Source organism: Trichomycterus rosablanca, chromosome 2, assembly GCF_030014385.1.
Source record: "Trichomycterus rosablanca isolate fTriRos1 chromosome 2, fTriRos1.hap1, whole genome shotgun sequence".
Taxonomy (NCBI): domain Eukaryota; kingdom Metazoa; phylum Chordata; class Actinopteri; order Siluriformes; family Trichomycteridae; genus Trichomycterus; species Trichomycterus rosablanca.
In genome coordinates, this window is record NC_085989.1 from 11062295 (window position 1) to 11134383 (window position 72089).

Genomic DNA, 72089 nt, shown 5'->3' on the forward strand with positions numbered 1-72089 from the left:
TGCGTTTATTAATGAACGTTAATCACGTGCGTTTATTAATGAACGTTTACGTTAGCTTGTCAGAAGCTTTCTCAATGATGTCTGTGCGGTGTTTTTTTTTTAGCAAGTGATGGCAACCGAAGCAACTGTTCCACTGCACTATTTTACTCTAAAAACTACACTATCCCATAATGCTCCAGATTGCATCATTCTAAATAGGTATCGGTATCGGTATCGGCAAGTACAAAAATACATGTACTTGTACTCGTACTCGGTTGGGAAAAAATGGTATTGATGCATCCCTAGACTAACCCATTCTTTTTTATATTCTCCAAATTGTCCTATTTGTCTGTTGGGTAGAGATGTATTGTGCAAGTTATCGGCCACTGTCTATTGTACCCCACAAGGTACAAAGTTAGTTTTACCAGGCCAGGAGCCTCCTCCAGAGGCCAGAATTTGTGTAATGCAGCCTATTACTGAGCCAAAACCTCAGTCCTGCGATATCTATTGGGCTAGACTGACCGCACCTGACAAACAAGGTACCCCATCCAATTTAATATATGTATTTAACATGTGGAAACCTTGGTTGATGGCACAAGCCTGCTTGATTCCGCCCCAGGACCCATACCATTGTACCTTGTACTACACCAGAGACCCGGATGACCTTTACGATGACCTATGGAAACAAAACATGGAGGGATTAAATAACCGATTATGTAGTGCAACCATTTTCTTAGAACCAGAGGGAGTAGCAGCAGCGGTGCAGCTAAACCAGGAGCAGATAGAGTACTTCAGAATGGATCCAGACACCTCGCAGGCACCACATGTCTCCTTGCTGTTGGCTAAAGGTTTTGAAGCTAGATCCCTTGGTCCTATGGTATGTCTTGCACAGACCCTGACATATGCACCGACGGACTTTCCATACCTGTCACGAACTCAGGACAGCAAGTATTGGAAAATTGACTGTAAGTGTGTGGACAATGTACATTATGAGCAGGTTTCCCTCCCACGTCACCATGGACGAGAACACACAGATCACCACCTGGCTGATCAGATGCTAAGGACTGTCCCTACTTCTTTATGGACCACCTCCAAGATAGACGTGGGGCATGTAAAACATCATGTCGCCCCTATTTCTCTGAAACCTGATGCGGAGGTCGTGTATAGAAGGCAATACCCACTCTCTGCTGAGGCCGAGACTGGCATTGCCCCTACAATACAGGGCCTATTGGATACCGGGGTCTTAGTCCCAACCCAATCAAATTGGAACACACCCATACTTCCAGTTAAAAAGCCGGACAAGGATGAATACAGGATGGTGCATGACTTGAGACTGATCAATCAGGTGACTGTCACTGAAAACATACCCGTCCCGGACCCCTACAGATCACTACAGAACTTGACCCCTGAGCACAAGTTCTTCACAGTTATTGACTTAGCCAATGCTTTCTTCTGCATACCAGTACCATCGCATTTGGCAAATATTTTTGCTTTCTCATATCAGGGACAACAATACACCTACACTAGATTACCACAAGGTTACAAGGACAGTCCCGGTATTTTTAACAAGTGTCTGAAACAAGATCTTTCCCAGCTGCTGACTGACCAATTGCTGGACACTGACACAGCACTAATCCAGTATGTAGACGACCTACTCATTGCCTGCACTGACTCACGCACCTGCCTGACAGACACACAGACGGTCCTTTGTAGGCTAGCACAATCAGGATATAAAGTCAACAAATCCAAATTACAGGTTTGCCGACCTGTTGTCACCTTCTTAGGTCGTTGCATTTCTCCAAAGGGACACACATTGACTTTGAAAGCTGTACAAACTATCCGAGCCTTCCCTAAACCTAAAACAGTCAGCCAGATGTTATCTTTTTTAGGTCTGACAGGCTATAGTAGAAATTACATCCCAAATTACACAGGCCTAACCTCACCACTGAGGTCTGAAGTGACCAGATTGGGTCAACGTAACCTCACTGCTCTAATTGAGTGGAATACCAACCTGGAAGCCAGTTTTGTAGAAGTAAAACAAGCACTCGCACTCGCAGAGCATTTGCAGTCCCCTGACTACACTAAACCTTTTTATCTGGATGTCTCTGAAAAAGAGGGCATTGTAAATGGTGTTCTTTTTCAGAGAGGGGGGAGGAATGGGGAAAGACAAATTCTCCAATACCATAGCTCAAAATTGGATCCTGTAGTACAGGGACAACCACAATGTACTAAACATTTGGCAGCATTAGCCACAGCAGTGGATAAAACAGCCCACATTGTTATGTGTCATCCTTTGGTAATCAACACATCGCATGGAGTGGTAGCATTCTTGACCTCAGCTGCGTTTACACTATCTAATGCTAGGCGTTCAAAGATTAGTGACGCCCTGCTTCAGCCAAGCATCACCTTTGCACCTGCAAAAACTGTTAATATGACCAGCACACTTTCTGGTAGAGTAGACGAAGATGAGTTACACATCTGTGAATTAGTAGCTAGCAAAGGAATTGAGCACCGAACCTCTAGAAGAAAGAGACATGGACCTGTACTGTGATGGATGCTGCTACAAGAGCAACGAGGGGTTGGTAGCCTCATATGCTGTGGTAAGTGAAAAACAGGGACAGTTTGAGACCTTAGAGGATGGAATCATACCACAACCAGCTTCCGCCCAGCTGGCAGAAATCACTGCTGTAACTAAGGCACTGAAGCTGTCAGCTGGTAAAAGGGTTAACATTTACACTGATTCAGCCTATGCACACTCAGCCATACATGTAGACGGGCCTCAGTGGCTCCGACGTGGCCTAGTCACCTCACAGGGCACCCCTATTAAACACATGACAGAGCTACAGGAGCTGTTAACAGCAGTGCACCTACCAAAGCATGTAGCCATAATTAAGTGTAAAGGACATTCTAATCTGAAAACAAAGGTAGCCCAGGTAAACAATGCAGCCGACTTAGCAGCTAAAGCAGCTGGGGGCTATGTAAGACAGCTGGTAGCACTGACGACATTGAGTCTGCCTGAACTTACGGACACTTATCTTAGCCAGATGCAAGAGAGGGCAGGAGCATATGAAAAGAACAGTTGGTTACAGAAAGGAGCAAAAGAGGTAGACGGAATCTGGAGAAGTCACGAAGGGAAGATAGTGGCACCAGGGGCTGTACTAAAGCTACTCTTAATCGAAGCCCATGGTCCCACCCATGTAGGGACAAAAACTATGCTGCACCACCTTAGGGCCAATTGGTGGCATCCAAATCTAGCAGACATGGTTCAGTTGCATGTGAGAGAGTGTGGGGCGTGCCAGGAAAATAATCCGAAACCAACCTACAAGTTACCTATCGGAAACTTTCCAGTACCAGACGCACCTTTTAAAGAAATTTGTATTGATTACACTGACATGGGTCCAGACAGAGTGGTGAAGGGTTATCGTTACCTACTGGTAATGATAGACAGATACACAAGGTGGGTGGAAGCCATACCTGCCAGGCGTGAAGATGCCAAAACTATAGTGAAATGGCTTAAGACAGAATTGATTCCAAGGTATGGTGTACCTACAACAATCAGGTCGGATAATGGGACCCACTTCAGCAACAAGCAACTACAAGAAGTGGAAAAAGCCCTGGGTATAACCCATAGATTTGGCTCAGTTTATCATCCGAGTTCGCAGGGTGTTGTAGAAAGGGCCAATCAAACAATCAAGACTAAATTGGCCAAAGCCTGCTATAAAACCAAGATGACTTGGGTTGAAGCATTACCATTAGTGCTCATGTCCATGAGGAGCTCCCCTAGGGGGGACTCTCATTACTCACCTCACCAGCTGCTGACTGGTCGACCCATGCCAGGTCCACCACGAGACAGAGCAGTAGGCAAGATGTTAGATCTGTGGGATGAAGAGTTAGACAATTACATGGAAGCTTTAACTAAGTTTGTTATCAGTATCTCTCCCCAGAAACCGGAAGAAGGAGAGGAACGAGTACCATTGCTGTCTAAGGTGGAACCAGGACAGTGGGTCAGGATCAAGGTACACAAAATAAAGTGGAATCAGCCGAGGTGGACCGGACCTTGGGAGGTGACTGAAGCCACTTCACATGCAGTCAGAGTAAGAGGGAAGAAAGGTAACAACTGGTATCATCTGAGCCACTGCGTCCGTGCTGAACCTCCGACCAGAACCCTCGCAGGGACTGGACAGGATCTGCAGGCACCCATCCTTGAGGGTAATTCTTAATTCAGCTTAAGGCGGGTCAGACTAGTAAGAGAAAGGGGAAAAGTGGTAGGCAAACCAAGGTGGTGAGTATAACGCAAATTGAGATTTGGCCTTAGGTACGGGAGTGGCCCAGTAATAACCATGAGGTGGTTAACTTTCAGAGAACTGTGTCACCTGCTGGGACTTTTCGAATTGTGCGACTTTGCGAATATAACTGCTCCAGGGTCGAGATCAAAAAGATCCCTTGAGCAAAACCATAGAATCCCCACCAAGTGCTTCGAGATTGAGATAGATTACAACCGATCCACCAATGTGTTGTTTGATGTGTGCAGAGTAGTGGATTGTGGTGAAGAAAATAGGTGGATGGGTCATCATATTTATGGCTGCGCCTCCTATCCCTCACCAGAACCCTACTGTCCCACTTGGGGATCAGTGTTCACTCATTCGAACCCAAATTATAAATTTCATTATGACCCGACGGTCCGTTCATCAAGGGGGCATGCATTAGGTTTGGACGACAAGCCCCAAGCCTATCTCGGCACAAAACCTCAGTTGCGAGGAAAGACAGTTCTTCTAACCCTACCCAAGCTGTCTAGCTATGGGTGGGGTCCCCAACTTAATTACTATTTTACCTTAGGAGTAGATGTACAAGGCGAGGACCCATTGGGCATAGTGTGTGTAAAACCAAAGACAACCATAGTTACGAACAACATAACTGGCAAGATAGAGGAATTAGGGGAAAGTAGTCAGAAGTCACAGCCGGTTGCCATAGCGACAACGGAAATAATGGCCTGGCGCGATCAGTTAGCGGTGGAAACTGGGTATGAGGAGCCTAATATGTGGTTAGAATGGGTCAGATTTACAGTAAAGAGCATAGATGTTAAAGATTGTTTTGTATGCGCAGCTGCAAAACCTAATTTGGCCACTCATCCAGTAATTTCAGGAAATTGGACATGCCTACTCTCATTGTTCAATGAGATTGAGCCAGTAGGGTGTGAGAACTTATCCATGTCCCACCCATTAACTCAGGAACCAACCCCAACTAACATCAAAGCCTATAAAGGCAATTACACCTGTTTCAGGAGCAACAAACCAGGACCGATAAACAGGGGACATTTTTCAGAAGGATGGTGTAAGTAAACCATTATCCTGGATAGTGATGGGAATTATACAGGCAGCCAGCTGAATGCACAAAAATTCAGTAGGGCGGATTTAGTATGGTTGTGTGGAGATATGAGAATCCGGCGAAGGTTGCATGGGAATTGGTCTGGGGAGTGTGCGTTGGTCTTTCTGATTATGCCTTTCAGAATTTACAAGCAGCACGGAGTGGAGGATACCGCGGACGTCCTGACCAATCACCACAGCCATCGAAGAGACACCCGAGAGGTCAAACCTGGCGGATCCTTCGACAAGACCGTGTGGATTGATGGTATAGGGGTCCCAAGGGGGGTCCCAGATGAATTTAAGGCTAGGAAACAGATTGCTGCAGGGTTTATATATAGGTGTGTTGGGGGAATTCAGGTGTGTTTAAATGGGTAAGTGGTTCTATAAGTGTGTTTACATGGGTTAGTGGTTCTATAGGTGTATTTACATGGGTTAGTAGATTTATAGGTGTTTACATGGGTTAGTGGTTCTATAAGTGTGTCTACATGGGCAAGTGGTTCATTGAGAGTGTCTACATTTACATTTACATTTTCAGCATTTAGCAGACGCTTTTATCCAAAGCGACTTACAAAAGCGCTTTGGGCTTTTATCCAAGTCCAAAGCGACTTGGATCCTAGCAATCCTCAATTGCTAGGATCCAAATCCTAGCAATTGAGGATTAAGGGCCTTGCTTAGGGACCCAACAGTGGCAACTTGGTGGTGGCGGGGCTTGAACCGGGAACCTTCTGCTTACTAGTCCAGTACCTTAACCACCGAGCTATCATTGGCCCTACATGGGCAAGTGGTTCTATAGGTGTGTTGAGATGGGTGTTTTATATAGGTGTGTTGGGGGAATTCAGGTGTGTTTAAATGGGTAAGTGGTTCTATAGGTGTGGTTACATGGGTTAGTGGTTCTTTAGGTGTGTTTACATGGGGAAGTGGTTCAATAGGTGTGGTTAAAAAGGGAAATGGGTTCTACAGGTGTGTTTACATGGGTAAATGGTTCTATAGGTGTGGTTACATGGGTTACTGGTTCTATAGGTGTGTTTACATGGGAAAGAGGTTCTATAGGTGTGTTTACATGGGGAAGTGGTTCTATAGGTGTGATTAAAAAGGGAAATGGGTTCTACAGGTGTGTTTACATGGGTAAGTTGTTCTATAGGTGTGTTTAGATGGGTTACTGGTAGGGCTGTCGCGGTGAAAGAATTTCCCCTTGCGATATTCAGCCTGTCTTAATATCGCGGTATGCGATAATATCGCCATTTTTTTTTTTTTTTTGAAAATGACTTAATTTATCTGGATTTTAGAGCTATATAAACAAGCTTTATTGTTAGGCTATGATTCGGTATATTATTGCTTTATAATGACAAAGATGAGACAGCTTTAAGACCAATCAAATGTGTGTTTATTGTTAAATCTAGCCTAGGCTAGATATACACTGTGAAACGAAAAAAAAGTGTTTAGGCTAAATATTTTAAATGCACATCTAATCAAAATATGGTAAAAAAAAAAGAATAAAGTCTGTAAGAGTTTAAACCTGCGTTATCATGCGCGCTAGAAGAACCAACACGTTCATCTGATGTGGTTTAGAGAGGATCTGAGTGGGGTAGTGATGTTCCCGGCGTTACCGATGTTACACTAATTCACACGTGTACTGATCCTGCATGCGACTTTACAGATCAAAGCAAATCTAGCCTGGTTGTCGCGTCACTATTAACCATCTATTTAGTAGGTATAATTAACATAACAATATAATATATAAAATAATACTACATTTTAAGTTATTATTCGTTTCAATACATTTTTATTCAACGAAAAAATACATTTAAATAATTTCAGCAAGCCAGCAAGAGAATATTTGCAGGCTGCAATGCCATATTAACCGTCATTAAGTGTTTTAGTTCGCCAAGGCTTTTTTAAGGTTTGAATATAGTCTAAATTACAAGTATTTTATTGAGTGTGAACTCAATTTGATCATTAATAAACTTGCCTGTAATTCCTGTTGCCATTAACCGTTTCCATCCAAACATTTCGCAAGTGTAATGCGCATTTATGAAATATCGGCAGAAAAAAAAGCGGAAAATGTTGCGTTTCCATCAACTACAGTTATGTGAAAAAACCTTTACATGACGTGAGAGACGTCGGGCAGAACGAGCAATGGCCCGTCTAATGTGGGCTCAAATCTCCGTGCCACGGCGACGTTCACCTCGCATCTGGGAACGTAAAACGCACTAAACAACTTTGGGAGCACATCGTGCAGAACCATTTTTCAAACGAGCTTTGGATCAAGAATTTCAGAATGTCAAAATCAGCCTTTGATGAGCTATGATCAGGTCATCTGTAGAGCCAAAAGTTTACAGTCACCGGCCACCCGTGCCAACTGAAAAGAGGATTGCTATTGCCTTATACAAGTAGTAGTTGGCGAGACGTTCGGCGTGAGCGTAACAACAGTTCACCATAGTGTATACGCTGTATGCCAAGCAATAACATCAAAACCAATTAAACATTACGTCGTATTACCAAATGCGCAGGAGGCAGAAGAAATAGCACCGCGTAATTACGCAGCGCATCATATACCACAGGTGTACGCTGCACTGGATGGTACACACATTCCAATCCTCCCTCCAGCAGTCGGGTACAGGGGCTATGTACATAGAAGGGATGGCCATTGATTGTTTTGCAGGCACTTGTGGATGACCAGTTGTTGATTCGTGATGTATGTGTTGGCTTTCTCAGCAGCGCACATAACGCAGCAGTTATTAAAACATCACACCTTTTCAGGTACACTACACACGTTGACAGTGATTCAGTTTTAAAATATATATATATATATATATATAAATATATATATATATATATATATATATATATATATATATATATATATATATATATATATATATATATATATGCGTGTGTGTGTCATTTCGGCGATGCGATATTCTAACTTTTCCACCTCGTTCAAGCGTAAAAACTTTTTTTTGCGATATTTGGGTCGTTTTTCGAATTTTTAGCTTTTCCATCCAGGTGTGTTAATGCGCAGTTTTCAAAATTCGCAAAAAGTTGGTGGATGGAAAACCGTCTAGTGTTTCCATCTTAAAACACAATGCCTGACACTCAGCAGCAACGCATGTGAACAGTTTGCAGGAAAATGACGCACTTAGCTCTTTTTCATTATGAATTTATTTAACATTTATTATGCCCGATTGTAAGCGAAAAACAAGATGGACCCTGCAACAACAACAAAAAAAACTTGAATATCGCGGTGTGGCGGTTGCTTGGCATGCCCTGCGGTTGGCTGGTCTATACCGCGATATTTCAAAATTGCGGTTAGTGCGACAGCCCTAGTTACTGGTTCAATAGGTGTGGCTACATGGGAAAGTGGTTTTATAGGTGTGGTTACATGGGAAAGATGTTATATAGATTTTTACATGAGTAAGTGGTTCTAAAGCTGTTTCACATGGGTAAGTGTAACTTTAGGTGTGTTTACATGGGTAAGTGGTTCAATAAATGTGTTTACATGGGTTACTGTTTCTATAGTTGTGGTTACATGGGAAAGTGGTTCTATAGATGTTTTTACATAGGAAAGTGGTTCTAAAGCTGTTTTTACATGGGCAAGCGTTACTATAGGTGTGTTTACATGGAACAGTGGTTCTATAGGTGTGTTTACATGGGTAAGTGGTTCTATAGGTGTGGTTACATAAATTACTGGTTCTATAGGTGTGTTTGCATGGACAAATGGTTCTATAGGTGTGTTTACATGAGTTAGTGGTTCTATAGGTGTGTTTACATAAATAAGTGGTTGTATAGGTGTGGTTTCATAAGAAAGTGGTTCTGTAGGTGTGGAAACATGGGTAAGTGATTCGATAGGTGTGTTTACATGGGAAAGTGGTTCTGTGGGAGTGTTTACATGGGTTACTGGTTCTATAGGTGTGTTTACATGGGTTACTGGTTCTATAGGTGTGTTTATATGGTTTACTGGTTCTATAAGTGTGGTTACATGGGAAAGTGATCCGATAGGTGTGTTTACATGGATAAGTGGTTCTATAGGTGTGTTTACATGGGTAAGAGGTTCTATAGGTGTGTTTACATAAGAAAGTTGTTCTATAAATGTGTTTACATGGGTAAGTGATTCTAATGGTGTGTTTACATGGGAAAGTAGTTCTATAGTTGTGTTTACATGGGAAAGTGGTTCTATAGGTGTGTTTACATGGGTTACTGGTTCAATAGGTGTGGTTACATGGGTAACTGCCTCTATAGGTGTGGTTACATGGTTTACTGTTTCTAAAAGTGTGGTTAGATGGGTAAGTGGTTTTATAGGTGTGTTTATATGGGTAAGTGGTTCAAAAGCTGTTTTTACAAGGGTAAGTGGTTCTATAGGTGTGTTTACATGGGTTACTGGTTTTATAGTTGTGGTTACATGGGTAAGTGGTTCAAAAGCTGTTTTTACATGGATAAGTGGTTCTATAGGTGGGTTTACATGGGTTAGTGGTTCTATAAGTGTGTCTACATGGGTTAGTGGTTCTAAACGTGTGTTTACATGAGTACTGGTTCTATAGGTGTGTGTACATGGGTTACTGGTTCTATAGGTGTGTTTACATAGAAAAGCAGAAGACTCAGAACAATAAAAACAAGCACATCCAGAACAGCTTTTTCCCCAGAGCTGTAACACTTCTTAACCAAAGTTGTTCTCTTGGGTAACTGTTGGTAAATACTGGTTAACAGTCCGTGTGCTGTCGGGTCTGTTAAATATGTTCTATTTTACATGTCATACATGTGTAATTATCTGTACTATTATGTGTATTGTTTGTACTACAATGTGGACTATTGTGTGTATTATTGTGTGTTACACCAAAGCAAATTCCTCGTATGTGTAACATACCTGGCGAAATAAAGTGATTCTGAAAAAACCCTACTAAACCTTAATAAACCTTAGAAGACCCTACTAGACCTTACTAGACTATACCAGACCTTAACAGACTTTACTAGATTGTATTATACCTTAAAAAATGCAACTAGACCTTAATAGACCTTAGAAGACCATACTAGACCTTAAAAGACCCTACAAGACGTTACTGGAACTCAACAGACTTTACTAGACTGTATTATACCTTAACAGACCCTACTAGACCTTAATAGACATTAGAAGACCCTACTAGACCTTACTAGACCTTCACAGACTTTACTAGACTGTATTATACCTTAAAAGACGCAACTAGACCTTAACAGATTTCAGAAGACCCTACTTGACCGTACTTGACCCTACTTGACCCTACTAGAAGTTACTGGACCTTAACCGGCCCTTTAAGACCTTAAAAGACCCTACTAGACCTTAATAAAACTTAAAAAAAACCCTACTAGACCATACTAGGCCTTAACAGACTTTACTTGACCTTACTAGACCTCATCAGACCCTAGTAGACCTTAACAAATCCTACTAGACCCTAACAGACCATATTAGACCTTAACAGACCCTACAAGACCCTACTAGACCCTATAAGACCTTAACAGAATCTACTAGACCTTAAAAGACTTTACCAGACCTTACTAGAAATTAACAGACCCTAATGGACCATAACAGACCCTACTAGACCACACAAGACCATAACAGACCCTACTAGATATTAACAAACCCTACCAGACCTTACTAGACCTTTACAGAAACTACTAGACCGTAATAAACCTTACTAGACCTTTACAGAAACTAATAGTCCGTTATAGACCTTCACAGAGCGTACAAGACCTTAAAAGACTTTACTAGACCTCAAGAGACCCTCTAATAGACCCTACTAGACCTCAAGAGACCTTAAAAGACCCTACTAGACCTCAAGAGACCCTACTAGACCCTATTAAACCTTAAAAGACCCTATAAGACCTTAACAAACCCTACTAGACCCCAACGGACCATATTAGACCTTAACAGACCCTACAAGACCTTAATAGACCCTACTAGACCCTATAAGACCTTAACAGAATCTACTAGACCTTACTAGACTTTAACAGACCTTACTAGAAATTAACAGACCCTACTAGACCATAACAGACCCTACTAGACCTTGAAAAACCCTACTAGACCTTACTACACCTTAACAGAAACTACTAGACCTAAACAGAAACTAATAGACCTTAGAAGATCTTAATAGACGAGACCAAATCTTAACAGACCCTACTAGACCTTAACAGACCCTACTGGACCTTATGAGACCTTAACATACCCTACTAGACCTTAACAGACCTTAAAAGACCCTTTTAAACCCTAATAGACCCTATAAGACCTTAACAGACCCTATAAGATCTTAACAGACCCTACTAGACCTTTCAATACCTTAACAGAACCTACTAGACCTTTCAATACCTTAACAGACCCTACTAGACCCTATTAGAACTTAAGAGCCTAAAAGACCCTATTAGACCTTAACAGATGCTGTAAAACCTTAAGTCCTCAAAAGACCTTACTAGACCCTACTAGACCCTACTAGAACTTAACAGACCCTAATGAAACTTAAAAGACCCTACTAGACCTTAAAAGACCACACAAAAACTTACAAGACCATAACAGACCCTACAAGACCTTAGTAGACCTTAAAATACCCTACTAGATCTTAACAGACCCTATTAGACCTTAACAGAACCTAATACACCTTAACAGACCCTAAGACCTTTGCTAAATCCTACAAGACCCTACTAGACCTAACCAAACTTAAACAGACACTACAAGACCTTAACAGACCCTACTAGACTTTAACAAACCTTGTGTTTGCATAGGAAAGTTGTTCTATAGGTGTGTTTACATGGGTAAGTGGTTCTATAGGTGTGTTTACACGGGAAAGTGGTTCTATAGGTGTGTTTACATGGAAAAGTTGTTCTATAGGTGTGGTTACATGGGTTACTGGTTCTATAGGTGTGGTTACATGGCTTACTGGTTCTATAAATGTGTTTACATGGGTAAGTGTAACTATATGTGTGTTTACATGGAAAAGTGGTTCTATAGGTGTGTTTACATGGAAAAGTGATTCTATAGGTGTGTTTACATGGGTAAGTGTAACTATAGGTGTGTTTACATGGGGAACAGGTTCTATAGGTGTGTTTACATGAGTTACTAGTTCTATAGGTGTGGTTACATTGGTTACTGGTACTATAGGTGTGTTTACATGTGAAAGTGGTTCTATAGGTGTGGTTTCATGGGAAAGTTGTTCTATGGGAGTGTTTACATGGGTTACTGGTTCTATAGGTGTGTTTACATGGAAAAGTGGTTCTATAGGTGTGTTTACATGAGTAAGTGGTTCTATAGGTGTGTTTACATGGGGAAGAGGTTCTATAGGTGTGTTTACATGGAAAAGTGGTTCTATAGGTGTGTTTACATGGAAAAGTGGTTCTATAGGTGTGTTTACATGGGTAAGTGGTTCAATAGGTGTATTTACATGGGTAAGTGGTTCAATAGGTGTAGTTACATGGGTAAGTGTTACCATATGTGTGTTTACATGGAAAAGTGGTTCTATAGGTGTGTTTACATGGAAAAGTGATTCTATAGGTGTGTTTACATGGGTAAGTGGTTCTATAGGTGTGTTTACATGGGGAAGAGGTTCTATAGGTGTGTTTACATGAGTTACTAGTTTTATAGGTGTGGTTACATTGGTTACTGGTACTATAGGTGTGTTAACATGTGAAAGTGGTTCTATAGGTGTGGTTTCATGGGAAAGTTGTTCTATGGGAGTGTTTACATGGGTTACTGGTTATATAGGTGTGTTTACATGGTTTACTGGTTCTATAGGTGTGGTTACATGGGTTACTGGTTCTACAGGTGTGTTTACATGGGTAAGTGGTTCTCTATAGGTGTGTCTGCATAGGTAAGTGGTTTGATATGTGTGTTTACATGAGTTACTGGTTCTATAGGTGTGGTTATATGGGAAACTGGTTCTATAGGTGTGGTTACATGGGTTACAGGTTCCATAGGTTTGGTTACATGGGTTACAGGTTCTATAGGTGTGGTTACATAAAAAAGTGGTTCTACAGGTGTGTTTACATGAGTTACTGGTTCTAAAGCTGTTATTACTTGGGTAAGTGTAACTATAGGTGTGTTAGCATGGGAAAGTGGTTCTATAGGTGTGTTTACATTGGTTACTGGTGCAAAAGGTAAGGTTAAATAAGTTACTGGTACTATAGGTAAGTTCACATGGGTAAAATGTTCCATAAGTGTGTTCACATAGGATAGTGGTTCTATAGGTGTGTTTACATGGGTAAAGGGTTCTAAAAGATGTGTTTACATAGGTTACTGGTTCTATCAGTGTGGATACATGGGTTAGTGGTTCTATAGTTGTGTTTACATGGGAAAGTGGTTCTAAAGGTGTTTTTACATGGGAAAACGGTTCTATAGGTGTGTTTACATGGGTAAGTGGTTCTATAGGTGTGTTTACATGGGTTAGCGGTTCTAATGGTGTGTTTACATGGGTAAGTAGTTCTATAGGTGTGTTTACATGGGTTACTGGTTGTAAAGGTGTGTTTACATGAGAAAAGGGTTCTGTAGGTGTGTTTACATGGGTAAGTGGTTCTATAGGTGTGTTTACATGGGTTAGTGGTTCTAATGGTGTGTTTACATGGGTTAGTGGTTCTAATGGTGTGTTTACATGAGAAAGTGGTTCTATAGGTGTGTTTACATGGGTTAGTGGTGCTAATGGTGTGTTTACATGAGTTAGCGGTTCTAACACTGTTTTTATATGGGTTAGAGGTTCTATAGGTGTGTTTACATGGGTAAGTGGTTCTATAGATGTGGTTACATGGGTTACTGGTTCTATAGGTGTATTTACACAGGAAAGTGGTTCTATAGGTGTGTTTACATGGGAAAGTTTTTCTATATGTGTGTTAACATGGGTAAGTGGTTCAATAGGTGTTTACATGGTTTACTGGCTCTATAGGTTTGGTTACATGGGAAAGTGGTTCTAAATGTGTGTTTACATGGAAAAGTTGTTCTATAGGTGTGTTCACATGGATAAGTGGTTCTATAGTTGTGTTTACATGGGTAAGTGGTTCTATAAGTGTGGTTACAGGGGTAAATGGTTCTATAGGTGTGTTTTCATAGGCAAATGGTTTTATAGGTGTGTTTACATGAGTGTTTCTATAGAGGTGTTTACATGAGAAAGTGGTTCTATAGGTGTGTTTACATGAGTAACTGGTTCTATAGGTGTGGTTACATGGGAAAGTGGTTCTATAGGTGTGTTTACATAGGTTACTTTTTCTAAAGGTGTGGTTACATGGGTTACTGGTTCAAAAGGTGTGTTTACATGGGAAAGTTGTTCTATAGGTGTGGTTACACGGGTTACTGGTTCTAAAGGTGTGTTTACATGGGAAAGTGGTTCTATAGGTGTGTTTACATGGGAAAGTGGTTCTATAGGTGTGTCTGCATAGGTAAGTGGTTTGATAGGTGTGTTTACATGGGAAAGTTGTTCAATAGGTATTTTTACATGAGAAAGTGGTTCTATAGGTGTGGTTATATAGAAAAGTGGTTCTACAGGTGTGGTTACATGGGTTACTGGTTATATAGGTGTGTTTACATGAGAAAGTGGTTCGATAGTTGTGGTTATATAGAAAAGTGGTTCTACAGGTGTGTTTACATGGGTTACTGGTTCTACAGGTGCGTTTACATGGGTTACTGGTTCTACAGGTGTGTTTTCATGGGTTACTGGTTATAAAGATGTGGTTACATGGGTTACTGGTTCTATAAATGTGGTTACATGAGTTACCTGTACTCTAGATGTGGTTGCATGGCAAAGTGGTTGTATTGGCATGTTTACATGGTGAACTGGTTCAATAAGTGTGTTTACATAAGCAAGTGGTTCTATAGGTGTGTAAACATGGGAAAGTGGCTCTAAAGGTGCTTACATAGGTAAGTTGTTCTATAGGTGTGGTTACATGGGTTACTGGTTTCTAAAAGTGTGGTTACATGAAAAAGTGGTTCTATATGTGTGTTTACATGAGTAACTCGTTCTATAAGTGTAGTTACATGGGTTACTGGTTCTATAAGTGTGTTTACATGGGCAAGTGGTTCTACAGGTTTGTTTACATGTGATAGTGGTTCTATAGGTGTGTTTACATGGGGAAGTGGTTCTATAGGTTTGTTTAAATGGAAAAGTGGTTCTATACGTATGTTTACATGGGTTACTGGTTCTATAGGTATGGTTTTATGGGTTACTGATTCTGTAGGTGTGGTTACATGGGTTACTGGTTCTATAAGTGTAGTTACATGGGTTACCGGTGTTATAGATGTGGTTAAAGTAGTTACTGGTTCTATAGATGTGTTTACATGGGAAAATGGTTTTATAGGTGTGTTTACATGGGTAAGTGGTTCTATAGGTGTGTTTATATGGGAAAGTGGATCTATAGGTGTGTTTACATGGGTAAGCGGTTCTAGATGTGTTTACATGGGAAAGCTTTTCTATAGGTGCGGTTACATGGGTTACTGGTTCTATAGTTGTGTTTACACAGGAACGCGGTTCTATAGGTGTGTTTACATGGGTAAGGGGTTCTATATGTGTGTTTACATGGTTAAGTGGTTCTATAGGTATGTTAACATGGGTTACTGGCTCTATAGGTGTGTTTACATGGGAAATTGGTTCTATAGGTGTGTTTACATGGGAAAGTGGTTCTATAGGTGTGTTTACACAGGAAAAAGGTTCTATAGGTGTGTTTACATGGGAAAGTTGTTCTATAGGTGTGTTAACATGGGTAAGTGGTTCAATAAATGTGGTTATATAGAAAAGTGGTTCAATAGGTGTGTTTACATGGTTTACTGGCTCTGTAGATGTGTTTACGTGGGTAAGTGGTTAAATAGGTGTGTTTACATGGGTCAATGTTTCTATAGCTGTGGTTACATGGGTTACTGGTTCTATAGGTGTGGTTGCATGGGAAAGTGGTTCTCTAGGTATGTTAACATGGGTTACTGGCTCTATAGGTGTGGTTACATGGGAAAGTTGTTCTATAGGTGTGTTTACACGGGTTACTGGTTCTATAAGTGTGGTTACATGGGATACCAATTCTATAGGTGTTCTAAAAAGGGAAAAGGGTTCTATAGGTGTGTTTACATGGGAAATTGGTTCTATAGGTGTGTTTACATGGGAAAGTGGTTCTATAGGTGTGTTTACACAGGAAAAAGGTTCTATAGGTGTGTTTACATGGGAAAGTTGTTCTATAGGTGTGTTAACATGGGTAAGTGGTTCAATAAATGTGGTTATATAGAAAAGTGGTTCAATAGGTGTGTTTACATGGTTTACTGGCTCTGTAGATGTGTTTACGTGCCCTGTAAAAAATAAACATTTTTTTACAGGTTTTCCCCAGTACATTTTTACAGTTTTTCCCTGTATTTATAAAATACAGAATTTTTTTGTAAAATTACAAGAATAAACTGTATATTGAAAAGTGTCATGTGATTTACCATAAAAAATCTGTATAAATGAAATACATAAAAAATCTGTTTTTTAACAGTTTTTAGATGACACTTTTAACAAAACTAACTGTAAAAATAAAGTAATCTTCATTGACAAAAATAGCAGAATCTTCTGTAATTTTCAAAAAAAAAAACTTTTGTTATACCGATATATCACTGTCAAATAAATAAAAATACTGTTAATAATGCATTTAAAAATGTACAATTGCAAAAAAAATATGTGAGCAAAGAAATAAATATTTAGTAATTTTGCATTTCTTAACCACTACTTTACATACATAAATTGGAAAAACAAAGGTATTGCCTACCTTATTAGACAGGCATCAATACAATTTAAACAGATTTTAACTTTTACTTTATTTATGCATTTGTATTAATTTAAAGATTGAATTGTTAAATAAGTGCATTTATACAAACTGTGTAAAACCATAGTCAAATGTCATTAAAACGTTATTAACTGTGATTTATTCTCACATTTATAATATTTAAATCAAGCATAATTTACCCATCCCCACATTCACAGGAAAAATGTATTACAGTCCATCTGTGCAACATGTTGGGTGCACATTCCAACCAGAGCACCACAGATATAAAATGATGCTCTAATTTACCAGTTACACACTTTTGAGTGCCTGTTGGTTTTGCATAAAGAATATATGCTGGTGTGACACAAATCAATTACATTTTAGATTTAAACATGACTGCATTGTGTTTATTAGTTTACTTAACTTAGTTGCTTTATTTCCCTGGAACTACTTAATGCAATAAGTTTATCAGGTGAAACCGGATATGACGCACCGGGGATTACGCAATACATCGTGAAGGCACATTGTGTTTCAATGGCATCTCAGGTAATGTGAAGCTTTACAAAATCTTTTTCCATATGTCTAATTGCATGCTAATCATGATGTGTATCTTATTATATTGTTTAATATAGCTCTTTAGTTGAATAATATTCAAGTTTTATTGCTGTACATGCTTTATTTGTTTAAAAATGCTAACGCTAATTCGCGCGTGCTAATGCTAACGCTGGACCTGCTTATAGTGATTTATTTATTAACATCTTTCCAGGGATTCTGTGAATCATATTAAAGTCTTGAGGCAGATTTTAATAGATTGCCGTTGGCTGACTGTATATTAAGTCCGGTTGCGCTGTGTGTGATAACGTTGCATTGCCGTGGTGCTAGCTAGTGCTAAGCTAGTCAAGTTCAACAGCCAGTATTCTCAACTTGTGGCAGTAAGATTCTTTCCCGAAAGGTAAAAATGGCTTAAATTACTTAATGCTGAAGTATATTAGAAGAAGGTAGAAAATAAAAAGATGTGTAATATTTGCTGTGCCAGTGCATTAAAAAACATGGACACAACCTAGCTAGCTAAGATGTGAGCAGGCAGCTCGAGCCTGAGGGGAACCGCTCAGGTTCTGCACAAACTAAAAAACAAAGTGATTCTGTAACGTTAGTATCATTACAAACCTGAGTTTTGTGACTGTTATCCTCGAAAGCACACACATGTGAACAGTATTGGATAATCAATGAATTTGTAATGTTAAAGTCTTTACTATAGAAATAATATTTTAGTTATTTACAACAAAACAACTGATGTCTTGTATCTTCTGTTTACAGATGGTTGGAAATGTGTATTTGCAGTTGGACTGACCTTTTACTGGTAATTTTTTTTCTACATTTTATGCTAAATTGAAGAATATTGAGCTACTTTTGACTGAACACTGAGTTAAGTTTAGATTAAGTGAAGAAGAAAAAATGTGGAAATTCTTATTATTTATTCTGTTTGGTTCTTTTACTTACTTTTTAGTTTTATGTATTTTATGTCTTTTCTTTTTTAAGCTGGTAATTTCTTTATAAATATTTGTCTTGCTGATTTTGATTTCCTTTAGTTTTCTTTAGTAATTTTTTATTTATATATCATTTTAATAGTATCCAATTTCATCTACAATTTAGGATTCCTCCAATCACGCAATACCATCAGCGCTAGGAGGGTGAAGGTAAGCACAAGTTTCCTCTGAATTGTTACAGCAACCACCCCATCTTTTCGGGCCAGTGTACGTCCGAGTTAAAATATAGGTTGAAGTGAGATGTCAGATATGTTAAGTCCTAAATGGAAATTTGTGTACTGTTAAGTTTAAGAAAGTGATTTTCCCCCTCTGTTCCATTGTAGGATGGTGATATGGCTGCAACTGAACGGGTGATCGGGAGACTGTTCTTGGGATCTATGTGACTAGAGTTGAGGGAGCTGAAGCCATGGACCCACCTGCCAATACTGGAGTGGTATTAGACGGTGGTGTGGTTCTAGAAGACCTGGGCAGTGTGTTCCTTGCCTTTGCAGTTCGGGCTGATTTATGCCTTATATATTTATAACCTTATGATTTAGAACTTGAGTTACCCTCCTACATTCAGATACACTTTTGATGTACTCCAAAAACTGTTTCTGGAACTAGATGCTAACAAACTGTCTCATAAAGCTCAATTACTAAATATAAAGCTATTCAGTGAGATGTGGTCCATACTGAGTATTACACTTGTGACGTACTGTTTATCGAATCCCACTGTGGTTGCACTTTCTGAAAACTTTAATGTTGGCACTGACTTTTGTACATAATTCAGATTTGTTCAGAAGTGTTTCATGCCCATGTTTTGTAGACATTTCACTTAACTGTGTGCTGCTTTGTTAAACATTTTCCATTTAAATGAATTTTGATTGCACTTATTGTATGCTGTATTGTGTTAGACATCTGATTTTTACACTGATCAGCCATAACATTAAAACCTCCTTGTTTCTACACTTACTGTTTATTTGTGTGAAAATTATTTGGGTCAAAAATAGCTGAACTGTGGTGGATTTTGATCCATTTTGAAGCTGAAATTAACAAAAGCTATTTATATACTGCATTTATAAAGTTCTATATATGTTCTAAAGTTCTATGTGACACGTAACAGCTGCAAAATTTCACAGTATTATGCAGACAAATCTTAACCTACTTAAAATTTTTGTATTTTGTGTATTTTTTTAAATGAAGAATAACAATTTAAAAATACAGTTAACTTATGTTTTAGAGAAAGAAAATGCTTTTATTTTGACAGTTTATTAATGTATTTAGATAATAAAAAAAGACAATTTAACAGATATTTTTTGCAATACCTCTGACAGTTCATTTAAAATTGGGCTTTTGCTAAGTAAAATTACATGGGTTTTTTTTGTTTTATATGCAAATATTTTGTGAAAACAGTAGTAATTATCTGTACTTAAACTTTTGTTTATCATTTATAAAGATAATTATTCTGTTTTTTTAGAGGTGTATGACACTGTTCTAACAATTAATATATGTTGAAAGTAGAAGATTTCATGAAATTATAGGACAATTTCCTGTAAAATTACAGTGATAGATGTTAATTATGGTAAATATTATTACCGTTTTTTTACAGTTTATCTCTGTTTTAAATTTTACAGTTTTTTCCTGTTTTTTTACAGACATTCTCTGGCGCCCCTGCTGCCAGAAAAATACCGTTTTTTTACGCTTTTTTTTTTTACAGTGTGGGTAAGTGGTTAAATAGGTGTGTTTACATGGGTCAATGTTTCTATAGCTGTGGTTACATGGGTTACTGGTTCTATAGGTGTGGTTGCATGGGAAAGTGGTTCTCTAGGTGTGCTTAAAAGGGAAAAGGGTTATATGGGTGTGTTTACATGAGTAAGTGGTTCTATAGGTGTTTGTACATGGATAAGTGGTTTTATAAGTGTGATTACATAGGTAACTGGTTCTATAGGTGAGTTAACATGGGGCACAGGTTCTATAGGTGTGGTTACATTGGAAATAGGTTATATAGGTGTGAAAACATGGCTAAGTGGTTCTAAAAGTGTGTTTACATGGGTTACTGGTTCAATACGTGTGGTTACATGGGTTACTGTTTCTAAAGGTGTGTTTACATTAGAAAGTATATCTATAGGTGTATTTACATGGGTAAGTGGTTCTATAGGTGCTTACATAGGTAAGTTGTTATATAGGTGCGGTTACATGGGTTACTGGTTCTATAGATGTGGTTGCATGGGAAAGTGGTTCCATAGGTGTGTTTAAAATGGAAAAGGGTTCTAGGGGTGTGTTCACATGGAAAAGTTGTTCAAAAGGTGTGTTTACATGGGTAAGTGTTTCGATAGGTGTGTTTACATGGGTAAGTGGTTCTATAGGTGTTTTTACATTGGTAAGTGGTTCTATAGGTGTGTTTACATAAGTTACTGGTTCTATAGGTGTGGTTACTTGGGAAAGTGGCTCTATAAGTGTGTTTATACAAGTTCCTGTTTCTATAGGTGTGTTTACATGAGAAAAATGTCCTATAGGTGTCTTTACATGGGAAAGTAGTTCTATAGGTTTGTTTACATGGCAAAGTGGTTCTATAGGTGTGTTTACATGGGAACGTGGTTCTATAAGTGTTTTTACATGAAAAAGTGGTTCTATAGGTGTGTTTACATGGGTCAATGTTTCTATAATTGTGTTTACATGGGAAAGTGATTCTATAGGTGTGTTTACATAGGCAAATGGTTCTATAAATGTGTTTACATTGGAAAGAGGTTCTATACGTGTGTTTACATAGGAAAGTGGTTCTAAGAGTGTTTTTACATGAGCAAGTGGTTCAATAGGTGTGTTTACATGGGCAACTGGTTCTATAAGTGTGTTTACATGGCAAAGGGGTTCCATAGGTGTGTTTACATGGCAAAGGGGTTCCATAGGTGTGAGTACATGGGAAAGTGGTTCCATAGGTGTGTTTACATGGGAAAGTGGTTCTATAGGTGTGGTTAAATGGGTAAGTGTTTATATAGGTGTGTTTACATGAGTAACTGGTTCTATAAGTGTGTTTACATGGGTTACTGGTTCTAAAGGTGTGATTACATGGGAAAGTGGTTCTATAGGTGTTTTTGCATGGGAAAGTGGTTCTATAGGTGTGGTTACATGAGAAAGTGGTTTTACAAGGGTGTTTACATGGGTAAGTGGTTCTAAAGCTGTTTTACATGGGTAAGAGGTTCTAATAATTTGTCAATATGGGTAAGTGGTTCTATAAATGTGTTTACATGGGTTACTGTTTCTACAGTTGTGGTTACAAGGGAAAATGGTTTTATAGATGTGTTTGCGTAAAAAAGTGGTTCTATGGGTGTTTTTACATGGAAAAGTGGTTCTATAGGTGTGTTTACATGGGTTACTGTTTCTATAGTTGTGGTTACATGGGAAAGTGGTTCAATAGATGTGTTTACATAGGAAAGTGGTTGTAAAGCTGTTTTTACATGGGTAAGTGGTTCTATAGGTGTGGTTACTTAAGTTACTGGTTATATAGGTGTGTTTACATGGGAAAGTGGTTCTATAGGTTTGTTTAAATGGGTAAGTTGTTCTAAAGCTGTTTTACATGGTTAAGTGTTACTATAAGTGTGTTTACATGGAAAAGTGGTTCTATAGGTGTGTTTACATGGGCAAGTGGTTCTATAGATGTGTTTACATGAGTTAGTGGTTCTATAGGTGTGTTTACATAAATCAGTGGTTGAATAGGTGTGTTTAAATGGGAAAGTGTTTCTTTAGGTGTGTTTACATGGGTTAGAGGTTGAATAAATGTGTTTACATGGGCAAGTGGTTCTATAGGTGTGGTTACATGGGTTTCTGGTTCTATAGGTGTGTTTACATGGGAAAGAGGTTCTATAGGTGTGTTTACATGGGGAAGTGGTTCTATAGGTGTGATTAAAAAGGGAAATGGGTTCTACAGGTGTGTTTACACAGGTAAGTTGTTCTATAGCTGTGTTTAGATGGGTTACTGGTTCAATAGGTGTGGTTACATGGGAAAGTGGTTTTATAGGTGTGGTTTTGGTTTGGTTTGGGTTTTAACGCCATTATAAGCTCTATATTTAGAGCCATCTCTATGGCGTGCCATTTTTATCTTTTTCAGAGTACTTTAACTACATAAAAAATGTTTAAGGAGGTTAAGGTTATAAAAGATGTTTTAGCTTTATGCTTTTAAGAAATTTTAAAATCTTAGAAGGAGCTGTTTTTCTAAAAATGTCTTTTATATCTGATCCAGTTAGGTACAGATTTCTGTCCTGGGTAAAAAGCTCGCATTCACATAGTATATGTTTAATTGTTAAAGTAATTGAGCAATGAGAGCACTTTGGGGCCTGTTCTCCTTTTAATAAGTGTCCGTGTGTAAGGTTTGAGTGTCCTATTCTGCATCGTGTGAGGGCTACTTGGTCCTCCCTCTTCTGAGTATGGTTAATTTGGTTTGGTTGTACGTTTTGTTGGATTTCCCCGAGTTTGTTATTTTCTTGTAAATTCCAGTCCTCTTGCCATTTTTCTTGTATATAGCTCCTTATGATGGGTCTTAGGTCTGTTGGTGGTATGTATATTGGTGTAACTGGTTGTTCTGCTGCTCTTTTGGCTATAGTATCTGCTTCTTCGTTTCCCTTTATACCCTTGTGGCCTGGTATCCAGCAAAACCTCAGTATTTTATTTGATTCATCCAGTGCTTTCAGTTTATACAGTATTTCCTCGATGATGGGGTGGTCAATATTTAGTGATTTGATGGCTTGAATGCAGGACTTTGAATCTGTGCATATGGTGGCTTTCTGGTGACTTGATCTCTGGAAATATGTTGTAGCCATTAGAATTGCTTGTGCTTCTGCGGTAAAAATGGAGCTGTGTGGGGGGATATTTGTGCATTGTTTTTTGGTCTTTGTGTAGAAAGCTGCACCGGTGTGAGTAGATGTCTTTGACCCGTCTGTGTAAATAATCAAGTAGCCTGTTTGTCTTTCTTCAAATTCCTTGAAAATACTTTGTGCTATTTCTGTGCTCATAGTTTGCTTGGGGAAATTTGTGAAAGTTTCTGAGATGCAAGGACTTCCAAGGTCCCATGGAGGAAAGGTTTTCCTTTGTGTATCATTTAGCATTGCTCTTTTCTGAAAGTTTTCTAAATCCCATTGTAGTCTTTCTCCCGCAGGTCTGATCTGGTTTGGTTTCAAATCGTAAGCTGCAGAGTGGTTTCTCTTGAAAACTGTATTGAAGGCTGGGTTGCTTGTGTTCTCTCTTAGTTTAAGTATGTACCAGAGTGCTTGGCGCTTCCATCTCCAGTGCAGTGGGAGTTCATCTGCTTCTATATATAGGCTTTGTACTGGGGAGGTCCGAAAAGCTCCCAGTGCCAGTCTCAGTCCTTGATGATGACATGTGTTTAGGGTTCGTAAGTAGGACTTTCTGGCTGCTCCATACACTATGCTTCCATAGGTGTGGTTACATGGGAAAGACGTTCTATAGATTTTTACATGAGTAAGTGGTTCTAAAGCTGTTTCACATGGGTAAGTGTTTCAATAAATGTGTTTACATTGGTTACTGTTTCTATAGTTGTGGTTACATGGGAAAGTGGTTCTATAGATGTCTTTACATAGGAAAGTGGTTCTAAAGCTGTTTTTACATGGGCAAGTGTTACTATAGGTGTGTTTACATGGAAAAGTGATTCTATAAGTGTGTTTACATGGGTAAGTGGTTCTATAGGTGTGGTTACATAAATTACTGGTTCTATAGGTGTGTTTGCAAGGAAAAATGGTTCTATAGGTGTGGTTACATGGGTTACTGGTTCTATAGGTGTGGTTACATGGGTGAAAGGTTCTATAGTTGCGTTTACATGGGAAAGTGGTTCTATAGTTGTGTTTACATGGGTGAATGTTTCTATAATTGTGTTTACATGGGCAAGTGTTACTATAGGTGTGTTTACATGGAAAAGTGGTTCTATAGGTGTGTTTACATGGGTAAGTGGTTCTATAGCTGTGGTTACATAAATAAGTGGTTGTATAGGTGTGGTTTCATGGGTGAGTGGTTCAATAGGTGTGTTTACATGGGAAAGTGGTTCTATACGTGTGTTTACATGTGTGAAAGTATCTATAATTGTGTTTACATAGGAAAGTGTTTCAATAGGTGTGTTTACATGGGAAAGTGGTTCTATATGTGTGTTTACATGGGTGAATGTTTCTATAGTTGTGTTTACATGGGAAAGTGGTTCTATAGATGTGTTTACATGGGAAAGTGGTTCTATAAATGTGTTTACATGGTTAAGTGGTTCTATAGGTGTATTTACATGGGTTAGTAGATTTATAGGTGTTTACATGGGTTAGTGGTTCTATAAGTGTGTCTACATGGGCAAGTGGTTCTATGAGAGCGTCTACATGGGCAAGTGGTTCTATAGGTGTTTTGAGATGGGTGTTTTATATAGGTGTGTTGGGGGAATTCAGGTGTGTTTAAATGGGTAAGTGGTTCTATAGGTGTGGTTACATGGGTTAGTGGTTCTTTAGGTAATTACATGGGAAAATCGTTCTATAGGTGTTTTTACACATGAAAGTGGTTCTTTAGATGTGTTTACATAAGAAAGTGGTTCCATAGGTGTGTTTACATGGGTAAGTGGTTCTATTGGTGTGTTTACATGGGTAAGTTGTTCTATTGGTGTGTTTACATGGGTAAGTGGTTCTATTGACGTGTTTCCATGGTAAAGTGGTTCTATAGGTGTGTTTACATGGGTAAGTGGTTTTATAGGTGTGTTTACATGGGTAAGTGGTTCAATAAGTGTGTTTACATGGGTAAGTGGTTCAATAAGTGTGTTTACATGGGTAAGTGGTTCAATAAGTGTGTTTACATGGGTAAGTGGTTCAATAAGTGTGTTTACATGGGTAAGTGGTTCAATAAGTGTGTTTACATGGGTAAGTGGTTCAATAAGTGTGTTTACATGGGTAAGTGGTTCTAAAGGTGTGTTTACATTAAAATGTGGTTCAATAGGTGTGTTTACATGGGCAAGTGGTTCTATTGGTGTGTTTTCATGGGTAAGTCGTTCTACAGGCACGTTTACATATGAAAGTGGTTCTATAGGTGTGTTCACATGAGTACGTGGTTCTACAGGTGTGTTTACATGGGCAGGTGGTTCTATAGGTGTGTTTACATGGGTAAGTGGTTCTATAGGTGTGTCTAAATGGAAAAGTGGTTCTATAGGTGTGTTTACATAGATTAGTGGTTTTATAGGTGTGTGTACATGGAAAAAGTTGTAACCTTCTTCCTTTCGAGGTGTACACAAAAAATAAAGAGAGGTTCCCTGCACTTCTTTTCCTGCGCTTTTTAAATAAACACTCCTTCCTAGAAAACACTCATTAAACAAAAAACTGTATTAGTGTATTTAAAACAAAACAAAACTGAACAAATGAACTCCTATATACACAATAAACTCAATATTTACAAATGCCCTCTTCCCAGTGTGATTTAAAATAAGTCCAGAAGGTTGACCACAGTAGGCTTGGTAGAGTTCAAAGCTTCTTACCAGGAGTCCACATCAATGTAATCCTGAGTTATCTGTATAATGCAGCCTTGTCCAAACCTTCAGTTCGTCCTTATTAGATGTTAGATGTACTTTTCCAATATCCAGCAGTTAATAATGGGTAGTGGATTTCCAAAATAAACTCCTTTTCTACACAAGTAGGAATATACATACATTACCAATGTGAATTTACAATGCAGGTTTAGCATAAAGCATTAGCATTACTACATTCCATAATATTTCCAAAATATAAATTATACCAAAATTAAGGATAATCATTTTCTTAATAAACATGGCTTAGAGTACTTACATCTAGGAGTCAAACATTTAAGTTTCCTAGGAAAGAAGCTTTCAAATCCTCAAAATGATCAGCACACATGCAAAGCAGCAAACAAACATACTAGCAAACCACTTTAGCTTCCATCAGGAAATGCTGTGACTACTTCCTTTCACAAAAGAAAAATATAGGTTATTCCCTCTCTGTTGCCCTTAAAGAAAATCAGGAGAACTGACCAAAAGTAACTTCATGGTGTAGGCCACATTGCCTGTTACAAAGTGGTTCAATAGTTTTACATGGGTTACTGGTTCTATAAGTGTGGTTACATGGGAAAGTAATTCTATAGGTGTGTTTACATGGGAAAATGAATCTAATAGTGTATTTACATGGAAAAGTGGTTCTAAAGATGTGCTTACATGGGAAAGTGGTTCTATATGTGTGTCTACATGAAAAAGTGTTTCTATAGGTGTGTTTACATGGGTAACTGGTTCTATAGGTGTGCTTACATGAGTAAATGGTTCTATAGGTGTGGTTACATGAGAAAGTGGTTCTATAGGTGTGGTTACAAGGAAAAGTGGTTATTGGGAGTGTTTACATGGTTAACTGGTTCTATAGGTGTGTTTACATGGGTAAGTGATTCGATAGGTGTGTTTACATGGGAAAGTGGTTCTGTGGGAGTGTTTACATGGGTTACTGGTTCTATAAGTGTGGTTACATGGGAAAGTGATTCGATAGGTGTGTTTACATGGGTAAGTGGTTCTATAGTTGTGTTTACATGGGTAAGAGGTTCTATAGGTGTGTTTACATGGGAAAGTGGTTCTATAGGTGTGTTTACATGGGTTACTGGTTCAATAGGTGTGGTTACATGGGTAACTGGCTCTATAGGTGTGGTTACATGGGTTACTGTTTCTATAGGTGTGGTTACATGGGAAAGTGGTTATATAGGTTTGTTTAGATGGGTAAGTGGTTCTATAGGTGTGTTTACATGAGTTATTGGTTCTACAGGTGTGTTCACATGGAAAAGTGGTTCTATAGGTGTGTTTATATGGGTAATTGGTTCAAAAGCTGTTTTTACAAGGGTAAGTGGTTCTATAGGTGTGTTTACATGGGTTACTGGTTTTATAGTTGTGGTTACATGGGTAAGTGGTTCAAAAGCTGTTTTTACATGGATAAGTGGTTCTATAGGTGGGTTTACATGGGTTAGTGGTTCTATAAGTGTGTCTACATAGAAAAGCAGAAGACTGGCAGAAGACTCAGAACAATAAAAACAAGCACATCCAGAACAGCTTTTTCCCCAAAGCTGTAACACTTCTTAACCAAAGTTGTTCTCTTGGGTAACTGTTGGTAAATACTGGTTAACAGTCCGTGTGCTGTCGGGTCTGTTAAATATGTTCTATTTTACATGTCATACATGTGTAATTTTCTGTACTAATATGTGTATTGTTTGTACTACAATGTGGACTATTGTGTGTATTACTGTGTGTTACACCAAAGCAAATTCCTCGTATGTTTAACATACCTGGCAAAATAAATTGATTCTGAAAAAACCCTACTGAACCTTAATAAACCTTAGAAGACCCTACTAGACCTTACTAGACCATACCAGACCTTAACAGACTTTACTAGATTGTATTATACCTTAAAAGATGCAAATAGACCTTAATAGACCTTAGAAGACCCTACTAGACCTTACTAGACCCAACTAGACGTTACTGGAACTCAACAGACTTTACTAGACAGTATTATACCTTAACAGACCCTACTAGACCTTATTAGACATTAGAAGACCCTACTAGACCTTAACAGACTTTACTAGACTGTATTATACTTTAAAAGACGCAACTAGACCTTAACAGACCTCAGAAGATCCTACTTGACCCTACTAGACCTTACTAGACCTCAACAGACCCTACTTGACCTTAAAAGACCTCATTAGACCCTAGTAGACCTTAACAAAACCCTACTAGACCCTACTAGACCCTATAAGACCTTAACAGAATCTACTAGACCTTAATAGACTTTAAAAGACCTTACTAGAAATTAACAGACCCTAATGGACCATAACAGACCCTACTAGACCTTGAAAGACCTTACTAGACCACACAATACCATAACAGACCCTACTAGACCTTAAAAGACCTTACAAGAACCTACTAGAACTTAACAGACCCAACAAGACCTTAACAGACCCTACTAGATATTAACAAACCCTACTAGACTATTACTAGACCTTTACAGAAACTACTAGACCATAATAAACCTTACTAGACCTTTACAGAAACTAATAGACCATATTAGACATTAACAGACCCTACAAGACCTTAAAAAACCCTTCTAGACCCTATAAGACCTTAAGACCCTACAAGACCTTAATAGACCCTAATAGACCCTATAAGACTATAACAGAATCTACTAGACCTTACTAGACTTTAACAGACCTAACTAGAAATTACCAGACCCTACTAGACCATAAAAGACCCTACTAGACCTTGAAAGACCCTACTAGACCTTACTACACCTTAACAGAACCTACTAGACCTAAACAGAAAACAATAGACCTTGGAAGATCTTAATAGACGAGACTAAATCTTAACAGACCCTACTAGACCTTACCATACCTTAACAGACCCTACTAGACCCTATTAGAACTTAAAAGAGCCTAATAGACCCTATTAGACCTTAACAGACGCTGTAAAACCTTAAGTCCTTAAAAGACCTTACTAGACCCTACTAGAACTTAACAGACCCTAATGAAACTTAAAAGACCCTACTAGACCTTAAAAGACCACACAAAAACTTACAAGACCATAAAAGACCCTACAAGACCTTAGTAGACCTTAAAATACCCTACTAGATCTTAACAGACCCTATTAGACCTTACCAGAACCTAATACACCTTAACAGACCCTAAGACCTTTGCTCGACCCTACAAGACTCTACTAGACCTTAACAGACCCTACTAGACCTAACCAAACTTTAACAGACACTACAAGACCTTAACAGACCCTACTAGACCTTAACAAACCTTAAGACCCTACTAGACCTTACAAGAACTTAAAAAACCCTTCAAGACTTTGCTGGACCCTACTAGACCCTACCAGACCCTAACATACCTTACAAGACCTTAACAAACCATTATAGACCTTAGTACACCTTACTAGACCTTAACAAACCCTACTAAACCATAACAGACCCTAATAGACCTTACTACCCCTTAATAGAATGTACTAGACATTAAAAAACCCTAAAAGACCTTAGCAGAACCTACTAGACCTTAAAAGATCTTAATAGACCATACAAGACCTTACTAGAGCTTATAAGACCCTATTAAACCTTATCAGATCCTACTAGACCATAACCAAAACTACTAGACCTTACTAAATCGTAACAGACCCTACTAGACCTTACTAGCACATAACAGACCCTACTAGATCTTACTAGACTTTAACAGACCCTACTCGACCTTACTAAACCTTAAAAGACTCTACAAAATCCTATTAGACCTTAACAGACCCTACTAGACCTCAATAGACCCTACTTAAACTAACTAGATGTTACCAGACCCTACTACACCTAGTCAGACCGTACAACACCTTAAAAGACCCTAGTAGACCCTATTAGACCTTAACAGACCTTACTAGATCTTAACAGACCCTACTAGACCTTACTAGCATATAACAGACCTTACTAGAACTTAAAAGACCCTACTAGACCTTAAAAGACCACACAAAAACTTACAAGACCATAAAAGACCCTACAAGACCTTAGTAGACCTTAAAAGACCCTACTAGATCTTAACAGACCCTATTAGACCTTAACAGAACCTAATACACCTTAACAGACCCTAAGACCTTTGCTAGACCCTACAAGACTCTACTAGACCTTAACAGACCCTACTAGACCTAACCAAACTTTAACAGACACTACAAGACCTTAACAGACCCTACTAGACCTTAACAAACCTTAAGACCCTACTAGACCTTACAAGAACTTAAAAAACCCTTCAAGACTTTGCTGGACCCTACTAGACCCTACCAGACCCTAACATACCTTACAAGACCTTAACAAACCATTATAGACCTTAGTACACCTTACTAGACCTTAACAAACCCTACTAAACCATAACAGACCCTAATAGACCTTACTACCCCTTAATAGAATGTACTAGACATTAAAAAACCCTAAAAGACCTTAGCAGAACCTACTAGACCTTAAAAGATCTTAATAGACCATACAAGACCTTACTAGAGCTTATAAGACCCTATTAAACCTTATCAGATCCTACTAGACCATAACCAAAACTACTAGACCTTACTAAATCTTAACAGACCCTACTAGACCTTACTAGCACATAACAGACCCTACTAGATCTTACTAGACTTTAACAGACCCTACTCGACCTTACTAAACCTTAAAAGACTCTACAAAATCCTATTAGACCTTAACAGACCCTACTAGACCTCAATAGACCCTACTTAAACTAACTAGATGTTACCAGACCCTACTACACCTAGTCAGACCGTACAACACCTTAAAAGACCCTAGTAGACCCTATTAGACCTTAACAGACCTTACTAGATCTTAACAGACCCTACTAGACCTTACTAGCATATAACAGACCTTACTAGAACTTAACAGACCCTGCTAGACCCTAAAATACCTTAAAACACCCTACTGGACCTTAACAGACCCTACTCAACCCTATTGGACCTTAACAGATCCTACAAGACCTAACTAGAAATTAACAGACACTACAAGACATTAACAAACTTTAACAAACCGTAATAGACATTAACAAAGCTTACTAGCAGATAACAGACCTTACTAGACCTTAACAGACCCTACTAGACTCTAAAAGACCTTAAAAGACCCCACTGGACCTTAACAGACCCTACTTAACCATATTGGACCTTAACAGACCTTACTAGACCTTAACAGATCCTACAAGACCTAACTAAACATTAACCGACACTACAAGACCTTAACAAACTTTAAAAAACCGTAATAGACATTAACAAACCTTACTAGCAGACAACAGACCTCACTAGACCTTAACAGACCCTACTAGACTCTAAAAGACCTTAAAAGACGCTACTGGACCTTAACAGACCCTACTCAACCCTATTGGACCTTAACAGACCTTAACAGATCCTACAAGACCTAACTAGACATTAAGAGACACTACAAGACCTTAACAAACTTTAACAAACCGTAATAGACCTTAACAAACCTTACTAGCATATAACAGACCCTACAAGACCTTCATAGACCTTAAAAGACCCTAGTAGACCTTACTAAAAATTAACAGACCATACAAGAACATAGTAGACCTTAACAGACCCTAGTACAGACTTTATTAGAACCTACTAGACCTTACCGGACCCTACTTGACCTTAACAGACCCTACTGGACCTTAAAAGACCTTATTGGACCTTACTAGACCTTAAAAGACCCTAAAAGACCTTACAACACCTTAAAAGACCTTACTAGACCTTACCAGACGCTGCTACACCTTAACAGAACCTACAAGACCTGAACAGACCTTAACAGACCCTATTAGACCTTACTAGACCTTACAAGCACATAACAAACCCTATTAGAAATTAACAGACCCTAATGGGCCCTATTAGACCTTAAAAGACCCTACTAGATCTTACAAGACCTTAACAGAACCTACTAGACCCTACTAGACCCTAACAGACCATACTAGACCTTACTAGCACATAACAGACCCTAAAAGACCTTAAAAGACCCTACTCAACCTTACTAAACCTTAAAATACCTTAACAGACCATATTAGAACTTAAAAGACCTTAAAAAAAACCTACTACACTCTACTAGACCCTAAGAGAAACTACTACACCTTACTAGACCTTAAAAGACCCTAATAGACCTTACTACACCTTAAAGAACCTTAACAGACCTTACTTGATTTTACTAGACCTTACCAGACGCTGCTACACCTTAACAGAACCTACTAGACCTGAACAGACCTTAACAGACCCTATTAGACCTTACTAGACCTTACAAGCACATAACAAACCCTATTAGACATTACAAGACCCTAATGGGCCCTATTAGACCTTAAAAGACACTACTAGATCTTACAAGACCTTAACAGAACCTACTAGACCTTAACAGACCCTACTAGACCTTAACAGACCCAACTAGACCTTAACAGACCCTACTAGACCTTAACAGACCCTACTAGACCTTAACAGACTTTACTAGATCTTAACAGAAACTACTAAAACTTGCTAGACCTTAATAGACCCAACTAGACCTTAAAAGACCCTACTAGACCCTATTACACCTTACTAGACCTTAACAAACCGTAAGAGACCTTAACAGAAATTGATGGACCTTAATAGACATTAAAAAACCCTACTAGACCTTACTAGACCTTAACAGACCATGAAAAACAAACAGACTCTAGAAGACCTTTCTTCACATAAGACACTACTAGACCTTAAAATACCTTGACACACCCATCTAGATTTTATTAGACCTCAACAAACCCCATTAGACATTAAAAGACCCAACTACACGAAAACAGACCCTATTAGACCTTACTAGACCTTAACAGACCCCACTAGACCTTAAAAGACCCTATTAGACCTTAACAAACACTACTAAACCTTAAAAGACCCTACTAGACCTTAACAGAACCGACTAGACCCTATTAGACCTTACTATACCCTACAAGACCTTAACAGACCCTACTAGACCTCAACAGACCCTATTAGACCTTAACAGACCTAATAAGACTTTAACAGATGCTACTAGACCTTTATAGACCTAAAAGACCCTAAAAGATCCTATTAAACCTTAACAGAACCTAGTAGACCTCAACAGACCCTAAAAGACCCTATTAGACATTAAAAGACCGTACTAGACCCTATAAGACCTTAACAGACCCAATTAGACCTTAACAGACCCTAATAGACGTTAACAGACCCAATTAGACCTTCAAAGACCCTACTAGTCCTTAACAGACCCTACTAGACCCTATAAAACCTTAAAAGACCCTACTAGACCTTAATATACCTTAACAGACCCAACTAGACCCTGTTAAACCTTAAAAGACCAAACTAGAAACTATTAAACCTTAACAGACTTTACTAGACCTTAATAGACCCTACCAGACCTTAACAGACCCTAGTGGACATTACAACCTAAAAGACTTTACTAAAAAATATTAGACCTTTACAGACACTACCACACTACTAGATCTTCTTAACCAGACCTCACCAGACCCTACGTGACCTTACCAGACCATTCTAGACCTTAACAGACACTACAGGACTTTAGAAGACCTTAACAGAAAAAACTAGACCTTACTAGACCTTACAAAAAACTAATAAACCTTACCAAATTTTAACAGACAATACTAGACCTTAACAGACCTTACAAAAACCTATTAGACCCTACAAGACCTAAAAAGAACCTACTAGACCTTACAAAAACCTACTAGACCTTACTATACATAAACAGACCCTATTAGACCTTACTAGTACATAACAAACACTAATAGACCTTAAAAGACCCTACTAAACCTTTAAAGACCATAATAGACCTTAGTAGACCTTAAAAGACCCTAGCTGAACTTACCAGATTTAACAAAAACCCTTTTAGACCTTAGTAAACCTTAAGAAACCCTACTATGCCCTATTAGACTTTAAGAGACCCTACTAGACCTTACTAAGGCTTAAAAGACCCTATAAGACCCTATTAGATATTACCAGACCCTAGTAGACCTTAACAGATCTTATTAGACCCTATAAGTTCTTAACAGACCACACTGGACAATACTAGACCTTAACAGACCCTACTAGACCTTACCAGACACTATTAGACCTTAGGAGACCTTAACAGACCATACTAGACCCAACTAAACCCTATTAGACCTCAACAGGTCGTACTAGAACATAAAAGACCTTATTAGACCTTAACAGACCTTACTAGACCTTAACAGACCTTACTAAACCTTAAGAGACTTTACTAGACCTTATTAGACCTGAACAGACCCTACTAGACCTTAACAGACCAAAGTAGACCTTACAAGACCTTCACAGACCCTACAAGACCTTAACAAACTCTAATAGACCATAAAAGACCAAAGTAGACCTTAACAGACCACTCTACACCTTACTAGATCTTAACAGACCCTACTAGACCTTATTAGACCTTAAAAGACCCTAATAGACGTTAAGAGACCCTACTAGACCCTATAAGACCATAACAGACCCGTTTAGACCATAACAGACCCGTTTAGACCTTAACAGACCCTACTGGACCTCACTAGACTAACAAACCCTACAAGACCTTAACAGACCCTACTATACCTTAACAGACCCAAAAATACCTTAACAGACCCTACTAGGCCTTACTAGGCCTTAACAGACCCTACTAGACCTCAACAGACCCTATAATACCTTAACAGACCCGACTAGACCTTAGGAGACTCTTCTAGACCCTATAAGACCTTAACAGACCCTACAAGACCTTAATATATCTTAACAGACACTACTAGACACCAATAAACCTTAAAAGACTTTCTAGACCTTAAGAGATAATACTAGACCTTATCAGACCCTAGTGGAACTTACTAGACCTTAAAAGACTTTACTAGACCTTATTAGACCTTTACAGACACTACTAGACCTAACAAGACCTCACCAGACCCTACTAGACCTTAACAGACAATACTAGATCTTAGTAGACCTTAACAGACACTACTAGACACGATTAAATCTTAACAGACCTTATAAGACCTTAACAGACCGGAATAGACCATAATAGACCTAAAAAACCTTAATAGACCAAATAGACCTTAACAGACCCTACCAGACCTTACTAGAAATTAACAGACCAAACTAGACCTCATTAGACCTTAACAGACCATACAAGAACTTACAAGACCTTATCAGTTCCTTCTAGACCTTAACAGACCCTACTAGAACTTACAAGACCTTAACAGATTTTTCTAGAACTTAACAGATCCTATAAGACTTTAAAAGACCCTACTAGACCCTATTAGACCTTAAAAGACTTTACTAGATGTTAAGAGACCATACTAGACCTTACCAGACCCTACTAGACCTTGACAGAACCTACAAAACTTAACAGACACTACTAGACCTTACTACACCTTAACAGAAACTACTAAACCTTAACAGAACCTTAACTACTACACCCTACTAGAGCTTAACAGACCTTACTAAACCTTAACAGACGCTAGTGGACCTTACTAGACCTTAGCAGACCTTACTAGAACTTAACAGAACCTACTAGACCTAAAAAGAACCTGCTAGACCTTAAGACAATAAGAGACCTTAAAAGAACATACTAGATTTTAACAGACCCTACTAGACCTTAAAAGATCTTAATAGACCTTAACAGTTGACCTTACCAGACCTTACAAGATACTATAAGACCTTAATAAACCTTACTAAACCTTAACAGACCCTACTAGACCCTTCCAGACCATACAAGACCCAATAAGACCTCAACAGACCCTATAATACCTTAACAGACCCGACTAGACGTTAACAGACTCTTCTAGACCCTATAAGACCTTAACAGACCCTAATAGACCTTAATATATCTTAACAGACACTAATAGACACCAATAAACCTTAACAGACTTTCTAGACCTTAAGAGACACTACTAGACCTTATCAGACCCTAGTGGAACTTACTAGACCTTAATAGACCTTTACAGACACTACTAGACCTTACAAGACCTCACCAGACCCTACTAGACATTAACAGACAATACTAGGCCTTAGTAGACCTTAACAGACACTACTAGACCTTACAAGACCTAACCAGACCCTACAAGACATTAACAGACAATACTAGGCCTTAGTAGACCTTAAGACACTACTAGACACGATGAAATCTTAACAAACCTTATAAGACCTTACCAGACCAAATTAGACTTTACTAGACTTGAACAGACTCTACTAGACCTTAAAAGACCCTACGAGACCTAAAAAGACCCTACTAGACCTTAACAGACACTACTAGACCTTAACAGACACTACTAGACCTTAGTAGACCTTTTACAGACCCTAGCAGACCTTACTAGACCTTAACAGAAACTACTAGACCTTAACAGACTCTACCAGACCTTAAAAGACCCTACGAGACCTAAAAAGACCCTACTAGACCTTAACAGACCCTACTAGACCTTAACAGACACTGCTAGACCTTAGTAGACCTTTCACAGACCCTAGCAGACCTTACTAGACCTTAACAAAAACTACTAGACCTTAAAAGACCCTACTAGACCTTAACAGACCCTACAAGACCTTAACAGAAATTATTAAACCTTAACAGACTGAACTAGACATTACCAGGCCATACTAGACCTCAACAGACCCTAGTGGACCTTACTAGACCTTAGCAGACCTTACTAGACCTTAAAAGAACCTACTAGACCTAAACAGAACCTGCTAGACCTTAAGACAATACTAGACCTTAAACGACCTTATTAGACCTTAAAAGACCCTAGTTGACCTTACCAGACCCTATAAGACCTTACTAAACCTTAACATACCCTACAAGACCCTACCAGACCCTATTAGACCTCAAAAGACCCTACTAGACCCTACAAGAAACTATTAGACATTAACAGACCCTAATAGACCTTAACAGACCAAACTAGACCCTATTAGGCCTTAAAAGACCCAACAAGACCTTACTAGACCTTACCAGACCCTATTAGACATTAACAGATCCTACTAAACCTTAACAGACCCAACTAGACCCTATTAGACCTTAACAGACCGTACAAGACCTTAAAAGACCCAATTAGACCTTAAGAGCTTAAGACCCTAAAAGACCATACTAGACTTACACAGACTTTAATAGACCTTATTAGACCTTACCAGACCCTACTAGAAATTAACAGATCCTACTGGACCTTTACAGACCCTACTACACCTTACTAGACCTTAATAGACTGTACTAGACCTTATAAGACCTTAACAGACCCTACTAGACCTTAACAGACTCTACTAGACCTTTTGAGACTTTTATAGACCCTACAAGACCTTAACAGACCCTATTAGACCTTACTACACCTTAACAGACCCTACTAGACCTTACAAGACCTTAACAGACCCTTCTAGACCTTAACAGACCCTATAAGACCTTAAAAGACCTCATTAGACTTTACAAGAAATTAACAGCAACTTCTAGACCTTACTAGACCCTACTAGACCTAACAGACCATACTAGACCATACTAGACCATACTAGACCATACTAGACCATACTAGACCTCACCAAACCTTAAAATAAACTACTAGACCTTACCAAATCTTCACAGACAGGACTAGACCTTAACAGACCCTACTAGACCTTACTACACCTAAACAGAGCCTAATAGACGTTACAAGAGTTTAATAAAACCCTACTAGACCTTACTAGACCTTAAAAGACCTGAATAAACCTTATAAGACCTTTACAGACCGTAATAGACCCTACTACACCTCAACAGACTTTACTAGACCATAAAAGACCCTATTAAACCTTAACAAACATAACAAGAACCTACTAGACCTTAAAAGACTCTACTAGACCTTAACAGAAACTACTAGGCCTTCATAGCACATAACACACCGTACTAGACTTTACTAAACCTTAACAGACCCTACTAGATCAAATTACATCTTAAAAGACCCTACTAGACATTAACAAACCTTACTAGACCTTAACAGAACCTACTAAACCTTAACAGACCATAGAAGACCTTACATTATCAGACAATACTGGACCTTACAAGACCTTAACAGACCCTTCTAGACCCTATAAGACCTTAAAAGACCTCATTAAACTTTACAAGAAATTAACAGAAACTTCTAGACCTTACTAGACCATAATGGACCATACTAGACCATACTGGACAATACTGGACCACACTGGACCATACTGGACCTCACCAAACCTTAAAGTAAACTACTAGACCTTACCAAATCTTCACAGACAGGACTAGACCTTAACAGACTCTACTAGACCTTACTACACCTAAACAGAGCCTAATAGATGTTGCAAGAGTTTAATAAAACCCTACTAGACCTTACTAGACCTTAACAGACCCGACTAGACCTTAACAGACCTTATAAGACCTTTACAGACCGTAATAGAACCTACTACACCTCAACAGACTCTAATAGACCATAAAAGACCCTATTAAACCTTAACAGACATTACAAGAACCTACTAGACCTTATAAGACTCTAGTGGACCTTAACAGAAACTACTAGGCCTTAATAGCACATAACAGACCACACTAGACCTTAACATACCCTACTAGACCGTATTAGAATTTAACAGACCTTACTAGACCCTAATACCTTAACTGACCCGATTAGACCCTAAAAGATCTTACTAGACCTTAACAGACCCTACTAGACCCTAAAAGATCTTACAAGACCTTAACAGACCCTTATAGACCTTAACAGAAGCTACTAGATCTGAACAGACCCTATTAGACCTTAATAGACCTTAACAGACACTACTAGACCTTAAAATACCCTACTAGACCTTAACAGACCATACTAGACTTTAACAGACCCTACTTGATGTTAAGACAATAATAGACTTTAACAGACCTTACTAGACCTTAACAGACCCTACTAGACCTTACTAGCACATAACAAGCCCTACTAGACCTTAACAGACCCTACTAAACCTTAACAGAACCTACTAGACCCTATTAGACCTTAACAGACCCTACTAGACCTTAACAGACTCTACTAGACCTCAACAGACTCTACTAGACTAGACTCTAACAAACTCTAACAGACTAACAGACCCTAATAGACCTTACTAGACCCTATTACACCTTAGTAGACCTTAACAAACCCTACTAGACCCTATTACACATTACAAGACCTAACAGACCCTACTATACCTTACTACAGGGGTTTTCAACCTGTGGGGAGTACTTGTCTGAAGAAAGTACTTGTCTACTAGACCCCATTAGACCTTACTAAACCTTAACAGACCCTACTAGACCAAATTACATCTTAACAGACCCTACTAGACATTAATAAACCTTACTAGACCTTAACAGAACCTACTAAACCTTAACAGACCATAGAAGACTTTACATTATCAGACAATACTAGACCTTACAAGACCTTAACAGACCCTTCTAGACATTAATAGACCCCAATAGACCTTAACTGACCTTACTAGACTCGATAAGACATTAATAGTTAGTGTTAGACTTTACTAGATCCTAAAAGACCCTAGAACACATTACATTATCAAACACTACTAAACCTTACGAGACCTTAAAAGACCATTCTAGACCTTAATATACTTTAACAGACACTACTAGACCTTAACAAACCCTACTAGACTTCAACAGAAACTACTAGTTTTACTGGACATTAAAAGACCCTACTAGACCTTACAAGCACATAAACCCTACTAGACCTTAACAGACCCAATTAGACCTCAAAAGAACCTACTAGACCCTATTAGAACTTAAAAGACCCTACTAGACCTTAAGACAATACAATATTTGAAAAGACAATAGGAGACCTTAACATAACTTACTAGACCTTAACATACCCTATTAGACCTTCACAGACTCTACTAGACCTTACAAAACCTTAAGACCCTACTAGACCTTAACAGACCCTAATAAACCTTACTAGAACTTAAAATACCATACTAGACCCTATTACACCTTACTAGACCATACAAGACCTTAACAGACCCTACTAGCACTTAACAGACAATATTAGAACCTTTTAGACCTTACAAGACCCTAAGAGACCATGTAAGACCTTAACAGACCCTACTAGACCTTAACAGACCTTAATAGAATTTAAAAGACCCTAGTAGACCTTAACAGATCCTACTGGACATAAACTGACCCTACTAGAGCCTATTACAAATTACTAGACCTTAACAGATCCTACGAGCCCTTAACAGACTTTACTAGCCCTTAACAGACCATATTAGACCCTACAAAACCTTAACATAACCTACTTACCTTACTAGACCTTAACAGAACCTACTAGGCCTTTAAAAACCATAGAAGACCTCACATTATCAGAAACTACTAGACCTTATAAGACCTTAAAAGACCCTTCTAGACCTTAATAGACCTTAAAAGACCCCAAAAGACCTTAACAGATCTTACTAAACCTGATTAGACCTTAACAGACCCTACTAGACCTTAAAAGACCTTAACAGACCCTACTAGATTTTAGTAGACCCTAACAGACCCTACTAGACTTTAATAGAATTTAAATGACCCTACTAGACCTTACAAGACCTTAAAACACATTACTAGACCTTAAAAAACCTAATAGACCTTACTACATCTTAAAAGACCTTACTAGACCCTATAAGACCTTAACAGACCCTGCTAGTCCTTAACAGACCCTACTAGAACCTATTAGACATTAACAGACCTTAATAGACCTTAAAAGACCCTACAATACTTTAACAGACCCTACTAGAACCTATTAGACATTAACAGACCTTACTAGACCTTACCAGACCCTACTAGACCTGAACAGACCAAACTAGAACCTATTAGACCATAACAGACCCTAAAAGACCTTAAAAGACTTTATAAAACCTTAACAGACCATATTAGACCCTAAAAGAACCCACTAGATGCTTTTAGACTTTAACAGACCTGAAGAGACTCTACTAGACCTTAAAGGACTTTATAAGAAATTACTAGACCTAAACATACACTACTAGACCTTACTAGACCTCACCAGACCATACTTCACCTAACTAGACCTTACTAGACCCTACTAGACCTTAAAAGACCATACTGTACCTAACTAGACCTTAATAGACCCCTCTAGATCATATTAGACCTTAACAGACCAAACTAGACCTTAACAGACCTTAGTAGACCCTATTAGACCTTAACAAACCCTACCAGACCTTACAAGACCTTAAAAGAACCTACTAGACCTTAAAAGACTCTACTAGACCTGAACAGACCCTACTAGACCTTACAAGACCTTATTAGACCTTAAAATAACCTACTAGAACTTAACAGAACCTACTAGAGTATAACAGACCTTATTAGACCTTAAAAGACCATGCTAGACTTTACCAGACCTTAACAGACCCTAGAGGACCTTACTAGACCTTAAAAGACTTTAAAAGACATTAGTAAACCTAAACAGACACTACTAGACCTTACAAGACCTCACCAGACCCTACTTGACCATAACAGACCATACCATAAAACACTTTAAAAGACCCAACTAGACCTAACAAGACCTTAACAGAACCTATTGGACCTCACGATACCTTACTAGACTTTAACAGACCCTACCAGACCTTAAAAAACCCTACTAAACCTTAAAAGACCCTACTAGACTTTACCAGACCTTATTAGACCTTAACAAACCCTAATAGACCTTATTAGAAACTACAAGACATAAACAGACCCTAGTTGACCTTACTAGATCTTACAAGAACCAACTAGACCTATCTAGAACTTAACAGACCCTACTAGACCTTAACAGACCCTACTAGACCATAAAAAACCCTACTAGACCATAACAGACCCTACAAGAAATAACTAGACATTAAAACACCCTACTAGACCTTACTAGCACATAACAAACCCTACTAGACTTTACCAGACCCTACTCAGTTCTATTAGACCTTAAAAGACCCTTATAGACCTTAAAAGACCTTACTAGACCTCAACAGACCCTAAAAGACCTTACTAGACCTTATTAGACCCTACTAGACCTCAAAAGACCCTAGTTGACCTTAATAGACTTTACCAGATTTTACAAGACCCCACTAGAACTTATCAGAACCCACAAGACCTTACTAGACCTTAGCAAACTCAACTAGACCCTATAAGACCTTAAAAGACCCTACTAGGCCCAATTAGACCTTACAAGACATTACTAGACCTTATGAGACCCTACTAGACCTTATGAGACCCTACTAGACCTTAACAGACCCTACTAGACCTTAACAGACCCTATTAGACCCTGATAAACCTTAATAGACCCTACTAGACCTTACTAGACATAGACCTTAATAGACATTAAAGAACCTACTAGACTTTAACAAACCCTACAAGACCTTATTAGACACTAAAATACCCTACTAGACCTTACTAGCACATAACAAACCCTACTAGACCTTAACAAACCCTACTCAGCCCTAATGGACCTTAACAGACCCTACTAGACGTTACAAGACCTTAAGTCCCTATTAGACCTCAACAGACCCTAATAGACCTTAAAAGACCCTAATAGACCTTATTAGACCTTAAAAGACCCTACTAGACCCTACTAGACCTTAACAGACCCTACTAGACCTTACTAAACCTTAACAGACCCTACTAAACCTTAACAGAACCAACTAGACCTAAACAGACCATATTAGACTTTACTAGACCTTAACAAAACTTACTAGACCTTAAAAGACCCTACTAGACCTTTACAGACCCTAAAAGACCTTAACAGACCCCACTAGACCTTAAGACACTAGCAGATGTTAATAGACCTAAACAGACCGTAGTAGACCTTAACAGACACTACTAGACCTTTAAAGACCTTATCAGACCCTACTAGACCTTAACAGACTTTGCTAGACCTAAAAAAGACCATATTAGACTTTACAAGACCTTAACAAAACCTACTAGACCTTACTAGAGCTTAACAGACCCTACAAGACCCTAAAAGACCTTAACAGACCCTACTAGACCTTATCAGACCTTAACAGACACTAAAAGACCTTACCAGACCCTATTAGACTTTTACAGACCTAAACAGACCCTACTAGACCTTAAAAGACCCTACTAGACCATAAGACCCTACTAGACCTTAAAAGACCTTACAAGAACCTACTAGACTTTTCTAAACCTTACAAGACCTTACAAGACCTTAACAGAAACTACTAGACCTTACTAGACCCTACAAGAACTTAATACACCTTAAAAAACCCTTCTAGACCTTACAAGACCTTAACAGACAATAATAGATCTCAACAGACTTTACTAGATCTCAACAGACCCTACTAAACCTTAACAGACCCTACTAAACCTTAAAAGACCATAAAAGACCTTAGTAGACCTTAACAGACCCTAATTGACCTTACCAGATTTAACAAAACAATATTAGACCTTACTAAACATTAACAGACCTTACTAGACTTTACTAGACCTTAACAGACCCTACCAGGCCCTATTAGACCTTAAGAGACCCTACTAGAGCTTACTAGGGCTTAACAGACCTTATTAGACCTTAACAAACCCTAATAGACCTTATTAGAAACTACAAGACATAAACAGACCCTAGTTGACCTTACTAGATCTTACAAGAACCAACTAGACCTATCTAGAACTTAACAGACCCTACTAGACCTTAACAGACCCTACTAGACCATAAAAAACCCTACTAGACCATAACAGACCCTACAAGAAATAACTAGACATTAAAACACCCTACTAGACCTTACTAGCACATAACAAACCCTACTAGACTTTACCAGACCCTACTCAGTTCTATTAGACCTTAAAAGACCCTTATAGACCTTAAAAGACCTTACTAGACCTCAACAGACCCTAAAAGACCTTACTAGACCTTATTAGACCCTACTAGACCTCAAAAGACCCTAGTTGACCTTAATAGACTTTACCAGATTTTACAAGACCCCACTAGAACTTATCAGAACCCACAAGACCTTACTAGACCTTAGCAAACTCAACTAGACCCTATAAGACCTTAAAAGACCCTACTAGGCCCAATTAGACCTTACAAGACATTACTAGACCTTATGAGACCCTACTAGACCTTATGAGACCCTACTAGACCTTAACAGACCCTACTAGACCTTAACAGACCCTATTAGACCCTGATAAACCTTAATAGACCCTACTAGACCTTACTAGACATAGACCTTAATAGACATTAAAGAACCTACTAGACTTTAACAAACCCTATAAGACCTTATTAGACACTAAAAGACCCTACTAGACCTTACTAGCACATAACAAACGCTACTAGACCTTAACAAACCCTACTCAGCCCTAATGGACCTTAACAGACCCTACTAGACGTTACAAGACCTTAAGTCCCTATTAGACCTCAACAGACCCTAATAGACCTTAAAAGACCCTAATAGACCTTATTAGACCTTAAAAGACCCTACTAGACCCTATTAGATCTTAACAGACTTTACTAGACCTTAAGAGACCCTACTAGACCTTAACAGACCCTACTAGACCTTACTAAACCTTAACAGACCCTACTAAACCTTAACAGAACCAACTAGACCTAAACAGACCATATTAGACTTTACTAGACCTTAACAAAACTTACTAGACCTTAAAAGACCCTACTAGACCTTTACAGACCCTAAAAGACCTTAACAGACCCCACTAGACCTTAAGACACTAGCAGATGTTAATAGATCTAAACAGACCGTAGTAGACCTTAACAGACACTACTAGACCTTTAAAGACCTTATCAGACCCTACTAGACCTTAACAGACTTTGCTAGACCTAAAAAAGACCATATTAGACTTTACAAGACCTTAACAAAACCTACTAGACCTTACTAGAGCTTAACAGACCCTACAAGACCCTAAAAGACCTTAACAGATCCTACTAGACCTTATCAGACCTTAACAGACCCTACTAGACCTTAAAAGACCCTACTAGACCATAAGACCCTACTAGACCTTAAAAGACCTTACAAGAACCTACTAGACTTTTCTAAACCTTACAAGACCTTACAAGACCTTAACAGAAACTACTAGACCTTACTAGACCCTACAAGAACTTAATACACCTTAAAAAACCCTTCTAGACCTTACAAGACCTTAACAGACAATAATAGATCTCAACAGACTTTACTAGATCTCAACAGACTTTACTAGATCTCAACAGACCCTACTAAACCTTAACAGACCCTACTAAACCTTAAAAGACCATAAAAGACCTTAGTAGACCTTAACAGACCCTAGTTGACCTTACCAGATTTAACAAAACAATATTAGACCTTACTAAACATTAACAGACCTTACTAGACTTTACTAGACCTTAACAGACCCTACCAGGCCCTATTAGACCTTAAGAGACCCTACTAGAGCTTACTAGGGCTTAACAGACCCTACTAGACCTTAACAGATCCTATTAAATATCAACAGACCCTACTAGACCTTAACAGATCCTATTAAATATCAACAGACCTTACTAGACCTTAACAGACCCTACCAGGCCCTATTAGACCTTAAGAGACCCTACTAGAGCTCACTAGGGCTTAACAGACCCTACTAGACCTTACTAAACCTTAACAGACCCTACTAAACCTTAACAGAACCGACTAGACCTAAACAGACCATATTAGACTTTACTAGACCTTAACAAAACTTACTAGACCTTAAAAAACCGTACTAGACCTTTACAGACCTTTACAGACCCTAATAGACCTTAACAGACCCCACTAGACCTTAAAAGACACTAGCAGATGTTAATAGACCTAAACAGACCGTAGTAGACCTTAACAGACACTACTCGACCTTTAAAGACCTTGCTAGACATAAACAGACCATATTAGACTTTACAAGACCTTAACAAAACCTACTAGACCTTACTAGAGATTAACAGACCTTACTAGAGATTAACAGACCCTAAAAGACCCTAAAAGACCCTACTAGACTTTAACAGACCCTAATAGACCTTAACAGACCCTACTAGACCTTATCAGACCTTAACAGACACTAAAAGACCTTACCAGACCCTATTAGACTTTTACAGACCTAAACAGACCCTACTAGACCTTAAAAGACCCTACTAGACCATAAGACCATACTAGACCTTAAAAGACCTTACAAGAACCTACTAGACTTTTCTAAACCTTACAAGACCTTACAAGACCTTAACAGAAACTACTAGACCTTACTAGACCCTACAAGAACTTAATACACCTTTAAAAAAACCTTCTAGACCTTACAAGACCTTACAAGACCATAATAAATCTCAACAGACTTTACTAGATCTCATCAGACTTCACTAGATCTCAACAGACCCTACTGGACCTTAACAGACCCTACTAAACCTTAAAAGACCATAAAAGACCTTAGTAGACCTTAACAGACCCTAGTTGACCTTACCAGATTTAACAAAACAATATTAGACCTTACTAAACATTAACAGACCTTACTAGACTTTACTAGACCTTAACAGACCCTACCAGGCCCTATTAGACCTTAAGAGACCCTACTAGAGCTTACTAGGGCTTAACAGACCCTAATAGACCTTAACAGATCCTATTAAATATCAACAGACCCTACTAGACCTTAACAGATCCTATTTGACCCTATGGGTTGGTTTCCCAGACAGGGATTAAGGCTAGTCCAGGACTAAATTTTGCTTTAAATAGAGAATCTCCATTCAAAATGCTGTGTAGTCTAGGACTAGGCTTAATCCCTGTCTGTGAAACCAACCCTATAAGTCCTTAACAGACCCTACTAGACCATACTAGACCTTAACAGACCCTAGTAGACCTTAAAAGACCATACTAGACCTAAACAGACCCTACAAAACTTTAACAGACAATACTAGACCCTACTAGACCCTACTAGACCTTACTAGACCCTACTAGACTTTAACAGAACCAACTAGACCTTATTAGACCTTAACAGAAACTACTAGACTTTACAAGACATTAAAAGACCCTACTAGGCCTTACTAGCACATAAACACTTCTAGACCCTATGAGACTTTAACAGACCCTACTACACCCTATAAGACCTTAAAAGGCCCTACTAGAACTTTATGGAAAATATTAGACCTTACAAGACCCTACTAAACCTTAGTAGCCTTTAACAGACCCTAAGACCCTATTAGACCTTATCAGACCCTGCTAGACCTTAAAAGATGATACTAGACCTTAACAGACCATACTATACCTTAATAGACCTTATAAGACCCTATTAGACCTTAACAGACACTAATAGAACTTACTAGACCCTACTAAACCTTAACAGACCCTACTAGACCTTAACAGACCATACAAGAACTTACTATACCTTAACAAACCCTAATAGACCTTACAAGACATTAACAGACCTTAACAGACCCTTCTAGACCTTACAAGAAATTAACAGACACTTCTAGACCTTAGCAGACCCTACTAGACCTTAACAGACCTTACAAGACCTTAAGAGAAACTACTAGACTTCACTAGACATTAAAAGACTCCACTAGACCCTATTAGACCTTAACAGACACTACTAGACCTTGCTAGACCTTAAAAAACCATACTAGACCCTACTAGACACTTAGATCTTAACAGACATTATTATACCTTAAGAGACTCTACAGAACCTTAACAGACCCTAGTGGACCTTAATAGACCTTAAAAGACTTTACTAGACCTTATTAGACATTAACAGACACTACTAGACTTCACAAGACCTCACCAGACTTTACTTGACCTTACTAGACCTTACTAGAACTTACCAGACCATAATAGACCCTATAAAACATTAACAGACCCTACTAGACCCTAATAGGCCTTAACAAACCCTACTAGAACTGAACAGACAATATTACACTTTAGTAGACCTTAAAAGACCCTACTAGATCTTATTAGACCTTAAAAGACCCTACTAGATCCTAGTAGACGTTAAAAGACCCTACTAGATCTTCCTAGACCTTACTAGACCTTAACAGACCCTACTAGACTTTGACAGAACCTATTGGACATTACTAGACCCCAACAGAACCTACTAGACCTTAAATGACTTTACTAGATGATAGACACTACTAGAACTTAACAGACATTACAAGACCCTACTAGAGCTTACAAGACATTAACAGACCCTACGAGACCTTAACAGACCCAACAACCCCTTACAAGATCTTAACAGACCCTTCTAGACCTTACCAGACCCTACTAGACCTTAACAGAAAATACTGGACCTTACTAGACCTTAAAAGAACCTACTAGACCCTATTAGACCTTAGCAAACCCTAGAAGACCTTAACAGACCATAATATACCTTACTAGACCTTAACAGACCCTACTAGACCATAGAAGACCTTAACAGACACTACTAGACCTTACTAGACTTTAAAAGACTTTAGAAAAATTTAACAGACCTTACTAGACCTTAACAGAAACTACTAGACTTTAATAGACATGAACAAACCCTACTAGACCTTACTAGACCTTAACAGAACCTACTAGACCCTACTAGAGCATAACAGACCTTACAAGACCTTAACAGACACAACTACACTTTAACAGACCCTACTAGATCCTATAAAACCTTACAAGAATTGAACAGACCCTACAAGACCTTTAAAGCAACTACAAGACTTTACTAGACATGAAAAGACCCTACTAGACCTTAACAGATACTAAGAGTTTAATAAACATTAAAAGACCCTAATAGACCTTACTAGCACATAACCAACCCTAGTAGACCTTAACAGAGCCTACTAGACCCTATTAGACCATAACAGACCCCACTAGACCTTAAAAGACCTTAACAGACCCTAGTAGACCTTAACAGACCCTACTACACCTGAACAAACCCTACAAGACCTTAATAGACACTACTACACCTTACTAAACCTTAACAGAAACTACTAGACATTAACAGACCATACAAGACCTTACTAGCACATAACCAACCCCAGTAAACCTTAAGACACTTCTCGGACCTATTAGACCTTAACAGACTCTACTAGACCTTAAAAGAACCTACTAGACCCTAAAACAGACGCTACAAGACCTTACTAGACCCTAACAGAACCTAATAGACATTATTAGAGCTTAACAGACCTTAAAAGGCCTTAACAGACAGTACAAACCCTTAACAGAAAGTACAAGACCTTAACAGACACAACTACACTTTAACAGACCCTACTAGACCCTTTAAAACCTTACAAGAATTTAACAGACCATACTAGACCTTAACAGAAACTACTAGACTTTACTAGACATGAAAAGACCCTACTAGACCTAACTAGCACATAACAAACCCTAGAAGACCTTAACAAACCCTAATTGACCTTACTAGACCCTATTAGAACCTATTAGACCTTAAATGACCCTATTAGACCTTAAAAGACCCAAAAAGACCTTAAGACACTACTAGACCTTAACAGAACCTATTAGACCTTAACAGACCCTACAAGACCTTAACAGACGTTACTAGACCTTAACAGAACCTATTTGACCTTAACAGACCCTACAAGACCTTACAAGACCTTACCAGATCCTATTAGACCTTACTACACCTTAAAAGACCCTACTAGACCTTACCAGACCCTATTAGACCTTAAAAGACCATATTAGACCTTAACAGACCCTACTAGACCTTAACAAACCCTATTAGACCTTAACAGACCCTACAAGACCTTACAAGACCATATTAGACCTTACTACACCTAAAAAGACCCTACAAGACCTTACTAGATCTTCACAGACCCCAATAGACCTTAACAAACCCTAAAAGACCTTAACAGAAACTATTAGACCTTAACAGACCATTATAGAACCTATAAAACCTTAAAAGACCTTACAAGACCTCAACAGACCATATTAGACCAAACTAGATCTTAACAGACCCTACTAGACCTTAACAGACCCTACTATACCCTACTAGACCTTAACAGACCCTACTAGACCAAAAAAGACCTTAACAGAAAGTGTGTTTACATGGGTAAGTGGGTCTACAGGTGTGATAAATGGGTAAGTGCGTCTGCAGGTGTGTTTACATGGGTAGGTGGGTCTACAGGTGTGTTTGCATGGGAAAGTGGTTTTAAAGGTGTCTATATGGATTAGTGGTTCTATAGAAGTGTTTACAAAAGAAAGTGGTTCTTCAGGTCTGTTAACATGGGTAAAAGGATCTATGAACGTTTTTACATAGGTTAGTGGGTCTATAGGTGTGTTAACATGGGTAGTTGGGTCTATAGGTGTGTTAACATGGGTAAGTGGTTCTATAGGTGTGTCTACATGGGTTAGTGGTTTAATAAGTGTGTTTACATGGGCTATAGGTCTAATTACATGAGTGAGTGGTTCTTTAGGATTGTTTACATGGGTTAGTGATTCTATAGGTGTGTTAACATGGGCAAGTGGTTCTATAGGTGTGTTTATATGGATAAGTGGATCTGCAGGTGTGGTTACATGGGTTAGTGATTCTATAGGTGTGTTTACATGGGAAAGTGGTTCTATAGGTGTGTTTACATGGTAAAATGGTTCATTAAGTGTGTCTACATAGGTAAGTGGTTCTATAGGTATGTTTAAATGGGCAAGTGGTTCATCAAGTGTGTTTACATGGGTAAGTGGACAGGTAGATGTGGTTACATGGGTTAGTGGTTCAATAGCTGTGTTTACAAAGATAAGAGGTTCTTTGTATTTACATGGGAAAGTGGTTCTATAAGTGTGTTTTCATGAGAAAGTGGTTCTATAGGTGTGTTTATATGGGCAAATTGTTCAAAAGGTGTGTTTACATGGGCAAGTGGTTTTAAAGGTGTGTTTAAAAGGGTAAGTGGTTCTATAGGTGAGTTTACATGGCATAGTGGTTCTATAAGTGTGTTTACATGGGAAAGTGGTTCTATAAGTGTGTTTACATGGGAAAGTGGTTCTATAGGTGCGTTTACATGGGTAAGTGGTTCAATAGGTGTGTTTACATGGGTTAGTGGTTCAATAGCCGTGTTTACATAGGTTAGTGGTTCAACAGCTGTGTTTACATGGGTAAGTGGTTCTATAGGTGTGTTTTCATAGGTTAGTGTTTTTAAAGGTGTGTTGACATGGGTAAAAGGCTCAATAAGTTTGTTTACATGGAAAAGTGGTTCTATAGGTGTGTTTACATGGAAAAGTAGTCCTATAAGTGTGTTTACATGGGTAAGTGGTTTTATGAGTGTGATTACTTGGGAAAGAGGTTCTACAGGTGTGATAACATGGGTTAGTGGTTCTAAAGGTGTGTTTACATGGGAAAGTGGTTCTACAGGTGTTATAACATGGATTAGTGGTTCTAAAGGTGTGTTTACATGGATAAACGGTTCTTTAGGTGCGTTTACCTGGGAAAGTGGTTCTATAGGGGTGTTTACATGGGTTACTGGTTCTATAGGTGTGGTTACATGGGTTACTGGTTCTTTAAATGTGTTTACATGGGTAAGTTTTACTATATGTGTGTTTACATGAAAAAGTGGTTCAATAGGTGCGTTTACATGGAAAAGTGATTCTATAGGTGTGTTTACATGAGTTAGTGTAACGATAGGTGTGTTTACATGGGAAAGTGATTCTATAGGTGTGTTTACATGGGAAAGTGGTTCTATAGGTGTGTTTACATAGGTAAGTGGTTCTATAGGTGTGTCTGCATAGGCAAGTGGTTTGATAGGTGTGTTTACATGAGAAAGTGGTTCTATAGGTGTGTTTACATGAGTTACTGGTTCTACAGGTGTGGTTACATGGGAAACTGGTTCTATAGGTGTGGTTACATGGGTTACTGGTTCGATAGTTGTGGTTATATAGAAAAGTGGTTCTACAGGTGTGTTTACATGGGTTACTGGTTCTAAAGCTGTTTTTACATGGGTAAGTGTAACTATAGGTGTGTTAACATGAGAAAGTGGTTCTATAGGTGTGTTTACATTGGTTACTGGTGCAAAAGGTGTGGTTAAATAAGTTACTGGTACTATAGGTAAGTTCACATGGGTAAAATGTTCCATAGGTGTGTTTACATGGGTTAATGGTTCTATCAGTGTGGATACATGGGTTAGTGGTTCTATAGGTGTGTTTACATGGGAAAGTGGTTCTAAAGTTGTGTTTACATGGGTTACTGGTTGAAAAGGTGTGTTTACATGAGAAAAGGGTTTTATAGGTGTGTTTACATGGGTAAGTGGTTCTATAGATGTGGTTACATGGGCAAGTGGTTCTAAAGCTGTTTTTACAAGGGTAAGTGGTTCTTTAGGTGTGGTTACATGAGTTACTGGTTCTATAGGTGTGTTTTCATAAGCAAATGGTTCTAAAGGTGTGCTTACATGGAAAAGTGTTTCTATAGAGGTGTTTACATGGGAAAGTGGTTCTATAGGTGTGTTTACATGAGTAACTGGTTCTATAGGTGTGGTTACATGGGAAAGTGGTTCTATAGGTGTGTTTACATAGGTTACATTTTCTATAGGTGTGGTTACATGGGTTACTGGTTCAAAAGGTGTGTTTTTATGGGAAAGTTGTTCTATAGGTGTGGTTACATGGAAAAGTGGTTCTATAGGTGTGTTTACCTTGGCAAGTGGTTCTATAGGTGTGTCTGCATAGGTAAGTGGTTTGATAGGTGTCTTTACATGGGAAAGTTGTTCTATAGGTATGTTTGCATGGGAAAGTGGTTCTATAGGTGTGTCTGCATAGGTAAGTGGTTTGATAGACTCAGACTCAGCTCAATTGTCATTCAAAACCATGTACATGATTAGAACGAAATGCAGTTACTTAGGTCTCGGTGAGTGTAAACATAATAAAATATAAAATATAAATAACAAGAGAAACTATGTTTAGTAAAAATAAAACTTGACTTAAAAACTAGAAAAAATAACTAAGATAGGAATTTTAAATAATTACATTTACATTCAAGTATTGCACAGGAACTACAGCAGCTTTATGCGGATCTAAAGTGCACGATTCAAAGTATAGCAGCAGAAAAAGGCAGCACCAGGTCACAGGTGTTTAAAGTAACTGGTGCATAGACAGTACATGAGGGGTGGAGCAATTTAGCAGTCTGACTGCATCCGGAAAGAAGCTGTTTTTCAGTCTTCTTGTTTTTGCTCGGATGCAGCGCAGCCTCCTACCAGAGGAAAGGGGGGTGAAAAGTCCATGTGCAGGGTGGGTGGGGTCACGGAAGATGCAGGCGGCTCTTTCCTTACACCTGGTAGTGTATATGTCCCCGATGGGTGGTAAGCTGCATCCGATGGTCCTCTGTGCAGACTTTACCACTCTCTGCAGCGCCTCCTTTTCTGCCACAGTGCAGCCAGCATACCACACAGTGAGGCAGGTGGTCAGGGTGCTCTCCACCACACAGCTGTAGAAGGACCTGAGGATGTCTGTGTGAAGACCTGCCCTCCTCAGCTTCCTCAGGAAATACAGGCGTTGGTTGGCCTTCTTTATGACAGCCATGGTGTTGGTATGCCAGGTGAGCGTGTCAGTCAGGTGAACCCCAAGGTACTTGACGGAGGGGACCATCTCCACAGCTAATCCATCAATGAGTAGAGGAGGAGGGGTTGTACCAGTCCTGCGGAAATCCACAACCATCTCCTTGGTTTTCTGAACATTGAGGATGAGGTTGTTGTCTCTGCACCACCATGTTAGGTCCTCCACCTCCTTCCTGTACGGCGACTCGTCTCCGTGGGTGATGAGTCCGACCACCACTGTATCATCCGCGTACCTAACCACGAGGTTGTTCTTGTGGTGTGCTCTGCAGTCATAGTGTGTGAGTGTGTACAGTAGTGGGCTGAGTAGTGGGCTGAGAGAATGTGACGTTGTTTATCCTGACATTTTGAGGCCTGCAGGTCAGGAAATCCAGGACCCAGTTACACAGGGAAGAGGAGGTTCCCAATGATTCCAGCTTGGACACCAGTTTCTGCGGGATGATGGTATTAAATGCAGAACTGAAGTCCAGAAACAACAGCCTCACGTAGGAGTCCTTGTTTTCCAGGTGGGTGAGGGCCTGGTGGGTCAGGGTAGCAATGGCGTCAGCTGTGGACCGGTTCTGCCTATATGCAAACTGGTGTACGTCCTCCGCTACGTTGATGGTCTGTTTCAGGTGCCTCATTACCAACCTCTCAAAGCACTTCATGGTGACAGGAGTGAGTGCAATAGGTCGGTAATCGTTGAGACACGTCGCTGAAGAGGACTTTGGTACAGGGATGATAGTGGATGTTTTGAGACATACTGGAACTCTGGCCTGTGACAGTGAGATGTTAAATATATCCGTCAGGACCTCAGACAGTTGATATGCACATTCCCTCAGAACTCTACCTGGAATTCCATCAGGGCCGGGGGCCTTTCGGGGGTTGACTTTCAGCAGTGTTCTTCTCACCTCTGCTATTGTTACGCTGATGGCTGGGAGTTTGTCCAAGGAGGGTGCGAGCCGGGAGGGGGTGGTGGTGTTGGAGACCTCAAAGCATGCATAAAAGGTGTTGAGGGTGTCGGGGAGAGCTGGGTCCTCAGGGCACTGTGTGCCCCCCCTCTTGTAGTCTGTGATGCACCTAATGCCCGTCTACATGCTCTGTGGGTCGTTTGATGTGAAATGACCCTGAATCTTAAGAGCATATGTGGCTTTTGCTCTCTTTATTCCAGCAGACAGGTTTCTTCTGGCAGTTTTAAGTGCAGCTTCATCACCGTCTCTGAATGCGGCATCACGGGTTCTCAGCAGGGAACGCACCTCGTCGTTGATCCATGGTTTCTGGTTCTGCCTGATGGTTATAGTCTTTGAGGTGGTCACATTCTCCATGCACGTCCTAATGTAGTCCATAACAGATGTTGTGTATTCCTCCAAATCAACATTGCTCTCTGATGTCGCAGCTTCCCTGAATATCTGCCAGTCTGTGGTCTCGAAGCAGTCCTGTAGCCTGGACACAGCACCTTCAGGCCACACATAGATGGTTTTTGTGTCAGGGTTTTTGCTCCTGGACACCGGGCAGTATGCAGGAGCAAGCAGGAGAGAGATGTGATCCGAGGCGCCGAGGTGGGGGTGTGGCGCTGCTCTGTACGCTCCTCGTCTGTTTGTATACACTTTGTCCAAAGTGTTTTTGCCCCGAGTCGCAAAGTTAACGTGCTGATGAAATGTGGGTAAAATGTCCTGTAGGTTCACGTGGTTGAAGTCCCCTGCCCCTACATATAACGCTTCTGGATGTTTATTTTGTAGCGAGCCGATGCTGTCTTGCAGCTCCTTCAGCGCTACATTAGCGGTAGCTTGCGGGGGAACATAAACCGCAGCTATGAACACTGTAGTAAATTCCCGAGGCAGATAGTGGCCTAAAAGTCTGTGTCGCAGCAAGTCCATTTTATTATCCAAAGCCCGGACATTGGATAAAAAGAGCGATGGAGTAGCGGGTCTGTTAGCGTTAGCTCTTAGCTTGGATAGCAGACCGGCTCTTTTACCCCTCTTCTGCTTTCTCGAGCACCGCTTCCTTTTGGCCCCGAGCCAGCTCCGTCTGCCGCTGCATGCCGTTCGTAGAATCCGCATCCTACCGAGCGCTGCTTTTAGTTCCAAAGGTATTTGAACATGGACACTGTTGTTTAGTTCCATTAATGCTGTTGAGCTATACTTTATTGCTGTTCTATTTGAAGTAGTCATACTAGTTTTTTACACTAACACCGAGAGCTAGAGAAGCCGCTGCACTCCTGCGTGCCGCCACACATGATCCATCTGTGTTTACACATGATAGCTGTGTTTACATGGGTTACTGGTTCTATAGGTGTGGTTACATGGGTTACTGGTTCTATAGGTGTGTTTACATGAGAAAGTGGTTCTATAGGTGTGGTTACATGGGATACTGGTTCTATAGGTGTGGTTACAGGTTCCATAGGTGTGGTTACATGGGAAAGTGGTTCGATAGTTGTGGTTTAATAGAAAAGTGGTTCTACAGGTGTGTTTACATGGGTTACTGGTTCTAAAGCTGTTTTTACATGGGAAAGTGTAACTATAGGTGTGTTTACATAGGAAAGTTGTTCTATAGGTGTTTACATGGGTAAGTGGTTCTATAGGTTTGTTTACATGGGAAAGTGGTTCTATAGGTGTGTTTACATTGTTAAGTGGTTCTACAGGTGTGTTTACATTGGTAAGTGGTTCTATAGGTGTGGCTACATGGGTTACTGGTTTGATAGTTGTGGTTACATGGGAAAGTGGTTCTATTGGTGTGGTTTCATGGTAAAGTGGTTCAATAGGTTTGTTTACAAGGGTTACTGTTTCTATAGGTGTGGTTACATGGGAAAGTGGTTCTATAGTTGTGTTTACACAGGAAAGTGGTTCTATATGTGTGTTTACATGGCTAAGTGGTTTTATAGGTATGTTAACATCGGTTACAGGCTCTATAGGTGTGGTTACATGGGAAAGTGGTTCTCTAGGTGTGCTTAAAAGGGAAAAGGGTTCTATGGGTGTGTTTACATGAGTAAATGGTTCTATAGGTGAGATAACATGGGTTACTGGTTCTATAGGTGTGGTTACATGGGAAAAAGGTTCTATAGGTGTGTTTACATGGGAAAGTGGTTCTATAGGTGTGAAAACATGGGATACTGGTTCAATACATGTGGTTACATGGGTTACTGTTTCTAAAGGTGTGTTTACATTAGAAAGTGTATCTATAGGTGTGTTTACATGGGTAAGTGGTTCTAAAGGTGCTTACATAGGTAAGTTGTTCTATAGGTGTGGTTACATGGGTTACTGGTTCTATAGATGTGGTTGCATGGGAAAGTGGTTCCCATAGGCATGTTAAAAATGGAAAAGGGTTCTATGGGTGTGTTCAGATGGAAAAGTGGTTCTATAGGTGTGTTTATATGGGAAAGTGGTTATATAAGTGTGTTTACATAGATAAGTGGTTCTATAGGTGTGTTTACATGGGAAAAGGTCCTATAGGTGTCTTTACATGGGAAAGTACAGTAGTTCTGGTGGTTCATAAGGTGTGTACATGGGTAAGTGTTTCGATAGGTTTGTTTACATGGCAAAGTGGTTCTATTAGTGTGTTTACATGGAAAAGTGGTTCTATAGGTGTGTTTATACAGGTTTCTGTTTCTATAGGTGTGTTTACATAAATAAGTGGTTCATAAGGTGTGTACATGGGTAAGTGTTTCGATAGGTGTGTTTACATGGGTAAGTGGTTCTATAGGTGTTTACATAAGTTACTGGATCTATAGGTGTGGTTACATGGGAAAGTGGCTCTATAGGTGTGTTTATACATGTTCCTGTTTCTATAGGTGTGTTTACATGGGAAAAGGTCCTATAGGTGTCTTTACATGGGAAAGTAGTTATATAGGCTTGTTTACATGGCAAAGTGGTTCTATAAGTGTGTTTACATGAAAAAGTGGTTCTATAGGTGTATTTATACAAGTTTCTATTTCTATAGGTGTGTTTACATGGAAAAGTTGTAACCTTCCTCCTTTCGAGGTGTACACAGAAAATCAACTGAGAGAGGTTCCCTGCACTTAATTTCCTGTGTTTTTTAAATAAACACTCCTTCCTAGAAAACACTCGTTAAACAAAAAACGGTATTAGTGTATTTAAAACAAAACAAAACTGAACAAATGAACTCAAATATACACAATAAACTCAATATTTACAAATGCCCTCTTCCCAGTGTGATTTAAAATAAGTCCAGAAGGTTGATCATAGTAGGCTTGGTAAAGTTCAAAGCTTATAAGTCTTACCAGGAGTCCACATCAATGTAATCCTGAGTTATCAGTATAATGCGGCCTTGTCCAAACCTTCAGTTAATCCTTATTGAAGTTAGATGTCCTTTTCCAAAATCCAGCAGTTAATAATGGGTAGTGGATTTCCAAAATAAACTCCTTTTCTACACAAGTAGGAATATACATACATTACCAATGTGAATTTACAATGCAGGTTTAGCATAAAGCATTACTACCTTCCATAACATTTCCAAAATATAAATTATACCAAAATTAAGGATAATAATTTTCTTAATAAACATGGCTCAGAGTACTTACATCTAGGAGTCAAACATTTAAGTTTCCTAGGAAAGAAGCATTTAAATCCTCAAAATGATCAGCACACATGCAAAGCAGCAAACAAACAGACTAGCAAACCGCTTTAGCTTCCATCAGGAAATACTGTGACTACTTCCTTTCACAGAAGAAAAATATAGGTCATTCCCTCTCTGTTGCCCCCTAAAGGAAATCAGGAGAACTGACCAAAAGTAACTTCATGGTGTTGGCCACATTGCCAGTTACAAAGTGGTTCAATAGGTGTGGTTAGATGGGTAAGTGGTTCCATATAAGTGTGTTTACATGGAAAAGTGATTCTATAGGTGTGGTTATATGGGAAAATGGTTCTAATGGTGTGTTTACATGGAAAAGTGGTTCTAAAGATGTGTTTACATGGGAAAGTGGTTCTATAAGTGTGCTTACATGGGAAAGTGGTTCTATAAGTGTGCTTACATGGGTAACTGGTTCGATAGGTGTGGTTACATGGGTAACTGGTTCTATAGGTGTGGTTACATGGGTAACTGGTTCGATAGGTGTGGTTACATGGGTAACTGGTTCTATAGGTGTGATTACATGGGTTACTGGTTCTATAGGTGTGTTTACATGGGTAAGTGTTACTATAGGTCTGTTTATATGGAAAAGTGATTCTATAGGTGTGTTTACATAGGAAATTGGTTCTATAGGTGTGTTTACATGGGAAACTGGTTCTATAGGTGTGTTTACATGGGTAAGTGGTTCTATATGTGTGGTTACACTGGTTACTGGTTCTATAGGTGTGTTCACATGGGAAAGTGGTTCTTGAGAGTGTTTACATGGTTTACTGGTTTTATAAGTGTGGTTACATGTGAAAGTGGTTCTATAAATGTGTTTACAAGGTTTACTGGTTCTATAGGTGTGTATATGGGTAAGTGTAACTATAGGTGTGTTTACATGGGAAAGTGGTTCAATAGGTGTGTTTACATGGGAAAGTGGTTCTATAGGTGTGTTTACATGGGCAAGTGGTTCTAACGCTGTTTTTACATGGGTTAGTGGTTCAAAAGGTGTGTTTACATGGGAAAGTGGTTCTATAGGCGTGTTTACATGAGAAAGCGGTTCCAACACTGTTTTTACATGGGTTAGTGGTTCTATAGGTGTGAATACATGGGAAAGTGGTTCTATAGGTGTGTTTACATGGGTAAGTGGTTCTATAGGTGTGTTTACATCGGTTAGTGGTTCTATAGGTGTGTTTACATGAGTAAGTGGTTCTATAGGTGTGTTTACATGGAAAAAAGGTTCTATAGGTGTGTTTGCATTGACAAGTGGTTCTATAGATGTGTTTACATGGGTAAGTGGTTCTATATATGTGATTACATGGGTTACTGGTTCTATAGGTGTGGTTACGTGGGTTACTGGTTCTCTAGCTGTGGTTACATGGTAAGGGGTTCAATAGGTGTGTTTACATGGGTAATTGGATCTAAAGCTGTTTTTACATGGGTAAGTTTTACTATAGGTGTGTTTACATGGAAAAGTGGTTCTATAGGTGTGTGTACATGGAAAAGTGGTTCAATAGGTGTGTTTATATGGGTAAGTGGTTCAAAAGCTGTTTTTACAAGGGTAAGTGGTTCTATAGGTGTGTTTACATGGGTTACTGGTTCTATAGTTGTGGTTACATGGGTAAGTGGTTCAAAAGCTGTTTTTACATGGGTAAGTGGTTCTATAAGTCTGTTTACATGGGTAAGTGGTTATATAGGTGTGTTTACATGAGTACTGGTTCTATAGGTGTGTTTACATGGGTTACTGGTTCTATAGGTGTGTTTACATGGGTAAGTGGTTCAAAAGCTGTTTTTACATAGGTAAGTGTTACTATAGGTGTGTTTACATAGAAAAGTAGTAGACTGTCAGAAGACTCAGGACAATAAAAACAAACACATCCAGACACGCTTTTTCCCCAGAGCTGTAACACTTCTTAGCCAAAGTTGTTCTCTTGGGTAACTGTTGGTTAATACTGGTTAACAGTCCGTGTGCTGTCAAAACTGTTAAATATGTTCTATGTTACATGTCATACATGTGTAATTATCTGTACTATTATGTGTATTGTTTGTACTACTATGTCGACTATTGTGTGTATTATTGTGTGTTACACCAAAGCAAATTCCTCGTATGTGTAACATACCTGGCGAAATAAAGTGATTCTGAAAAAACCCTACTGAACCTTAATAAACCTTAGAATACCCTATTAGACCTTACTAGACCATACCAGACCTTAACAGACTTTACTAGATTGTATTATACCTTAAAAGATGAAACTAGACCTTAATAGACCTTAGAAGACCCTACTAGACCTTAGAAGACCCTACTAGACGTTATTGGAATTCAACAGACTTTACTAGACTGTATTATACCTTAACAGACCCTACTAGACTTTACTAGACTGTATTATACCTTAACAGACCCTACTAGACCTTAATAGACCTTAGAACACCCTACTAGACCTTAACAGACTTTACTAGACTGCATTATAAATTAACAGACGCAACTACACCTTAATAGACCTCAGAAGAAACAGACAGAACAGAACAGACCCTACTTGACCTCACTAGACCTCATCAGACCCTAGTAGACCTTAACAAACCCCACTAGACCCTAACGGACTATATTAGACCTTAACAGACCCTACAAGACCTTAAAAGACCCTACTAGACCTTAAAAGACCCTACTAGACCCTATAAGACCTTAAAAGAATCTACTAGACCTCACTAGAAAGTTAGACCCTACTAGACCATAACAGACCCTACTAGACCTTGAAAGACCCTACTAGACCATAACAGACCCTACTAGACCATAACAGACCCTACTAGACCTTGAAAGACCCTACTAGACCTTACTACACCTTAACAGAAACTACTAGACCTTAGAAGACCTTAATAGACAAGACTAAATCTTAACAGACCCTACTAGACCTTAACATACCCTACTAGACCTTAATAGACATTAAAATACACTACTAGACCTTAAGAGATCTAAACAGACCATACAAGATCTTTACAGACCCTACTAGACCTTAATGGATCTTAAAAGACCCTAATAGATCTTACTAGACCTTAAAAGACCTTTACAGACCTTACTAGACCTTAAAAGACCTGTACAGACTGTAATAGACCCTACTACACCTCAACAGACCCTACTAGACAATAACAGATCCTACAAAACCTTAACAGACCCCATTAGACCTTACTAGATCTTAACAGACACTACTAGACAGGCACGTGCACAGACATTTTTGGGGGCAGGTGCTCAAGCCAAAAAAAAGGGCACCCATCTCCAGAATTATTAATAAAAAAAAATAAAAAAAAAACACAGTAGGATATTTAACTTATATATTTATTTTTGTTAACACAATCAATACACATCTAATCAAATAACTCAAATTATCAAATTGCATAAATAAATGAAAAACAGGCAAAAACAAGGCCATATTGTGCACACTTTTTAATAACCAACTGATACTGATACATCTCCCTCATTTGCTTTACTGGTAGATGGCCTAATCCAGGATAAAAGAGAGCTGCTACCCTGAGCTGCTTGCTGTAGTTCCTTTTCTTTCTGCTTTTGTAACCTTTCTTTTCTTGTCATTATGCTGCAAAATTTGTAAATGAGATAAATCAATGTTGTGCATAATAATCAAGAGTGACTTACTGAATCTCCATAAAGGGGAGAACACAGGATACATCATGTTACTGTTTTCTGACAGAGTTGAAGCATTACACTAATAATATACCATTACTAGTCTCAATTTACCTCACCAGACTGTCATGTAGCTGAACTTAAGACCTACCATTGATTTCAAATCAGAAACCCACTTTGGGTAGTTAATGTTAACAATGGGCCTATTATTATGCTAATAAAATCAAATAGACAGCTAAATAACATTTTCCTATTTATTCATCATTTTTTGTATGCTGTTCTATTTAGCCTTGTACATATACAGTGGGGGAAATAAGTATTTGATCCCCTGCTGATTTTGTAAGTTTACCCCCTTACAAAGACTTGAACAGTCTATAATTTTTATGGAAGGTTTATTTTAACAGAGAGAGACAGAATATCAACAAAAAATCCAGAAAGAAACATTAAATAAAAGTTATAAATTAATTTGTATTTAATTAAGGGAAATAAGTATTTGATCCCCTACCAACCAGCAAGAATTCTTACCCCCACAGACCGGTTATGTGCACAAAAGGCACACAAATTAGTCCTGTCCCTGTATAAAAGACTCCTGTCACAGAATCAGTTTCTTCCATTCAAATCTCTCGACCACCATGGGCAAGACCAAAGAGCTATCAAAGGACATCAGGGACAAGATTGTAGACCTGCACAAGGCTGGAATGGGCTACAAGACCATCAGCAAGAAGCTTGGTGAGAAAGAGACCACTGTTGGTGCGATAATTCGAAAATGGAAGAAATACAAGATCACAGTCAATCACCCTCACTCTGGAGCTCAATGCAAGATCTCACCTGGTGGGGTAAGAATGATTCTGAGAAAGGTGAGGTCAGTCCAGAATTACACGGGAGGAGCTTGTCAATGATCTCAAGGGAGCTGGGAGCACAGTCACCAAGAAAACCATTAGTAACACACTTCAGCAGGGGATCAAATACTTATTTCCCCCACTGTATTAGTTTGTAATGTTAATTACATAGCAAAATTATTCCTCATTTGTAAACATCAACTGTTGAAGTATAAATGCTTGCAAATAAAACCTTGACTAAAGGTGACTTTTTGGCCAAGGATGCTGTAATTATAAAATATTGTGTGTTTGTATCTATTTTCAACACTTTACTGTGAGAGCTACTTGACATTCTCCTGCAAAATGTTTGTGCTCAAACTAGTAAACTTGTCTAATTTGTAAAACAGTAAAACTGTCTTTATATTCTCGGGGCAGAATTCTCACAAGAACTCAAATAAATGCCCGTCAGATATCAAAACACTTTTGGGGGCAATTGATGACAGAGAGGGTAATTTTTATTTTTAAATATTGATGAATGTAGAAAAAAATTGGGCCCCAGCAGAAAGGGCACTTTTCTCATCCAGGGCAAAAGGGCAGGTGCTTGAGCACCACTAGGGGTCTATCTGTGCACGTGCCTGCTACTAGACCTTAATAGAACATAACAGACCCTACGAGAACTTAAAAGACCCTACTCGACCCTATTAGACCTTCACAGACCTTACTAGACCTTAACAGACCCTGCTCGAAACTATTAGACCTTAAAAGACCCTTCTAGACTTTAGTAGAGCTTACGAAACTTTAACAGACCCTACTAGACCTTACTACATCTTAACATACCCATAAAAGAAGGACCCTACTGGACCTTATGAGACCTTAACATACCCTACTAGACCATAATGGACCTTAAAAGACCCTAATAGACCTTACTAGACCTGTACAGACCGTAATAGACCCTACAACACCTCAACAGACCCTACTAGACCTCAAGAGACCCTAAGAGACCCTAATAGACCCTACTAAACCTCAAGAGACCCTACTAGACCTCAAGAGACCCTAATAGACCCTACTAGACCCTACTAGACCTCAACAGACCCTACTAGACTTAAACAGATCTTACTAGACCCTAACAGAACCTACTAAACCTTAACAGACATTAAAAAACTCTTTTAGACCCTAAAAGACCTATTAGACATTAACAGACTTTACTAGACCTTAACAGACCCTAGTGAACCTTACTAGACCCTTAAGGACTTTATTAGACCTTATAAAACCTAAACAGACCCTACTACACCTTAACAGACCACACTAGCCCTTACTAGACCTTCACAGACCCTACAAGACCTTATTACAACTTAACAAAACCCTACAAGACCTTAACAGACCCTACAAGACGCTAATAGACCTTAAAAAAACCTACAAGACCTTACTAGACTATAAAATACCCTAGAAGACCCTACTAAACCTTACCAGATTCTACTAGACCTTACCAGATTCTACTAGACCTTAACAGACCCTACTAGACATTATTGGAACTCAACAGACTTTACGAGACTGTATTATACCTTAACAGACCCTACTTGATCTTACTAGACCTTAACAGACTTTACTAGACTGCATTATAACTTAACAGACGCAACTACACCTTAATAGACCTCAGAAGACCCAACTTGACCTTACAAGACCTTACCAGACCCTACTAGACCTTAACAGACCCTAGTAGAAGGTACTGGACCTTAACAGGCCCTTTAAGACATTAAAAAACCCTACTAGATCTTAAAAGAACTTAAAAGAACCTACCAGACCATACTAGACCTTAACAGACTTTACTATACCTTGCCAGACCCTAGTAGACCTTAACAAACCCCACTACACCCTAACGGGCCATATTAGACCTTAACAGACCCTACAAGACCTTAATAGACCCTACTAGACCTTAAAAGACCCTACTACACCCTATAAGACCTTAAAATAATCTACTAGACCTTACTAGACTTTAACAGACCTTACTAGAAATTAACAGACCCTACTAGACCATAACAGACCCTACTAGACCTTGAAAGACCCTACTAGACCTTACTACACCTTAACAGACCCTACTAGACCTTAGAAGACCTTAATAGACAAGACTAAATCTTAACAGACCCTACTGGACTTTATGAAACCTTAACATACCCTACTAGACCTTAATAGACATTAAAATACACTACTAGACCTTAAGAGATCTTAACAGACCATACAAGATCTTAACAGACCCTACTAGACCTTAATGGATCTTAAGAGACCCTAGTAGACCTTACTAGACCTTAAAAGACCTTTACAGACCTTACTAGACCTTAAAAGACCTGTACAGACCGTAATAGACCCTACTACACCTCAACAGACCCTACTAGACAATAACAGATCCTACAAAACCTTAACAGACCCTATTAGACCTAACTAGATCTTAACAGACACTACTAGACCTTAATAGAACATAACAGACCCTACGAGAACTTAAAAGACCCTACTCGACCCTATTAGACTTTCACAGACCCTACTAGACTTTAACAGACCCTACTAGAAACTATTAGACCTTAAAAGACCCTTCTAGACTTTAGGAGACCTTACAAAACCTTAACAGACCCTACTAGACCTTACTACACCTTATCATACCCATAACAGACCATAATGGACCTTAAAAGACCCTAATAGACCTTACTAGACCTTAAAAGACCTGTACAGACCGTAATAGACCCTACAACACCTCAACAGACCCTACTAGGCCATAACAGACCCTACTAAACCTTAACAGACCCTATTAGACCTTACTGGAATATAAATAACCCTACAAGACCTTAATAGACCCTACTAGACCCTATAAGACCTTAACAGAATCTTCTAGACCTTACAAGACTTTAACAGACCTTACTAGAAATTAACAGACCCTACTAGACCATAACAGACCCTACTAGACCTTAAAAGACCCTACTAGACCTTACTACACCTTAACAGACCCTACTAGACCTTAGAAGACCTTAATAGACAAGACTAAATCTTAACAGACCCTACTGGACTTTATGAAACCTTAACATACCCTAATAGACCTTAATAGACATTAAAATACACTACTAGACCTTAAGAGATCTAAACAGACCATACAAGATCTTAACAGACCCTACTAGACCTTAATGGATCTTAAAAGACCCTAGTAGACCTTACTAGACCTTAAAAGACCTTTACAGACCTTACTAGACCTTAAAAGACCTGTACAGACCGTAATAGACCCTACTACACCTCAACAGACCCTACTAGACAATAACAGATCCTACAAAACCTTAACAGACCCTATTGGACCTTACTAGATCTTAACAGACACTACTAGACCTTAATAGAACATAACAGACCCTACGAGAACTTAAAAGACCCTACTCGACCCTATTAGACTTTCACAGACCCTACTAGACTTTAACAGACCCTACTAGAAACTATTAGACCTTAAAAGACCCTTCTAGACTTTAGGAGACCTTACAAAACCTTAACAGACCCTACTAGACCTTACTACACCTTATCATACCCATAACAGACCATAATGGACCTTAAAAGACCCTAATAGACCTTACTAGACCTTAAAAGACCTGTACAGACCGTAATAGACCCTACAACACCTCAACAGACCCTACTAGGCCATAACAGACCCTACTAAACCTTAACAGACCCTATTAGACCTTACTGGAATATAAATAACCCTACAAGACCTTAATAGACCCTACTAGACCCTATAAGACCTTAACAGAATCTTCTAGACCTTACAAGACTTTAACAGACCTTACTAGAAATTAACAGACCTTACTAGACCATTAAAGACCCTACTAGACCTTGAAAGACCTTACTAGATCTTAACAGACCCCACAAGACCATAACAGACCCTACTAGACCTTAAAAGATTTTACAAGAACCTACTAGACCTTAACAGACCCTACTAGATATTAACAAACCCTACTAGACCTTACTAGACCTTTACATAAACTGCTAGACCGTAATAGACCTTAACAGAGCCTACTAGACCTTAACAGACTTTACTAGACCTCAAGAGACCCTAATAGACCCTACTAAACCTCAAGAGACCCTAAAAAACCCTACTAGACCCTATTAACCCTGTAAGACCCAAAAATAGAAAAAAGAGCAAAAAAAAAAATTTTCACCTCTTTTATGATGTTAAAGGAGGCCTCTGATGCAGAAATTGAAGGGTTTCCTAATTTTTTATGTTTTAGTAAGTTTTTACAGAAATGTTGCAATATTGCAACGTTGGGCCTGGATGGGAGCAGAATTCATGTATTTGCACTCATGCTGTCAAAACAGATATACTGAACAACTAAGGGTTGATTTGCACTGTGGATTGCTTACAAAGCTCTATAACAGTAAATATCATAATTAATAATCATACAGCAGTCATACTTTTATGAATCTAAATTTATTGAGTAAAAAATAAATAACAAAATGAAAACTTCGGTGCGGCTCCAGGACGCACTGGCGGATTAGTGGGAGACAACGGCGATAACCACTTGTTTTTATGTACAGTGGTAATCCAAAAAGCAGTTCCTTTCATCCGAAAAGCATAGACGCACTTGCCTGGCTGTTCCCACATAATGCAATCCACGGTCAAGGAGCTGAGCTACTAATGAGACAGAGGTGAAGTAGTTGTCAGCGTAGATTTTATAGTTCTGATTGTCTGGAAGCGTGGAGGCAAGCTTCATTACAACATCACCTGACATTCCAAGTTCAGATCTGGCTTGTCTTCCATCGATGCTGCCTTGGTACACATCAAAGTCACAGAGGATGCCAGAGGACCCAGTTCTCACCCACAATTTGAAGCCCCATGGGTGGGGTTTGCCTCACATATATTGCTTTATGCCGCTAAATTTCCCCTTGAATGGAACCATCATCTCATCAACTGAGTTGTGCTCTTCAGGTACCACCAGCAGACATTTCTCTCTAAAGGAAGCTAGCCACGGTCTGAGTTTCCAGAGTTTGTCTTTCTTTTGTGCCTCTGACACTGTGAGGTTGTTGACAAAATGCAATGATGTTAACAGAGATTGGCATCTATTGCGTGACATCACATCTGAAATGGGGGTGTACCGTGTGTCTGTCTCCCAATACATACGGACTGCAGACATTTGCATCAGGCCCATCTTCAGGTACATGCCAATCATTTGCTCAATTTCCCTGTTATTGGTGTTTAGACATGTGCCGTTCTTTTGGAAGCTGTACTTGTTCGTGTTGTCTGTCAGAGCCTGGATCATGTCTTCTGACACAAACCTCTGGAAGTACTCTAGTGGTGTGTGGAGGGAAACAGCACCACTGGTGACATCTGGACCAGAGAAATCGGTACATGGGCTGGTGAAATCTTTTTTCAGCCAGCGATATCGGTCCCGGGGAATAGTCTGATGAGTTGTTTGGCTTGGTTTGGTTGCGTCAATGTCCTCATCATCATCGGTTGGGCAGTCAATGGGTGTCTGATTCTGTCCATCCACTGGACCTGCATCCTTATCCACTTCCTCGTCACTTGATTCGCTGGAGTCTGATTCCATTTCAAAGTCACTCTCTCCGGTTTGGACAGCTTCAATGACGTCTTTCACAGTGTAAACACGTTTCCTTGCTGGTAGCATTCTGGAATAGAAATAGTGGGAAGAGTTAGAGAATGCTAAAGTCTGAATCATTTCAATGCAAATGAATGCTAATTATGTGATACATTCCACTCGAGTCACACAATACTGTGTGATCACTTAGATCAACATACACCCAGACCACTTAGATCAGAACAATGCACCATACTTACAACCCCCCAGACCACTCACATCCACTCAGTCAAGAATATTCACACCTGTCCCCACACCCATACAGTAACCATTCTACACAACCAGTGTCTGGCTTTATACATTTGAGCAAACAAAGCCCAGAAAAAAACAGCTGTTTATGTATTTTTACAGATAAAGTTTCAAATACTGCTACTGTAAGGGCTTGAAATACCCCAACAATTAAACAAGTGTTCATTCAATATTACTTACATTTGTTCAAAACATAAAAAAATACATTTAGAAATTGCAATTAATCAAATACATTATATTTCTAGTAGTAATAAGTAAGTATTTTACAATATGTGAACATTTGAGCAGTGCTATGTCCCCATGCATTGTGGAAGGTGCATGTGCCATTTTGACTACCATCCTTACCCAACGTTGTAAAAATACAACAAAGACATAACAAGCTAAATATCGAAGTTGGTGCATCCATTCAACAATAATTTAGTAATTACATGTCCTAGACATTCTAATAATCACAAAAAAAATAATACAGGAATTTTACTTACTTCAGTGGTGAGATATCCACTTCAGTGAAAGAGGGAGATGTGCATCCACAAAAGTTCGCGAGTTGTATGACTTCATGGCCTGATGGTCAGACCTATTTACACATTTACCATCCAATGGCATTGCAAGGCTAAACAATAAGACCTAATGACTATGTAAATATGATCTAACAAGAAAAAAAACATTTGCAGGTTTGTTTTTGGTACAGCTAAAAGTGACGTTGTAATTTTGCAACAGTGGGTCTTACAGGGTTAAACCTTAAAAGACCCTATAAGACCTCAACAGACCCTACTAGACCTTAACAGACCTTACTAGACCCTAACAGACCCTAATAAACCTTAACAGACATTAAAAGACCCTTTTAGACCCTAAAAGACCCTATAAGACCTAAACAGACCCTGCTAGACCTTACTATACCTTAACAGACCCTACTAGACCCTATTAGACATTAACAAACTTTACTAGACCTTAACAGACCCTAAAGGACCTTACTAGACCCTAAAGGACTTTATTAGACCTTATAAAACCTTAACAGACCCTACTAGACCTTAACAGGCCACACTAGACCTTACTAGACCTTCACAGACCCTACAAGACCCTATTACAACTTAACAAACCCTACAAGACCTTAACAGACCCTATGAGACGCTATTAGACCTTAAAAGAACCTACAAGACCTTACTAGACTATAAAAGACCCTAGAAGACCAAACTAGACTTTAAAAGACCCTACTAGACCTTACCAGATTGTACTAGACCTTAACAGACCCTACTAGACCTCATTACACCTTACAAGACCCTAAAAGACCTTACTACACCTTAACAGACCCTTCAAGGCCCTATTAGACATTAACAGACCCTACTAGACCTTATTAGACCTTCACAGACCCTACCAGTCCTTACTGGACCTGAACAGACCCTACTAGACTCAATTAGACTTTGAAATACCCAACTAGACTCTACGAGACCTTAACAGATCCTACTAGACCATAACAGACACGACAAAACCTTAACAGACCCTTCTAGACTTTAGTAGACCTTACTAGACCTTAACAGACCATACAAGAACTTACTACACCTTGACAAACCCTACTAGAAAAAAACAGACAATACTAGAAATTAGAAAACCTTAACAGAACCTACTAGACCTTAACAGACCCTACTTGACACTAACAAACCCTACTAGACTATATTAGATCTTATTAAAGACCCTAGTAGGCCTGACTATACCTTAACAGGCCCTACAAGACCCAATAAAACTTTAAAAGACCCTACTAGACCTTAACAGAATATACTAGACCCTATTAGATCTTAACAGACAGTACTAGACCTTAACAGACCTTAATGGAATTTAACAGACCATACAAGACCTTAACAGTCAATACTAGGACCTACTAGACCTTAACAGACCGTACTACACACTATTAGACTTTAACAGACCTTACTAAACCCTACTAGACCTTAACAGATCTTACTAGAACATAAAATACCCTATTAGACCTTAACAGACCCTACTAGACCTTAACAGACCCAACTAGACCTTACTAAACCTTAACAGACCCTACTGTAATGAGGCAGAAAGGACCCAAGGTGCAGATTCTTAAAAAAATAAACTTTATTTATTATTTTGAAACAAAAAACAAAGCAAAAGACAAAAACAAGAAAAGCAGGAGAACCCCGATTGCGCCGCAAGCTCAGCAGGCAACTGAAAAAGAAAAGGCAAAATAATAAATGAATGCGAGGCGCGAACTCCGGTCGCTCCGGTGCTGGGCGTACGTGCTACAGTCTCGCCAACTGGAGGATGACAACAGCCCTGCCAAAAGCGCTTAAAAGGCGCTGGGGGACTGAAAAAGAAAAAGCAAAATAATAAATGATTGCGAGGCGCGAACCCCGGTCGCTCCGGTGCTGGGCGTTCGTGCTACAGTCTCGCCAACTGGAGGATGACAACAGCCCTGCCAAAAGCGCTTAAAAGGCGCTGGGGGACTGAAAAAGAAAAAGCAAAATAATAAATGAATGCGAGGCACGAACCCCGGTCGCTCCGGTGCTGGGCGTTCACGCTACAGTCTCGCCAACTGGAGGATAGTGAGCTTCTAGGCACAAGCTAAAGATAAACGTCTGGACGAGGCGTGGCACCAGACGCTGAAATCCTGCTATTAGCAACAGGGGAGCTAGCACAAAGCTATAAATAAACAGACAGCGCGAGGGCTGAGCGAAATCGCACCACTTTCCCTAGGATGAAGGAAATCAAATGACTATACCTCAGCACAGCGCTTACAATCCCGAACGGCCTAAAAACCGTCCGGGCTACCGTCTTTCCTTGCAAAATGGGGACGAGAGGACGTTCTCGCCACCGGGCTACACAGGCCAACACAAACAAAAGGTGCGACGCCCGCTGCTGCACACAGGCAGATTAAATAGGCCAGGTGCAGCTGCAGGCAATCGCCCTAATTAGCCGCCTTCCTACTTGAGGCCTCACTGGGTTTGGGTCTGTAACGCCTGCTTCGCCGGAAACCCGGGGTGAGTTCGCCAGCTACCGCAGGCACCCTAACACCTACTAGACCTTACCAGACCGTATTATACCTTAACAGACCCTACTAGACCTTAAAAAACCCTAAAAGACCTTAACTGACCCAACTAGACCTTAAAAGACCCTAATAGAGCTTAACAGAACATACTAAACCCTATTAGACCTTAACAGATCTAACAAAACCTTAACAGACCGTATTATACCTTAACAGACCCTACTAGACCTTAAAAAACCCTAAAAGACCTTAACTGACCCAACTAGACCTTAAAAGACCCTAATAGACCTTAACAGAACATAATAAACCCTATTAGACCTTAACTGAGCCTATTAGACCTCAAAAGACCCTAAAAGACCCTATAAGACCCTATAAGACCTAAACAGACCCGACTAGACCTTAATAGACCTAAAAGACCCTACTAGACCCTATTAGACGTTAACAGACCCTACAAGGCTTTACTAGACGTTAAGACCATATAAGATGTCAAAAGACTCTATAATACCTTAACAGACCCTACTAGACGTTAACAGACCCTAAAAAACCTTAAGACCCTTGTAGACCCTATAATACCTTAACAGACCCTACTAGACCCAATTAGACCTTACTAGACCCTACTAGACCTTATCAGACGCTACTAGACCTTAATAGACCCTATTAGACCTTACAAGACCCCACCAGACCT

At 39.2% G+C, this 72089-nt stretch overlaps 2 long non-coding RNA genes across 5 annotated transcripts; one reads left to right on the top strand and one right to left on the bottom strand.

Annotated features, from left to right (window-relative positions):
- Positions 1–17572: 17572 nt before the first annotated feature.
- LOC134305100 (uncharacterized) lies at positions 17573–19540 on the top strand. 3 transcript variants are annotated; one of them, XR_010008472.1, is made up of 4 exons: positions 17573–17609; positions 18381–18423; positions 18717–18760; positions 18934–19540. It is a non-coding gene; the product is annotated as an uncharacterized LOC134305100 (long non-coding RNA). The 3 variants fall into 3 exon arrangements; XR_010008478.1 differs by lacking the exon at positions 17573–17609 and adding an exon at positions 17830–18015; XR_010008466.1 differs by lacking the exon at positions 17573–17609 and having other exon boundaries at positions 18343–18423.
- A 6383-nt stretch (positions 19541–25923) lies between these two features.
- Positions 25924–57870, bottom strand: LOC134305121 (uncharacterized). 2 transcript variants are annotated; one of them, XR_010008495.1, is made up of 2 exons: positions 57762–57870; positions 25924–26237 (listed from the first exon to the last, which is right to left on the bottom strand). It is a non-coding gene; the product is annotated as an uncharacterized LOC134305121 (long non-coding RNA). The 2 variants fall into 2 exon arrangements; XR_010008489.1 differs by lacking the exon at positions 57762–57870 and adding an exon at positions 26398–26500.
- Positions 57871–72089: the final 14219 nt, after the last annotated feature.